The following is a 69,188-nucleotide window of genomic DNA, read 5'->3' as shown; positions in this document are numbered from 1 at the left end:
AAAGGCACAGTGATTTCTGGATCCTTCTAGTTTCCCTGCTACCACTGTTGTCCTGGGGGCATTTATTAGGAAAATGATGGCATCTTCAGGTTTCAGTGAGCAATAGACCTGGGGCATGTGGTCCCTGCCTAGGGAGGCTGGCTATAACCCCTGAGGGGTTAGGAGCCTCAGAGAAGAAGAGCCAATGACATTCCTTCGGGGTGACAATCCCTCCAGGAGCCTTCCAGAACCAGACACCGCCACTGTGCCCCCATTTCCTGAATCTCCCCTCAGACGCCCAGGTTCTGACCTGGGTCTGCCTTCGTCTCTACGGCCAGGACCAGGCTGACTGGTTGCTAGCTGCACATTCCCCCCCGTTCTTTAGAGTGGGGCAGGAAGACCTTGGCACTGGCAGGGTAGAGCAGTCACGTTGCTATGGCCCCAGATGATCTTGAGAGCACAGTCAGTCATGGGAAGCTGCTGGGGTTTAGCAACCTGGGCAATGGAATCAAAGGTTGGAAGGCCTGGTTCAAACCTGGACCCTTTCTAGCTGTGTGGCTTTGAGGGGATTCTTAACCTCTCTGAGCTTCTATTTCTTTCATCATAATGCGGAATTCATCCTCATCTCCCAGGGTTGTTGGGAGAATTAAGCGGATAAATATACAAAAATGTGCTTTGGAATCAGAGAACTGTATCAAGGAAAGGACTCTGGCTTCCGGTCAGAGGCCACCTCCCCGACCCACTGCACCCTCCCCCAGCAGAGACTGGGCCCTGTTCCGTGCCCCAACCCATGGTCTTCACCTCCTCTGCATATTTATGACTCCTTACCCATCCAAGGCTGCCTTTCATGTTTTCTCTAACCTGATTTCACTAGTATAAAACTTGGGGTGAGAGTCTGGGGGTGGAGAGAGGAAGCTATGTTGTGGAGCACGGGGGTTTGCTGGCCGGGCCCGGGGTGTATTCCTGGTGCCTTGGACAGTGAGCTCACCGACTGACAGCTGCATCAACCTGCAGCTGATGGGGTGTGGGCCAAGAGGGGTCTGGCCCTTCAGAAGTGGGAGGAGGATAGGGGCTGAGTGTGGGAGGTAGAAGAGGGGTGAGCCCCTCTGCTCAGCAGCCTCAAGAGCCCATAAAACCTCACCCTCTTTTCCCAACTCCTATGAGCCTCCGCTTGCTTCCAGTGTATTGAAGAGGAAAGAAGCAGATCCATTTCTGCCTCTTCTTGGGAGCAGGAGGAGTGAAGTCTTTTTCCTATAGGGTGGCCCCCATGCCTGCTGCTTCCCTATGTCCCCAACACACACACCTTTCCCAAACCTCTACCCTGAACTGGACCTGGACACCGAGGATGGGAAAGGGGAGCTGGAAGACTCAGGAGACCTGGAGAGGCCACACTGGTTTCAGAAATAAGATTACCCACCCAGGACCAGCAGGACCATCCAGAACAATGGTGTGGGTACTTGGGTGTGCAGGTCTGGAGTGAGGGCAGGCCTAACCGAGCACAGGGGTGCACTCATGGACACTGGGTAAAGCCCGTGTTGCTGCAGATGGCCGCTGAGACCAGGCCATGTGGGGGCTGCTCAGGATAGGCTGTTTGCACTTTGGTTGGATGGGGCTGGGCTGGAGAAGGAGGCTAGGTCCTTAGCAGCTGTTGCCAGTTCATTCAGGGCAAGTGAGAAGCTCACAAACCAGACCAGTCTGACACAGCTGCCCTGGACCCAGGGCACACAGGCCTTTGTCCTATGGATCTGTACCCGAGGGAAGGACAGAAAACCCATTGCTCTATGCCTATCTGTGCCCATTGCCCTCCCCCTCTGCGCAGTAGGTCCGGATCCCTATCCTGCGCTAGGGTGGGAGCCGGGCCTCCCTTCCCTGGCCTCCTCCCTCATTTACTGCCACTATTGTGCCCTGGTTGCTCCCAGGCGTCCTCCCTGTTTACACTTGGCCTGGAGACGTCCCAGAATGGCTAGCCGCCTCTGCCAGGAAGCCTTTGTGAACTAGTCAGAGGGAGGCTGTGATTTCTCCTCCTCCCTGTCTCATCAGGCATCTCATAAACAACTACTTTCCGGGGCTGCCCCAGGTAACTCTAAATTATCTCCCCTCCCACGCTCCTCTTCCCCCGTCCTGGGTGTTGTCCGCTCATCGCCATCTTGGTCTTGTACTCGTCCTGCTCCCAAACTTTCCTGAAGGTCACACCCATGTCGGGTAATCGTCACTCGAGAACCTATGCCCTTCCTGTAATTGAATAAACGCTCCCAGCCACCTCTCCCTCACGTTCCTAATGCTGCTGATGTCCTGCTGGGGGATAGGCTTGCTCTTCTCCACTCAGGGGACTCGTACCTGTCCCTTCTCTTCTGCCCCTCTCTACTGGCTCAAAATCCCCTTGCTGCTAGACGTGCCTTTCTGGATTTGTCCAAAGATGGGGCAGCGCAGCACCTTTCCGTCCTGCCTTGTTGACCCTTGTGATGCTGTATATGTATCTGCGTGGGTTCTCACGGGTCATCTCACTGTCTTTCCTGGCTGGCTGGTTCTCGGGAAACCGACCCTGACTGCCTCCCTACGGACAAGGCATGTCCTGAGCAGGGCTGCCCCACACCACCCACCCAAGTCGGGCATCACCCATCACCTCTGCAGGTCCCCTCCACACTTTACTATGTATTTGAAGCTACATCACCTCCTGGTGCTGGGACACAGCTTGGACGGGTTCTTCTAGCTCTGTGACACTTTCTTTGGCTTTTGTTTGAAACCTGGGCATGACTCAGAGGACCCTATAAGAGAGGAGTGAGGGTGGAACAACTGGAAGGAGCTGGTGTGAACCACTGGCCCACTCCCAATGCATCGGGAGCTGGGCCCCTCATCCAGGTGGCCAGAGCTGCTCCCTGGGCCTCCCTCACCTTTCCTCTGCCAGGCTTCTCCACCAGGAACTCTAGCCTCCTCCCAAAAGCCATGCACATGCCCTCATGCAGGCAGCTTCTCCTGCAGGCAGCTTCCCCTGCGTCCTAGGGCTACTTCGGGGTCAGAGCAGATTGCTAAATAAATATAGAGCCCCTAATTTCAGAAATGGTCATATTAATGGTTTTGACATTTCTTTTTAGCACTAGAACCATTTTCCTAAATCGAAGGAGGAAAACAGCTACCTAAATTTGACAGTTGATGATAGCAGCTACATGATGCCGAGTGGGGAATGGTCGTTTGAGCTGTACCCCTCACGGCCGTGTGCTGGGAAGGCAGGCAGGGCCCCCGTGGGGGGTCAGGCCTCCCCGACGTCTCTCACGGCGTGGCTAAAGAGATCCCTTGAGGTCTTGGTGCTGGGGGACTGACCTACAGCCGTATGCTGCATCATGGTGTTTGGGTTATGACAGACCACAAATGTGACGGTGGCCCCATAAAATTATAATGGAGCCGAAAAAATTCCTGTTGCCAGGTAACATTGTAGCCATCATAAAGGTTGCAGGGCAGTGGTTGTGAAAGCAACACTTGTCGAGATGACAAACAACTTCAGCCTGGGTGTGGATGGACATTGGAGAGCTCCTGGAGGTGGTCCCCGAGGAGCTGACCGGCAAGGGTTGTCGGAACTGGAACAGGAACACATGGCTGAAGGAGAGGCAAGACTTTGCAGAAGAAAAGGAACCCCCAAGAGTACTCACAGTGAAGGCTTTAGTAGAAGCTTTGGCAGACCCTCAGCAAGCTCCGTAAAAAGTTTGAAAACACGGACTCCAAATCTGAAAGGTTCTCACTGACAGAGAGGAGTGTCCCTGGTGTATTATTTGCCCGCAAGAACATCTATCATGAAAAAAGACACCAACTGAGCAGACACTAAGGACATACTTCTGCAAAGAATCACACCTCAAGGAGAGCCTCGGGCGGGGCCCTCAGGAGGTGCTCCAGAAGAAGGCCTTGTCATCAGGGGAGAGGACAGCGCCCCGTGCGTCCTTGCCCCGGAGACCTTCCGGTGGGACAAGATGCGGAGGTCGAAGACGATCCCGACCCTGCGCAAACTAAGCTAATGTGTGTGTTTGTGTCTTAGTTTTTAACCGAAAAAAGTTTTAAAAAATAAAAAAAGCTTATAGAATAAGGATGCAGAGAAATAAAATATCTTTTTGTGCAGCTGTGCAATATGTTTATGTTTTAAGCCAAGTGTTATTACAAATGAACCAAAAAGTTAAAAAATGAAGTTTCCACAGCACAGTGAAGACATTACAGCGAGCCAAGGTCAGTGGTTATGAAGCCTATGGTGGCGGGCCGTCCTGTCCGGGCCTGGGCTGTCACTCACCTGCACTCACGCCTCGTCCGGAGCAGTTCCAGTCCTGCAAGCTCCATTTATGGCAAGTGCCCTCTACGGGGGCACCATTTTTATACCAAATCTTCACTGTGTCATGTTAGCGTTACATGTATGTAGAGACACAAATGCCGTTGTGTTACAGCGTCCGCAGTGTTCAGTACAGCACCACGCTGACCAGGCCCGCCGCCCAGGGGAGACAGGCTGCACCTCACAGCCGCGGGTGCGACAGGCTGTGCTCTCTAGGTGTGTGAGCGCACGCAACGGCGAAATCGCCCTAACCATACCTGTCTCAGAATGTGTCCTTGTTGTTAGGTGACACATGACTGGATATGTAGTTAGAAACTAGATAAGGTTGACATGCTTGTCTCTTGCTTGGCCTGGCCCCTGCCTCCATTCTCACCCTAGTAGAGTGACCCCCTTACGGTGTTCTGTTGGGTTGCGTCGCTCCTCTGCTCGGACACCCCGATAATCCCCCACTCCACTGGGAGTAAAAGACACGTCCGAACGATGGCCACCAGGGCCATGCACTGCTGCCCCTCTTCCTACCTCTCTCACCTCAGCTTCCCGCTCGTGGCAACCATGTCAGTCTCCTGCTGCTCCTCAGACACCCTGGCACACCCCTGACTCAGGGCCTTTGCAGCGGCCATCCCTTCTGTCCAGAATGCTCTTCCCGCAGCTCGCATGGCTTTCTCTATTGCCGCCTTTGAGGCTTCACTCGAATACCGTCCCTTGCAGGGGCCCCTGGCCCTTTCAAGGACGGCAACCTGTCCTCCCATTCCTAGGCGTTCTCCATCGGGCTTATCTTGGACCTTTCTCTTTGTTCCATAGCACTTAGCACTCTCTAACATACTCTATAGTTGACTTACTTATTGTATTTATTGATTGTAGTCAGTCTTGCCTCTCACTCTAAAATAAACTCTACAGGAGCAAGATTTTGTCTGTTTTGTTCATTCATGGCTTTCAAGCACTCACAGCACTGTTGGGAATATAGAAAGTGCTCAGTAAATGTTTGTTGATGGACTGAATGCGCTTAAGTGAATGGATACCTTGGATACTTTAGATATTTGATGTTTGGCAGAAAATGTCACCTCGTGGGAAGCTCTGGTGCTTCGGCCCCGAGGAGCACGCCCAGTTTGAAAACCATGGGACTCGGAGCCCCCTGTGGCTTTTTCCTGTTCGAGGTTGTGGGTTTTTTGAGTGCCTGTGGGAACAGAGATGGACAGAAACTCAGAACAGTGAAGACAGTGCTGTGTTGGGCTGCTAAGAGAGGGGGTGGATTTCTTTTTTTAAGGTGCCATTCATTGTTGAAATGTTTGTGTCCTAAATGCATTTGTGGAAGAAAAACTTGTTTTAAAAGCCTCTAAGCTCCCCTCTCCCCGCATAATGTTAAATCACCAAATACTAGGTTACTTTGCTTTGAAAATGCCCTGTGCAGTGGCACCAGGGAAGTTGGTGGCCAGCAGAGGGCAGCAAACCCCTAGAGTTGGAGGGCAGAGGCTCAGTCCAGGCAGCAAGAGCAGGAAAAGCCAGGCAGCAGCCTGCCCTCCTGCCTGTAACTCCGGGTTCATGCAGACGCTGGAAAGAGTTCACTGCCACTACAGCACCCACCTGTGCTTCGCCCGAGTGGCTGGCTGCCAATCAAAGCTACTCCCTACTAGTAATAAAACTAGAAACACCTCCACCACCATCATCAAACACTAGCAACCATTTATTGCTGCCCACTGTGCACTAGGCTATGTGCTACACACGCTAGTTGTGCCATTGAGTGTCATTTTCGCAACGACCCTTTGATGTAGGACATTATTTCTGCACATTCTGGATAAGGCAAGAGGCTTACTGTTTTCCTCCAGTGTTATTTTCTGCCACTCTGCAGGGGACAAATTCTTTAGTTTTATTTCATCAGAGAAAGTCCTTTTTAAATTTTTCTTTTTGCTTTCCCCTGTGAAGGATGTTTTCGCCAGATACAGAATTCCGAGTTGGCAGCACTTAATGCTGGTCCGCTCTCCGCTGCCTCTCGCGGCTTCTGACCCGAGAGCTGCCTGCGGTCCTCAGACGTGCTGCCCCTGTACCTATGTGTCATTTTCATGCAGCTTAAAAATGTTTTTCCCAATATGTTTTCCCTGTATTCTTCAGACTGGATAACTTCTATTAATTTATGCTCAAGTTATTGACTCTTTCTTCTGTTCTCTCCTTTTTGCCTGGAGCTCACCAGGGATTTAGAATTTTTAAAGGTAGTGGGGGTTTTTTTTTCAGTTCTAAAATTTCCACTTGTCTCTGTTTTTACAGTTTCTACTTTCTCCTAAAAAAATTTTATTCGCTTCAAATGCATCTGCCTTTGTCTCCTGGAACAGAGTTATAGCCGGACTTTCATGTCCCTGTGTGATCATTCCAACATCTGCATCACCTGGGGATCGGCATCTGCTGATTTTCTTTTCCTTTGAGAACTGGTCACATTTCCCTGGCTCCTTGAGTGTCAGAGCTATTTTGGTTCACATCCTGGATATTTAAAATAGTATAATGTATAGGCTGTTGGCCATGCTAAAATCCTCTGGAGAATTTTCTGCTGTGTTTTGCTTTAGTGCGGAATCAACCTCATTAGGTTCGGACTGCAAGTTCTGTCCCTCCTGTGTGGGCAATGATTCCAAACTCACTTCAGTTTTCTCAGCTTTTGTTTGCTGTTCTGTGTCTGTCCTGTAGGGGGCGCTCAGCGGTTTGCCTGAAGCTGGGGCAGCACTTTCCATCTCACCTCAGGCTTCAAAGCCTTCAGCCTGCTGCTCTGGGTCTCTCCGGAGTGTGCAGCTCATGGGAGAGGACTCGGGAGGACTTACACGCAGAGGAATCCCTTTCTCCTCACCCTCCTTCCCCCAGTACAGGGTCCCTCAGCCAGAGGATCACATTTCTCTCTGAGTCTGCCTCCTAAGTCTCTGCGGCCACACAGCCCCATGGCTGGGATCCGCTCCTCAGGCAAAGCCACGGGAGGAAAGAGAAAAACCAGAGGATTCCTCTCCATACTTTCCAGCCCCTGGGGCCCCCTTTCCTACTTTCTCTGGTTAGAAGGATGGAGTTTCTACTGGAGTTTTAGCTGGCCATGCTGGTGGTTCACGGCCCGCAACCGGGGCCCACCCTCAGCTCAGAGCCACGTGAACAGAGGGAAGGACACGCAGGTCACTTCTGCAAGCTTTGTCATGCCACCGTGATCTGCCTGCTTTTGTTTACTTTTTGGAGTCTTCTGATAGTTTAGTTTTTTAAAATTTTATCCAGGGGTTTTAGTTGTAATCAGTGGGAGAGACAGGCTATAATAGGCATACTCCATCATGCATGGGCCTGGAAGTTAACTTAGTTTGAACAAGGTCACCTTGGTTGTTTTTTTGGGGGGGAACAGACTGAAGAAGGTGAGAGAAGCAGGGAGCCCAGCGAGGAGGCTGCTGCTGTCGTCCCAGCTGGAGCCACCAGCTGGGGCCTCAGGGGTGATCTTGGAGCAGGTGTGGGGGGAGCAGTTGGGTGCTGGGTGTTATCTGAAGGTTATGCTGATAGGATAAATATGGGGATGTTAGAGAAACAGAGGGATTGGAGACGATTCTAAGATGTTTGTTTGTTTATTCTTGAGCGACTGAACAAAGTTGCCATTATTCTAGAAGCAGCACTTGAGGGGAAGAAGGAAGATGAAGCATCCATTTTTGGACATGTTTGTTCTGGACATGTTTATTGGCCCCTTTGATGGGCAAGTGGAGAAGCCAGTGAGCAGTCTGTATATACCAGCCTGTAGTTAATGGACGGTCTGGGCTATAGATGTAGACTCAGGTGTCGTTGGCATATGGATGGCGTTTAAAATCACAAGGCTGGGTGAGGTCACCTATGAGGTGGGGTAGAGAGAGAAAAGGAGAGACCTGATGGCTGGGTCCTGAGGAGTCCCGGTGTAGGCTTGTTGCCTGGCCCCAGAGGTTGGAAGCAATGCCATCCAAATGGCAGGTGTCAGTCAGGGTCCAGTCAAGGGACAGCACCACCCAGAAACTTGAACATGAGAAGTTCAGTATGGATAATATTGGGGGCTGGAGTCCTGAGGGAAAAAGAGCTGCAAGGAGTATAGAAATGACAGATGTAAGGACTAGCTTCTAGGCCTGTGATAGGAGCCCCAGAGAAAAGCCACGGCTGATATCCAGACCCCATTGGAGAGGGCACAGCCACTGCTCTCTGGGTGCTATACCAATGGAGCTTGCTGGAAACCTTCCATCCAGACTTACCAGAATGCACTCTTTCGGGTGCTGGGGAAAACTTATCCCAAGGAGGGGTCTTCCTGGAGGCACTTTTCTATGCAATTGCCCCACGAGAGTGTTCGGGCAGCTCCTGGCTGCTGGCTGCGGCTGCTGCTGCTGTGTAGCCTGGGCCCGAGGTGGAGACGCCGTTTGCATGGCAGGAATCTCCACTGGGGAAACTGCCAAGAGAGCACAATGGAAGCAAATGCTCCACTTTGCAGTGCCTCTCCAATGTTTATGGAAATGCCTACTGACAAGGCTTAATGCCATGCCACCTAGCAAAGGGAAATTTCTAAACGGGTCAGATTCATTTGCATAGAGTAAGCAATAAGGGTGAATTTGAAGCAGAGGTAATAAATTGATAACTGGCGCAGGGTGATTATGGGTCTGGCTGAGGAGAGGCAGCAAGGTCAGATGGGGGCAACCTTGGTATTGCTGTCACCTGAGGGGTGTGTGTGACTTTGCACATGGGGGATGAGGTGAGAAGTCAGGAGCCCCTGGAAGCAGTAGGGCAGGTGGCTGGTGAGTCCCGGGTCAGGCAGGCCTTAGGCTGTGAGCAGAACAACCCGTAAGTTGTCCAGTTGCTGGAGGAAGTCCGGGCAAGGCAGCATATATAAAGGTGTAAGATGAGCTCCCTGCTCTCTAAGGAGGACCCTGGAGGTGAGGCAGAGCAGCACACAGTCCCTGCTGTGAAATACATGCCCAGTGGAGCTCTGTCTAGGGTGCTGGTCATGACTGCACCTTGGCTGACCCCTGCCCCTACCTGTGCTACAGTCATAATCAACCCCAGGCAGAGCCCCAAACTGGGCATGCTCTCTCCAGCCTCTTGGTTTTCTCACATGCTGTTGCCTCTGCTTGGGACAATTTCCCCTTCTTAGCATGGCTAACTCACCATCCTTCACATCTCCTGGGACACCACATCCTCCTGGAAGCATTTAATGATGCCCCAACCTGGGTGGGCCTCTCCTCTGTGCCCTGCAGCATTGACTTTAGTCTGAACACAGTGTGTAGCATATCGAGTCCCAATTGCTTATTTGCCTGTCCATCTATCAAGCAGGACTGTAAGCTCTTTGAGGACAAGGACCAGGTCCTGTTCACTGCTACTTCCCAGCATCAGGCCTGGCATGTAGCAAGCACTTACCAAATGTTGATTGAATAGAGGATGATAGGCCAACTGTGGGGCACATGGGAGGCGGGGATGGCAGGGAGTGTGTGAGCACAGCACTCGGGTTTATGTGCCATGGTAAGAGGTTTGGGCTACTTTGGAAGGCAGTGGGGAGCCACTGAGGGCTGTAAGTACGGTCAGTTTTCTCTGTGAGAAAGGCCTCTACGGCAGCATCATGGTGAGTGAGCTGGATGGGACAAGAGTGGGGACAGGAAATTCAGGAGACCCCTGCAGCGACCCCGGAGGACCTGGGTGTGGGGTGGGATCCAGGGAAGAGGGATGGCACCCCTTTGTCAGAAGGGCACCAGTGGGTCGCAGGGCAATGCCTGGAGAGAAGTGGGCTGCTTGGCCCTTGTGTTCAGAGCCTTTGCTGTTTGTCTTCTCTCCCTTGCTGAGCTGTGAGCCCCTCCTGCGAAAGACCTGAGCCCTCTTTTCTCAGCACCTACCCTGTGCCCAGGATACCAGCCTCTGCCCTTGGCAAGCCCCCAGGGTGGGTCTAGGAGGCCATATCCCCAACCCCAGCATCAAAAAGGAGAGACCAGGGTCCTAGTGATGTTAGCGTGGCAAGTTTATTGAAAACCAAGGAATACAAAGAGCAGTACAAACAGGTACCCCACCTACTCCAAGCCTCCCTGGAGCTCACAGATATAAACCCTCCTGCAGTGGACAGGGCTGGGCCTCCCTCATAGCACCAACAGGTGTGTAGCTGTAGCAGAGCCCATCTCTCCACAAGCACCCAACCCACCTCATGAGCTCACATGCTGTGGAGTTAAACCAACAACCCAGGAAAAGAAGCAGCCAGAGCATATGCCCCTTGGAGAAGAACCATCTCAGGGTACTAAGGGATCCCTTGGGCCACCGAGGACTGTGGACCCTGCTGGGTCAGGAGAAGAAGGGAAAAAGCCTTCTTCTGCCAGGGAAAGGCAGAGGGAAGAAGCCAGAGGATGGTGGGCCAGGGACACCTGCAGTGTGGACAGTCAACTTCGCATTCTCTGAATGAATCCAAAGCTGGGATAGCGATGGGGCCCAAAGGCCTTTTTTGGTTTTGGGCTGCTCCTTCTCTTCCCAGTCACGGATTTCTGCAATTGTATTGAATCTGCATTTCTTGAGGCGGTTCAGCTGAATGGTGAGTATTGATCCAATGGAAGGAAATTGGGAGTCAGGCAGAAACCAATCTGGTTGGGGCTGCAGATGAACCACCGGGGTGGTGAAAAATATCCCCCTCTGCATCAGGCCAGGCAGCGCTGTCGCTTCTTGGCGGGAGAGGCAGACCCTCCAGCCCAGAGTCCAGATGTCTTGGGGACGGACGGAAGCAGGAGACTCTGAGATGGTTCTTCCCCGGCAGTGGCTGGCTGGCACTGGATTCTCAGTACTTGGTCTGGCGGGAGGTGGTGGTGGACACAAAGCGGACACTGGAACCGCGGATGCTGCGGCCCCCACTGCAGCTACTAAAGCCACCCTCGGTGGGCAGTGGGCAGGAGACGCTGGGGGTGCAGGCTCCCCCCATGAGCATTGAGCCTGAGCCTACCCGGGAGCCTGTGCTCATCAGGTTCCCGCTGCCCATGACAACCTGGGCGCCACCCAGGCTGGAGCCGCACATGCCGCCAGAAGAGATGCTGCTGCCGGAGAAGGTGACTCCACCTCGGGAGAGGGTGGAGCTGGTGGCCAGGAGCTCAGGCCCACACACCATGCCACCGCGGGAGCTGCTCACGGCTGCAGAGGGAAGAAACGTCAGTGAGGCTGCTGAGTCCTTCAGGCCCCCCAGTGCAGGGTGGGGGCCAGGGCTGGTGGCAGCAGGGAAGTGGTGTGGGTGGAGGTGGTCCCTATTATCTGCATAGTCAATACCCTCCTCTCCCTTCTCTTGTCTGGGTGACTCAGAGGCTGTGACTGTACAAGAGTCAAACATTCAGAGTAAAGTGGAAGGAGTCAGTCAGCTCTCCAGATGTGTGCATGTAGCCACAGGTTGATTCTCATTTATACATGGCCGAAGTCGGGCGGGGTTTTGTTGGGAGGACAGTGTGCTGCATTATGAGATGGAGCAGTAGGCTTTATAAAGCCTGAGGCTCCTGTCTTCCAGTTATATCCTGCCCCTGGGTCATCCCCTCTCATGAGTATGGCCCCTCTCATGAGCCACTTGTCAGCTCTCTTCTGACCCACTGGCGGCCCTGCTTATAGCCCTTTGGTTTCCACTGGGCACATCTCCGTGTCCCAGGATCCTGATCCGACTAAAGTTTGCTTCAACCAGCCCTCATCTGTGGGGCGCCCCCCCTTCTTGCCTCTCCTCTTATTGGAATCCTCCCTGGCCTCCTCCACTCCAGCAGGACCTCCCACGGAAAGCCTTCCTCACTAGCCCTGCCCTCTGCGGGCACCGTCATCCAGCAGTTGCCGCTCTGATGGCCTGACCCAGCTGAGCACTCAGTTCTACCGTGCAGCTGTGTGTGTTTGTGCTTTTGGAGTCAGAAATCGGGGTCTGAGTTCTGGTTGTGCCGCTGGCTGTGTGACTTCTGGCAAATCATGTATTATCCCTGAGTGAGGGGAAGGAGGTTGCCCATGTCTGTTCCTCCCCCCAGGCTTCCTTTGAGGAGTAGGCTGACAGCAGGCAGGACTCATCTCAAGAAGATTATTATTCTAGAGGGCAGGGGTAGGGGCTCACCTCCTTTGTGCCCCACCCTGCAGTGCCAGGCATGGTGCCCTGCATGCTCTGGGCACAGCCAAGACTTCAGGAGAAGCGGCAGGGGACTTCCGTTCAGCCTTGTCCCATCCCCTGCCATCAGGAAGGTAGGGAACTCCCTGGCAGAGGCCCTGTCATTCCTCCCTCTGACTTTTGTCCCCAAAGGACAAAGTTACTCAAAATGAAAGGGCTGCTGCTCTTATGGCACCCTCGCTCACCTAGGAGGTCCCACAAACCTTGGCTATTGCTTCCTCTGGGGAAGGCAGGCCCTGGAGACATCTCAGACCTCTGCTAAGGGGATGCTCCCAGGCCAGGGGCCAGATGGTCCCTGCTCCCCTGACCATCCTGGTTAGCCCAGCCATGGGCTCCTGACCCCAGTGTGGGCCTGAGTGTAAGGAAATTTGAAGGGCCCCAGGAGAGAAAGGTGAAGAGGAAAAGACTTAAGTTTCTTACATATGTTTACTGGTCCAACACCTTCGCAGATCCTGGAGTGAGAAAGAAATAAGTCAGTTAAAAAGTAGCGTTGTTCCCTGAACACTTGCTTGCTCTCAGAAGGGCTTTCTTGGCTGAGTAGACCAGTGGACCTGTGGTTTCCACCCACAACTGTACAAATATCCAGAGCTTTGAGAAAACAGTGTGCTCTTAAGCCCCATCCCAAGACCAGTTAGCAAGCTAACCAAATCCAGCAAAACTCCCTCTGTTTCTGGTACAGCCTGTGTACAAACTTGCATTCAGGAGGCATAGATTTAGTCATCTGCTAATCCCCCGCCAGGGTCAACCTGACTAATGTTTGCAGAAAAGGCTCTCTTACTTCCAGAGACTGATTATTTCAGCAGTTCTTCCCCTGCCCCCTTCCCCTACTTAGTCTGGATGCCTAAGTCTGACCTCATTCCCTCCTGGTACACTGAGAGCACTCACCGGATCTCCTCGCCCTCCAGCAGGCGCCTGTAGGTGGCGATCTCAATGTCCAGGCCCAGCTTGACATTCATCAGTTCCTGGTACTCACGCAGCTGCCTGGCCATGTCCTGCTTGGCCTGCTGCAGGGCGGCCTCCAGCTCGGCTAGCTTGCATTTGGCATCCTTGAGGGCTGCCTCACCCTGCTGCTCTGCCTCGGCTACCGCGGTCTCCAGCTTGGCTCGCTGCAGGGAGGGCAGTCTGTGTGGGTTTTGGCAGAGACTAGGGGATCCCCACGTGGGGCTAGAAACACTGCTCCCTGTTAATGAGGACACAGCCTGGTGCCAAGTCAGGGAGGGAGCCCGTGTGGCATGCCTTCCTGGGGACTGTGATCTTGCAGTTTGATGTCACCAGGGATGAAGTGTTCCTTTTCTTCAGTTCCCATTCCCACTGACTTTGCACTTCCTGCTAGCTGCTGCTCCAAGGCCATGAGGTTCAGAGAATAAAGCTATTCTTTCTCCTTTACCTGCACTCCCCCCAAGTTAGCCCCCCACATTTTCTTCTATATAGTAGACCCTCCTTTCCTTTCACATTTTCCTTCTCCAGGAAGGCTTCCTGGACTAATCACTTCATTTCTGGGTCCTAGTGGTCTCTCCCATGTCATCAGCCTTGCCTATCCTCAAATCTCAGAGCCCTGCCTTCCTCCCTCTGGGGCTTTCTCGGCTTTCCTTTGCCCACCTGAGCCTTGGCGTGCTCGATCTCTGCCTTCAGCCTCTGGATCAGGCGGGTCAGCTCACTGATCTCATTCCGTGTGTTGCGCAGGTTGTCACAGTGTTGGCCAGCTGTCACCTGCATCTCCTCATACTGTGGGGAGGGGGGAGAAGGGGATGTTCTGAGGGCTCAAAGGTTGGGTCAAGACCCCAGCTTCAACTGAGTTGGGAGTCTCAGACCTCCATGGGGCTCACTTCATCGTACATGGGGCTCACCCCAGGGCTGCCTACCTCCCTTCCTTAGCCCCCCTCTGCCCACCTTGGTCTGGTACCAGGCCTCAGCATCAGCCCGACTGCGCCTGGCAATCTCTTCATACTGGGCCTTGATTTCGCAGATGATTCCATCCAAGTCCAGGTTCCGGCTGTTGTCCATCTTCACGATGACCGATGTTTCTGAGATGTGTGACTGCAGCAACTCAATTTCCTGTGTTGAAAGATCAGTAAGATAGAGGGACTCAGTCCCATTAGTGGCCAGGATGCTGCCTCGTGGTCCTCAGGGTGTGGTGGCAGGAGCAGAGAGCATTGCTCATTAGTTCAGAGCAAAGCAGTGGAGCAGGGCATCCAAAACGAGGGCAAAGAAAAAGACATGCCCGAGAACCATTTACGTCTGACTGTAAACTCTTGTATGTACTTGGAGACATCCCTCTAGGGCCCTAACTTGCTTTGGTAAATACCAAGACTATGGAAGCCTAGGTTTTAGGTAAAGAGGAGTGAGAGCCATGCTGGGACTTAAACTTTTCTTTGCTTAAAGTGGATGTACCATTCATGGACTATTGAGAACCAACAACATTTTAGAGCGTGTTAGTCTAGGAATTTTTATATCCCAAGTCCTTAATAGAACCAGGGAACATGGAACTGGCCTGCAAGGTAAAGGCTCCAAAGGGAGCTTCCTTCAGCATTTCTCCTCAGAGCCAGACGTTCAGCTCTGGCTGGATCTGTACCAGACCAAACAGATTACTTACGAAGCAAAAGAGAGCTGGTTCATTTGGCTAATTAGGTCAAACACAGTTTTTCTTACATCTTCTAGCAAATCAGTTTTCCAGAGTCTTTTGATCAAGAGCTGGGAAGTGACATTCCTAGACCCCAATATTTGGATTGGCCAACAAGAGTTTAGGTCATAGATCCAAGGAGTTTATTCATAGACTTAAGTCAGGCTGCTGAGAAGCCTGCTTACCTTTCCTTCTCCACTGGTAGATACACCACATATAGAAGGTATAGATTGGAGTGGGAGGAGAGATGTACGGCAGCATGTGTTAGAAAATATGCCAGTCCAGGCGAAGCCCCCAAGGAGTCTAGGTTAATCACTGATCTTATATGGCTCAGAGAGGATGGGCCCTTACCGCCATGTATAAGGTTTTCAGGAAGTCAATTTCCTGAGCGAGGGTGTTCACGTTGGTCTCTAGATCAGATTTCTTTAAGAAAGCTGTATCTACATCCTGCATAAGAGAGAGAAGGATAAGATGCTCATTACTTGTGCACTGTTCAGCCTCCCCACCTTGGCAGAGTCTGGAGGGGTGGGAAGATCAGGTCAGTCCCCACAGGGCCAGGCCAGGCCAGGCCACAGGATGGGTGGTAAAGTCACTGGGTGGAAATACAGTGCAGTGACTGTCGCTCTTCTCCTCCTGCAACATGAAAACTCCCCTGGGGCTGCTGGAACTTTCCCAGTGCTCATTTAAAGGCAAGGAGAATCTGCATAATCTAAGACTCTTAAAAGGATATCTAAATAGTCTAACTGATTTTAAGTAATCTGAGATAAATTAGAACTTTGAAGGGAACCTGTGTGACCTTAGGGGCTCCACTCTGAGTGGCCCGACACACCACAGGGCCACCTGACCATTTTCATGGGGCATCTCAAGAACATTTGCCTGTCTGAAGGAGAAGTTTGCTTGGGCTTATTGCTCTCCCTTACCTTCTTCAGAGCCACAAACTCATTCTCAGCGTTGGCCCGGAATCCCACCTCCTCTTCGTATCTGGATGATAAGAATTAAGAGAGTGGGTTCTCATTCTGAACTCAGAGCTAGTGACTTCCAACTCCCCAGTGAGCATCTTAAGACCTCTCTGCCCCACCCAAGAGCATAGCTTCCTGTTGACACCTACATGTTCTCTGTCACTCTGTCCTTTCTTTAAGACCTTACATGAACCGGTGGCCCTCGGTTTCTCCAAATCCCTTTTACTTTCTCAAATAGAATGTGGGGTCTGAAAATCCAGTCCATTACCATGCTCCTTTGCTAGAAAAAATGTAAGGTCATTGCCAATAATCATAGAGTAAATAGGACCCAACTTGTTGTTGAACCTGGGCACTATTCTCAAAACCAGAGGGCTCCTTTCTCTGGGGCTAATTCACCCATCCCCACAGTCAGAATTAGGAGAAAACCATGCCAGATCCAAGTCTCCTTTTTCCTCAGGACCCACAAAGGGCCTCCTCCTACTCCCTTACATATCACTGCCCCCCACCTCTGTGTCCAGGCTGGGTGTTGAAACCCACATTCAACCCTGGTTCTCCCAGCTGCTCTCATCTCAGCTTGGCTGCGACTTCAGGGACCAGGACCTGTCCATCCTTAGTCAGTGCAGTCCAGATGCCACTCACTTTTTCTTGAAACCCTCAAGGACATCCTGCATGTTGTTCCTCTCAGCCTCTAGACGGGCCCGGTCACTGTTGGCTACATCTAGCTGCCTCTTCAGGTTGGAGATGTAGTTCTCAAAGAGAGGCTCCAGGTTGCTCCTGGCACATTTCTGCTCTTGGAGGAAGTTCCACTTGGTCTCTAGAAGTTTATTCTGCTGTTCCAGGAATCGCACCTAAATCCGCAGGGGCACAGAAAGGGCAACTGAAGTGCTTGACAGAGTCACCTGCATGCCCACTGGCTCTTCAGGTGGCCAGACTCTCAGGACTGTGGTGACATTGTTCGCTCCTTCACTGACTTTCATTCCTCCTCTAATTTGGTAGAACCTGGAAGAGCAGGTCTCTGATGCCCTCCTTGTGCTCAGCCAGGCCCAGCTACAAATAGAGGCTTTGGAAACAAAGCACCTCAGGACTATTTCTCTTTCTACCCCCTGAGAAATGTGTAAGCCAGTGTACCAGGAAGTTTGAAAGAGTGGTTCTGCCTGGGCTGGCGTTTGTCTGTTTATAAAAACTGATGTCAGCCATCCCTGACAGGAAATGAGGAGCAAATTCAAGTACATCCAGGGTGGGATATGGCATTAGGAAGTGGGTCATACTGACCATCCCAGATATTGCGTCTGCTGAGACTTACAGGGCCAGAGGAGAACACAGAGATCATTTGCTCCATCTCCTCATTTTAGATGAGGAAACTGAAGCTCACCCAAGTGAAGCTCAGGCACGATCAGAGCATTCTCGCTCCATGGAGACATAGTTTGTGGGATGTCAGTTCCATATCACCGTCCCTCTCATCAGCCTGAAGATCAGTGACTACCTGTGGTGGTTACCCACTATTTCCCTCAATCTAGGTACCTAGGTTGAATCTGGATACCCCACATGGAGGCATGAGATCTTTGTTTTGTACTCCATTCTCCAATCTCCTAAGTCTGGGCAGATGTGGCCACCCAGCCTCAGGAACTATGAAAACTTCAAAGATGGCATGGGGGACTCAAAGGATAAAACCTTTTAAACTTACAACAGCTGGCACCTGGCTGAAGTCCTAGTGTTTCCAACCTGTTTAGGAGATAGTTCTAAGTGACTAAGTAGTAGGTCTTAGTTTGTCCAGATGCCCTCAGACTTGACTGGATGTTCCTTTTTCCTTCTGAAGATACAACCTCTGTGTTAGTCTATCCCACCACGCAGTATTCCTCAAGCTTGTCCTTGCTCTGCAGCAGAGCGACCTGGAAATCATACTGCAATGCCTTTGGTTGACACCAGAAGGATCTAGGGGTCAAGTTTGATGCCCTAGACCAGGGCCATTTCTTCTTAAGGGAAAGAACACCCCGATGCATGTTAGCTCTTGTGATCCCAGACCCAGATATTGAGCTGTACCTTGTCAATGAAGGAGGCAAATTTGTTGTTGAGGGTCTTGATTTGCTCCTTCTCATCCCTCTTCACCCTCTGCGCATTGGGGTCAATCTCCAGGTTGAGAGGGGTCAGTAGGCTCTGGTTAACAGTCACTGCTGTGATAGATGGGGCTGCTGGGACTCCAAGTCCTCCAACTCTGTAGCCAAAGCCAGGGCCACCGAAGCCATAGCCAAGGCAGCTGCTGGCTCCAAACCCCAGACCAGCACCACTGCCAGCCCCAAGCCCTAGGCCAGCACCACACCCATTACCAAAGCCAAAGGCCCGTCCACTACCAGCACCAAAGCCAACTCCGCAGCTCATGGGACGAGGGCCACCAGTCGCTATCCGGGGTGAGCATGATCCATAGGTGGTAACACTCCGACTACCAAAGCCACCAAAGCCTCGGAAGCTGGACCCACTCCTGCAGGAGACAGAGCTGGTCTGGAAGCGGTTCAGGTTCTGGGGAGCCACTGCTGAGCAGGAGCTGAAATTGCCTGCATGGCGACTAGAGCTGGCTCGGTAGGAGCGGCAAGACATGATGGCTTCCTGGGTGAGAGCAGAGCAGCGATTGCAGAAGTATGGGGAGACCTGGAGCTAGGAGTCCCTCTGAGGCTAGAGGATCCCTCTCACCCCTTTTATGTGTGTGGGGATGTGAGGATTGGCCCCATAAAAATGGAAAAGGCCATTTGGATGCATTTATGAGCTTGGGTAGTTAGCAGAAACTCTTCATGCCTATAACCTCCTTAAATGAGCTAATCTCAGACACACCTATTCTTCTTAGGATCAGAGTTATAACATCAAACCTATAAACATTAAAAACGCATAAACACATAAACATTATAGCCCTATTTTTTTCCACAAGTCCACCACAATTGCCATTATGGGGACATTAATTTGTTTGGGTCATAAATCCAATAGACTTTTTCACTGCAAGTGTGGCTAACCACCAGAAAGTTAGGATGGTCATAGCTCTAGCAAGAGGCTCACAAGGGATGCATCTATATAGACATAAGCCCCCAAAGAGATGGGCTATGCAGAAGAGAGACAGGATCTGTAGAGCTCCTAGTAAGAAATAATATGGTGAAAATACAGTTTATTGCATCTCTGTAGATGGATTCAGGGGTGTCCAACCTTTTGGTGTCTCTGGGCCACACTGGAAGAAGAAGAGTTGTCTTGGGCCACACATTACATACATTGCAATGTGTAATCACACACCAAAAAATCTCATAATGTTTTAAGTAAGTTTACAGTTTTGTGTTGGGCCACATTCATGGCCATCCTGGGCCACATGTGGCCAATGGGCTGCAGGTTGGACACCCCTGGATAGTCCAGAAACCTTCTGCAGTATTTTATCTATCTTCTATGATCTGATTTGGCAGTTTACATAGGAGTTTAATCTTCAGTAAAGCTCATTTTCAGTAGTATAGACACATGCCTACTTTGAGACACTCAAAGGAGATTCATTCATTCATTCATTCATTCACTCATTCATTCAACAGTGATCAGGTGCCTACACTGTCCTAGGTACTGTGCTTGGTGCTGAAAGTACAGAAATAAAAAAGATGGTCTCTGCCTTCATGATGGTGGGGGAAGATTAATCTTGAGGACTTCAACCAGTCAATACTTTTGTCACATAATTTGAGGCCAAAGCACACCAATAATTTGGCCACTTACCTGTGTGAAAAGTTGGCCACATGATTTTGAGCCCCTCTCCCCAGTACACATGAGGGCTCATCTCTAGCTCTGTCTGAGCAGATTCCTTAAATTATTGATGAATCTTTGGTTAGGATAGAAAGATACAAAGCAATAAGCATCAAGATAGAAAATAAAAAGTTCTAAGCCACTGGATGTTGTTATCATTTTTATCAATGTTGCAGGTATTTCAGGACCCAGAGGCAGGTGTCTGCCTTTTCTGTTCTAGTGGGTGACATGGTTTTGTCTTACCTGCCTTCTGCGTCAGGGAGCTTGTGCTTAATTGCACACTGGAATGTTTTTGGGGATCTTGGGATGGTGCTTGGAAGGGAATATGTGCTTTTGATCGGAGCTCCTTTCTTCCTTCCCAATTGCTATAACCCTTTTTCCCTCTTCTTGCCTTATTGCTTTAGCTACAACTTCAGTATGATGTTGAAAAGCAGTGGTGGAAGGGGACATCTTTGTCTTATTTTTAATTTTAGTAGAAAAACTTCAAGTTTCTTATCATTAAGCATGATGTTAGCTGTAGGTTTTCTGGTAGATATTCTTTATCAAGTTGAGGAAGTGTCCCTCTATTCCTAGCTTACTACTATTTTTCATAAACCCAGTTATCAGGTATATGTCTAATGAAAGAACAAGCAAAAAATATAAGAAGAGAGTACTTCTTGTGAAGATTACTAGTGATCTTCCTGTTGCTAAAATCAGTGCCCTGTTCTCAGTTCTCATTCAACTTGACCTATCAGCAGTATTTGACATAGTTGGTCATTCCCTTTTTCTTGAGATACCTTCTTCTTTTGGTTTCCAGACATTACACTCTCCAGATTTTCTTGTCATATTACTGGCTGCTTCTCTTTAGTTTTCTTAGCAGTTCCTCTTCATATCTCCAACCTCCAGACACTGCAGCACTCTTGGACTCAGCCCTTATACCTTCTCTCATCTTTATATGCATTCCCTCGCCGAGATCATACAGCTTCATAACTTTAAATACTATCTATCCACTGATGATTGCCAACGGCCTATCTATCTTTATCCTGGACTTCCCTTCTGCACCCTACATGTATACATTTTTAAAAAAATTCTCACCCAAGGATATGCTTATTGATTTTAGAGAGAGAGGAAAGGAGAGCGGGGGGAGAGAGAGACAGAGAGAGAGAGAGAGAAACATTGATGTGAGAAACGTTGATTGGTTGCCTCCCACGTGCACCCTGACTGGGGATCAAACCCAAAACCTTTTGGTGTATGGGACAATGCTCCAACCAACTGAGTCACTTGGCCAGGGCTCCACATGTATACTTTGATCAATGTCTTTATTTGGATATCAAATAAGCATGAAAACCTTAACATATCCAAAACTGTTCTCCCACACGTTCATACTAAATACGTCCTTCCACTTGCCAGGCTCACTACCCCTGCAGTAGCTCAGGCCAAAACTCTGAGAACTATCCTTTATTCCTCTGTTTTCTCCATATCCCAACTTCAGTGCATTGGCAAATCATACCTTCTTAATGTATCGGCTGCTGCTCTTCACCACCCCCACTGCCACCAGGTGGGCCCAAGCTCAGCACTTCCCACAGGGACCACTGATGTATCCTCCAGCTTGTCTCCTTGTGTCCTCCTTTGCTTCATTCAGTCTTTTCTTAACACCATGGTCAGTTGCCCATTAGAAACCTGTTAGATCATGACATTTCTATGCTCAAACCCCTTTAACAGCTTTGCATCCTACTCAGAGTAAATGCCACACACAGTCCTCCCTCCCCTTTCACCGACCTCATCACCCTCAGCCACCCTGGCCTCCCAGCTGTCCGTCAAACAGGCAGGAAAACCTCTGCTGCACACACTCTCCCACTCGCTCTTTTTTCTGAGGGGAGCTCTTTTTCCTCAAATAGCTACATGGCTACATCCCTCAACTCTTCCAGGTCTTTGATGAAAGGCCACCCCTATTTAAAACTCCTCCCCCACGTACCGGCTATCTCCCCTCCATGGCCCCCTCTCTCCTTAGCAGGCCTCACTACTGAGGCCCAGTCCTGAAGGGATTTGCTGGCTTGTAGGCTGCCATCTCTTGCTGGAATGAAGCTCCAGGAGGCAGACACTGTTGTGTGTTTTGCTCTCCTCTGTGTTTCCAGCGTACAGTAGTGTGGGGCATGTGGTAGTCATGTTACATAGCTTTGTTGAATGAATGGATACACCACAGAGATTAAAAGTGGGGCAGGGAATGGGAGACAGGAACAGGATGAACCAGGAAGAGGAGTTTAGGTATCTGGTGGTGCAGAAGCTCAGACGCTCACAGGGGAACCAAGCCAGTTTGCCCTCCAGCTCCGGCTTCTGGGGGCTTGAGTTTGGTGCTTGTAGGAAAGGGCATTCCCCCTTCTGAGGCCAAGCAAGGGGATCCAGGAGAGGGGTAAGGGGACCAGAGGACCCCTAGGGGTGAAAGGAAGAGGGGAGCTAGAGGGATGGCATAGAGAACACCAGCTAGGGTGCCAGGCCCAGGACAGAAGACTTGACCTAGCCCTTGGAGTTTTAGATGGGCCTAGATTCAGTCCCCGTGCTGCCACCTGCCAGCAGTGTGGCCTCAGACAGCGTGTACTGAGGGCAGGGTGGTGGCAGGGTTCTGCTCTGGGTAGCAGGCAATAAAGCGTGCTCTTCTGTAGAGAACTTGAAAAACAATAATATAACCAACTAAACGTTGATCAGTTTTTATTGTCACTGTGCACCGCTAGTCTGCGAATACCCTGCCTCTCTGATATACAAGTGACCTGGGGAAAATTGTTTAACTTCTCTAAGTTTCCCCATTGGTAAAATGGAATGATCTTTACTTCCCAGCACTGTGAGGATGAAGTGTGAAGGTGATTGGGTATACCCGGTATGGTTATTGTCATCCATTTTTCCCTGCTGCCTTTCCTTCCTCCCTCTGTCTTTTTCTTCTGCCCATTCTCCTCTGTCTTACACAATCTTCCCTTCACTTCTCTTGTAAGTAGTCATCCCTGGTCCGGTCCAGCACCCCACCCCCTTCCCGCTCTAGCAGGTGTGCATTGCCCCATCAGCCATTCCTGGGACCGTCCCATGTCTGGGCTCAGCTTCCTTCAACCCTGACCAGGCTGGGCGGGGTGGGGGTAATTGGGACCAGGCAAGCATAACCCCTGTTCTGGGATGAGCTGACACCATCAGCAGTTTATAGTTCTGAGGCATTATTTCGTCAGATGATGCATAACACCACCCTCAGTCATTTTTAGGGGGTGACAGGTGGGGAGAAGGGGAGGAGTTGCCCTCGAAACTCCAGGCTGAAGGTTTTGCTGCCCCAACAGTTTCTTCTTCCTGCTGTCAGTCAGCCTGAATTCCATCCTGAGATCTACTGGGAGAGCCTCACGGTGCTGCTGCAGGGTGATTGCTGGCTCATTCCCACGCTATCTGTGCAGCAGGGAGGAGGGGAGGGCTGGATGGAGGGGCTAAGCAGGGTCTGGGAACACTGGGCTCTTGGTGGCTGTGTGTGTGTGTGTGCACGCGTGTGCTGGGGCATGTGGTAGGGAAAGAGGGTAACAGGGAAATCCCAGATGCTAAGAAGGCTTTACTAATAGCCACCTTCTTCAGAGTGTTTCCGTTTTGCCCAGAGACAAGTTTGTGCTGGAGAGAGGCCCTCACAGGGAGGTGCTCAGGCTGAGACATGCCCAGTGAGAAAGGAAGCTCAGGAGCCCCTCTGCAGAAGGAAGGGGACAGTGAGAGAGGCTGAGTCCACCTCTGCCTATGCCCTCTCAGATTGATGACCCTTAGATAGAATCTAAACACCTCCCTGGAGAGGTAACACACCCCTCTTGTGTGGGCCCATCCCCACCCTCCAGGTAGGATGATTTGTTTGAGGTTTAATCCGGATTCCTCATGTGCCCACACAGCCTTATCCATCCAGTTTGCTTCAACAAACCTTTTTTGTGTGCTGACATGTGCCCGGCGTTGTACGTAGGTGCTGGGGTGGCTGGTGCCCAGCCCTCTTCCTTCAGTCAGACTCAGTTTCCCCTCCACTGCTCACAGTGTCATTTCTGAAACCATTCCCCACAATCCAAGCTTTGGTGGAGGGTGGCAGTAGTGGGTGCACCTGAGGGGGCTAGGGATCCTGGAAGGGATCCTGGAGACAGACAAGTGTCTCTGGGGGCAGAGGCAGAGAGCACCTGAGGGCGGGGGCAATGGGGACAAGGTAGGGCCTTGTCAGGAGAAGAGTGGCCCCGGTGAGAAGGTAAAAAGAGAGACAAGGAAATGGGAGATATTTCTGGTGAGACAGACACAAGAAGCTGCATTCTGGATTCTCCCACCCTCCTCAGGCTCTTGGGGGCTCCCCAGCAGTCCTCACAGGGGGTCTCTGGAAGGGCCTGGATTTGGAGTTCCCAGGCAAATGGAATACAGTGAGGCTGTGGCTTCACCCAGCGGGGTCTCCCTTCCTTGCCCAGAGCAGGGGGTGGAGCCTGATCCTCTCTGTATCCCAGCATCCTGTGAGGCTGGTGCCAGGGAGAAAGAAACTCAGAAGGTATTTGCCCAGGTGAGCAGAGTGTGAATCACTGGGCCACCACTAGGAGGCACTTTCCCCCCACCTGCCTTGATTCACCTTCTGGGAAGAGAAGGGGGTGGGGTGCGGGGTGTCACTGCCACACATCACTAAGGGTGTTCCCTTGGTGGAAATTCTGGAGGGGGTGTGCCCAGGCCTCTGAGATCACAGCCAGGCCTGATCTGGGGCATCTCCGTTACTGAGTTTAGTCTTGCCTCCCCTCCTCAGGGGCCTGGGGCCTGGGCACTCTGAAATGGGAAGTTCCAAAGGGATGGTCCACGGGCCCAAGCCCACCACTCAGTGTTGGTGGAGGAATCTGTCCTCCCTCTCCTCCTTTATTCTGGTGGGGAGCTTCCTGGGCCTCAGGTAGTCATCTGTGGGGTAGAGGTGGGCGGTCTGTTAGAATCTCCTAGACCAGGGCATCCCTGTAAGTTTTCAGAGCTTTGATGTATTAATCAGCAAGGAGCTTGGATGGCTCTAGGGCCTGTGGCTAAAGTGGAACCGTCAGATACGTCCCCTTCACAACAGGTCTCAGGTCTGTGGTTTCCTGTTCCAGGTCTGTATTCCCTGCTATTTGGTATTGAGATGTAGTTTTCACACCATAACGTTCACGCATTTAAAATGTATGATTCAGTGACTTCAGTATATTCCTAGATGTGAGCAGTTATCATCACTGTCAACTTTAGAACATTTTCACCACCACTAAAAAAACCCCCTTTAGTTAGCACCCCCATGCCTCCCCTACCCTGCCCATCTCCCCATCTTCACCTGCCTCTGGCCCTGAGCAACCACCAATCAGCTGGCTGTCTCTATGGATTTGTGTATTCTGAACTATCTCAATATATTGTAGGGTCTTTGTGTCTGGCTTTTTTGTACCTTCCATAATGTTTTCAATGTTTAACCATGTTGTAGCACGTATCAGCACTTCATTCCTTTCTATGACTGAATAATATTCCATTGTAAGAATGTACCACATTTTCATTATCCATTTGTCTGTTGATGGACATTTGGGTGCTTTCCACCTTTTGGCCATCGTGAACAGTGCGGCCATGAACATCCACGTGCAAGTTTTTGTGCGGACGTGGGTTTTCATTTCTCCTGCATATATACCTAGGAGTGGACTTGCTGGGTCATGTGACAACTCGGTGTTTAACACGTGAGGAATCACCAGACTGTTTTCCAAAGTGGCTGCACCAGCATGCAGCCCCCGCAATGGGCTCTAGGTGCTGTGTCTGCTGTGCCTGCTGGGAGAGTTGGCCCTGACTGGGCCCGTCTTGTTCACCATTGTGTCACCAGCCCCTGGGTGGCCAGACCCATAGCAGGTGCTTGGTAAACATATACTGAGTGAAAGAAGTAAGGGGATGGGCTCTTTGGAATTTTCCGCCCACGAGTATGACACCTAGACCTCCGTTTGGACTCTGTCCTTACAGTCCTCTCTGTGAGTCTCTCTGACCCCCGCTGGGCATCATTGGGAGCTGCTTTTTCTCTTCACTGCCCTCCAGCCTGGCTCTCATGAATGACCCCCCTGTGAGGCAGTGTCCCTCCACTGTCCAGAGGGTATCACGGTCACCTCGGTACCACCAGCTGCTCGTGCAGGGCCAGGCCCAGAACAGACACTCTATGTGGGGCTGTGGGGGAAAGGGAGCTGTGCCTAGGGCCCAGGAAGGGGAGCCACAGGGGGAATTTGTGGTGGGGGGTTGTTTCAGGGAACCAACCCGCCAACCACAAGGAGGCTATCGGCCCCACAGAGGGTGAAACTGTTGCTACCAAGTCTCATTTCCAAATTACCAAAGTCTCAGACCTTGGGGCTCCCTAAGCAGGGAGAGGAGACTTGAGGGATCTTCTTCCTGGCTGGGCTGCCACCCATCCTCACTGCTTCCCCTGGGCCAGCACTGTCCTGCACCAAGACCGGTCCAGGATGGGGAGGCAGAACCCAGGCCTTGGAGCCTGAGAAACATAGACAAGATAGGGGACCCAGGTGCCGGGGACCATGTTGCAAGGAGGCCTATGTGCAATAGGCATGTGGTTTTTAATGTGGCAAGTGCCTTGTACACTATTGGGGTGTGATGTGCGTCTTTTTTAAATGAAGTTTCTTTTTTTAAAGATTATCTTTATTTATTTTTAGAGAGGGAAGGCAGGGAGAAAGAGAGAGAGAGAGAAACATCATTGTGCGGTTGCTGGGGGCCATGGCCTGCAACCCAGGCATGTGCCCTGATTGGGAATCGAACCTGCGATGCTTTGGTTCACAGCCAGTGCTCAATCCACTGAGCTACGCCAGCCAGGGCTTGATGTGCGGTTTTTAAGTGCAGTTTGTATGGGTCTACATTGATTCCAAGGGCTGCTTGTGAATTGTTCACAGGTAGTTTTCCCATTTCTATAATAACCTTCATTTCCACCCCAAGTCCCCCAGCTTCCAGCCCCCAAAGGCTGCTTATTTGTTCTCCTCAGAGGAGCTCCCTCATTTCACACCCCACAGAGCAGATCGAATAATCCTGACCCCTGTAACCTGTGAACAGTTCATTTATTGGGAACAGTCAAGACCAGAGGCTCTTGGCAGAGTGGATCCTTGGGTGGGTGAGGCTTCTGCAGATGTGGTGCTGGGCGGGGGTTGGGGGAGAGCTCTGGGGGGATGGGGTCAGCCTAGTACCTTCTCCTCCTCCTCCCTCACAGCCCCAGAGCTAGAGCCTCCAAGAGGGTTTGGAGGCTCTCCATTGCTGTAGCCAAGGAAACACACTTGTATCAGACCCAAAGCAAGAGGAAGTAAAGGGAGAGAGAGTAGGAACCAGGTGGCTATGTACAGAAGGGGTGAGGTCGGGTGAGGCTTGGTTCCTCTAAGCAAATAATGCCAGCTCTGATTGTCTCTCTGTCAAGTGAATATTCCTTGTCCCCTTGCCTTTGTTCTAGGCATGTCTCCACCATCAGCAGCCAATGTGAGCTCAGGAAAAGGTGAATTTTCATGGCGTGAGTTCAACACATCTGAGCAGGTAAATCTACTGCCCAAAGGCCACCTGTTGATTCTGTGTTCCCTGAGAGGACCGTGGACAGGTCCTGAGTGATCTCCAAATCCTGGCCCTTGCCTTTCGGTGAATTCAGAATGAAATTTTGGAGTGTCTCCTTTTGACATTTGCAAAAGTGCATGTTTTAGGTGTATGTTAAAAGAAGTCTGTTTTTCTTGGTACATGAGAATCAGGGGTAAGGGAAGTGGGGAACCTCCAAGGGCTGGGGGAGGCTGGCTTTGTGGGGACACTTTTGTGATTTAATCCACAGAGCAGAACCGTGATGTGCCAGTGGCTTCCTCATTTGGAAGAGAAGTGGTTGGGCACCGTTGCCGTTCTCTTGGCCACTCTAGGGCCTGACTGTCAGCAGCAGTCTGGGCTGCATGGACGATGCCTTCCTTTTCTTCCCATCCTACCCCCACCCCAGGGCCTAGCTCAGGGTCTGCACACAGCTAAGTGAAAAGTGACTCTAGAAGATACAGTGGACTTGAGGAATGGCTCCCAATGAACATCCAAGGGAAACCTGAGGTCAATACAGGAAGGCGGGGTTTTGGAATCTCCTGGCCTTCTGCCCTGGTAAGCATGGGCAACATCCAGGCTGGGGGCTGGTGCCCTGCATCCTGGACTTGCAGCCTCTGAAGCGGTGCTAACACTTGTGGGAGGAGGAGCCATCCCCAGACCCTAGCTTCATGCTGGAGCTCTGCCCGCTTGAGCAGCCCAGGAGCCCCTGGGGCTCGCAGGGGATGTAGAGTTCACCTGTGCCCACCACGCTGCAGCCCCCACTGTTCTTGAGGACAGTGGTGCCCCCTGGGCAGTATTCAGTTCTCAGCAAGGGCGTGCTGACCACACACGGCTCATACAAGATGGCACCTTTTGAGCTGCTCACGGCTGCGGGAATAGGAAAGGATGCTCAGGGCCCTGAACTGCCTGGCTCCGAGGACGTTGCCTTGAACTGCTCAGTCAGGCCATGCCCCCCACCTGCTGCCACTCACCTCTAAGGAGCCTCCCATCTCAGTTACCAGTTCCCATCCCAGCCACAAAGAACCTACGAGTTCCCCACATGCCTCTCCTCCATCGCCAGAGCCTTGACTTCTGCTTCACCCTCTCTGTGTCTACTTGTCTGAACCTGCTTCAAATCCTTTCTCCAAAAAAGCATCCCCTGGTCAGTAGGTTCCTCACAGCTTCTGGGCCTGGAGCCCTGAAACCATGCTGCAGACCTGCTCCTCATCCCGACTCCCAAAGCCTTATGCAGCCTCACAGGGGAGCTTCTCCCTCTGACTGGGAGCTCCCGGCAGCCAGAATCCTCCTTTGGGGTGAGGAGGCATGCCGAGGCCTGGGCAGGGGTGCTGTCGTCTACGTTGGCTTGCTCAGCCTCCAAGACCCCCAGAGCCCCTGGGGAGTGCGCATGTACTCACAGATATTCACGGGCCCAATGCCTTCACACAGCCTGGGGTGACAGGAAAAACACACAGAGTAACTACATCGAAGAAGACAAGGCCGACGCGGCGCCTCACTACTCCTGACCACACCACAGGCCAGGTTCACAAGGAGGGCCTGCAGACTGCATGCCGCTCTGGGTGTTCCGTGAGCGTGGGATGGGCCATAGCAGCAGCAACCCGAGGGCAGCACAGTGTCCACACCTGGGGCCCATCCTTGACTCACCGGCTCTCCTCGCCCTCCAGCAGGCGCCTGTAGGTGGCGATCTCGATGTCCAGGCCCAGCTTGGAGTTCATCACCTCCTGGTACTCCTTGAGCAGGCAGGCCATGTCCTGCTTGGCCTTCTGCAGGGCCTCCTCCAGCCCAGCCAGCTTGCAGCGGGCGTCGTTGAGGGCCACTTCGCCCTGCTGCTCCGCCTGGGCCACTGCAGCTTCCAGTTTGCAGCGCTGGGGGAGAGGGCACAGAAGGCATTGCTGGGGGCCTTTGGAGCCCTAGGCTGACTCTCAGAGGAACAGAGAGGATGTGGTCATCGTGAGATAATAGAATGGGTACATGTTCTGTTATCTGTCACTGGCACCGAGCTCCTAAAACTCTCGTAATTTCACACGTGATAAGAACACTGGGATCATCTTTGTTTCTACTACTTGGTCTTTGTCCCAGGTTCCTTACAGAGATCTCCTAAGTTCCTTGGAATTTCCCAAATGACAGCAGTATCTCCTGTTCTAACGAGTGACTCTGGGTGGGCTCCTGGATGGCTCCCGGGTGAGGGTGGGTCCCAGAAAGACCAGGACACGATCCGAGGCTGGGAATTTTCCGTCCCACCCTCCACCCTCCAGACTGAAGAGAGGGGCCAGGAAGGATAGGCCATGCCTGCGTGAGGAAGCTTCCGTTCAAACTCCGAGGTGGGGCTCAGGGGCTTCCAGGCTGGTGGACATGTGGAGGTGTCGGGACAGCGGTGCACCCAGAGACAGCGTGGAAGCCCGTGCCCTTTCTCACACACCTTGCCCTGTGCATGCCTTCCTCATGCATGTTCACTTGTATCCTGTGTTGTATCCTTTTATGACAAACTCAGCAAGTAAACTGTTTTCCTGAGTTCCGTGAGCTGCTCTAGCAAACTAATCAAGCCCGAGAAGGGGGTTCCAAGGCACGGCAGACTGGTCAGAAGCTCAGGTGACAACCTGGACTTGTGATTGGCATCTGAAGTGGGGCAGTCTTGTGGGACTGGTGGGACAGCCCTTCACCTGTGGGATCTGATACTGTTTCCATGTAGATACAGTCAGAATGGAATTAAATTGTAGGATACCCAGCTGGGATCGCAGAATTGCTTGGTGTGGGAAAAAACCCACACATCTGGTGACAGAAGTGTTATGAGTTTTCCCACAGTCTTGGTTACATGGCAGATTTAAGTCTGCTGTGGGTTTCATCCTGGGATTGTTCCTCTGGGGGAGTGGTACCAGTTCCCCCGTCTGTAGCACCTCGAGGAGATCCAAGAATTTCTCTGAGACACACTGAGCAATTTCTTGACAGCTAGTGGATTTTAAGTGTCTGGCTGGTCTTCACCAGCCTAGGAGAACAGGGTGGGTCTGATTTTGTGAACTCTGCAGAGTGACCTTGAGTTTCAGGATAATTAAATTACAGTCTTGGGGTTGGAAGAGACTGTGGGGACCATCTTTTCTATGCTCCCCTCTACTGATGCCCTCTTGCTATTTCATCTGTGACAATAGGTCGCCTGGCCTCTGTTGGGGACCTCGCTGTTTCCAAGGCTGCTCCTCCTGCGGTTGGTCAGCTCTTTTGTAGAAAGGGCTGTGCCTCTCGTGTGAGGCAGCTTGAGTTTGTTCCCTCTCCCACAGCACTCTCAGGGAGGGTGCAGCCGCCCCACGTGGCCAGGCTAGATGTCGGGTCAGCCTAGGATGAGCCCTCAGAACAAGGTCTCTCTGGCCTCACCTGGGCTTTGACGTTCTCATTTTCTTGCTGCAGCCGCTGGATCAGCTTGTTCATTTCCAGGATCTCGTTTCTGTGGTTGCGGAGGTTGTCGCAGTGGTTCCCGGAGGTCCGCTGCAGCTCCTCGTACTGCCGGGACCGAGAGGTCAGAACCCCGGTGCCCTGCTGTGGCACCTCCTGGCCCCCTTTCACACTGTCCCGAGTCTCTCCTCCGATAACTTCCTGACTCAGGTGCCCCCTGGATACTCATACTACCTCTTCTCCCCATTCCCTGTCCATTTCCGGTCAATTTCGGAGTTCTTTCCTGGGCTGCTCCTTAGTCCCTGGTTACCTCCCAGCCCTGAACACTCAGGTTTCTTAAATTTTCCTTCAACTTCTGTGCTTCCTTCCTCTCTGTTTAGCTGTTCTGTCTTTTCTTTTTCTCTCTGCCCCAGAGCTCAAAGTTCTCCTGAGGGATCCTCCCTTTCAGATGTCCCTCTGGATCTCAGAAGGGTTTTCTGTGCTCAGCATGGGGTGGCAACAGACCGAGGATGGACTGTGTCTGCCCCCATGGTGAGTACAGTAGTATATTCTTGCCCAAAGCAGTTGAAAACAAAATGCAATGTTATTTCTACCTCAGCTGAACTTTCTTTAAACTTTGCAACTCCAAAGCCAATTTCTGACTAGTGTGTTCTAGATGACAGATTTTTGAAAATTAGCCAACTAGATGTTCTGCACACGGTGGAGAGGAGCATTTTGCATGGACACTGCAAGACAGAGATAAGTACAAATCTCTCTTTGGCCCTTTGGGTATTTGGTTATTGTGTGAAAGCCTACAGTTGCTTAATCAATATCTGCTCTCCTCTTCTTAAAAGAGTTCTTCTTTTGAGCCCAGATAGGAAAATATTGCTCAGCCTTCTTATCAGTGAGATCTATGGCCCTTGCTGGGTAGGGTTTCCAGAAAATTTCTTTGAAGTGGAGGATGACTCGGTTGGCATTTTTTTCCCCTCTGTGCTTCTGTCTGCCTGGAATGAGTATGTGAGGTTGGTGGTGTGGCAGCTGTCTTGAGACAGGAGGCAACCATGAGGATTAATAAAGTGATGTTAATGGTGGCAGAATAGAAAGCTAGACGGGGCCCGTGTCCTTGATGGCGACATAGACTCCTTGGGTGAAATAACTTGAAGTCTATTTCTGTACTTCAAGTTATTTGAGAAAAAGTGAAAACCTAAGTTGTTTTAACTAATGTTTTGAAAAAACTCTCTGGTCCTCACAGCTAAATACAATCCTTGAATAATAGAGTTGTCTTTCTGGTTTTGACTTAGAAGGATGGGAAACTGAGATTGTTTGTTCTGAGCCCGCTTGACTGATGGGCAGCCCAGGAGAGTGGCTGGAGGAGAAGGGACCAGTCAGGGTGAACCCTGGTGTGGATGGGCCACAGAACTACTGGGAACTCACTTCAGGCCAGGGGCTCAATATCTTTGGTCACCATGGATCTCCAGAAAATGGGCAGAATATCGCTTGGGGCACTCTCTGAGCAATGGTACTCACTGGCTTCAGAAAACAAGGCCAAAGTACTCAGCACAGCTCTGCAGATTTGCTGTGCTCTGGTCCCATGCTCCCCTTCCAGCCCCATCTCCTCATGGTCCTTCACACTGGGAACCTCATTTTCATGCTTGGCATCCTGGCTGCAGCTGCCCCACAGCCAGATGCACCCTCCCCTCATGCTCTGCTGATTGAAATCGTGCTTGGCCTTCAAGATCCAGATCAAACGCCGATGGCTCTGCCATTCCAGGCGCTGCACGTGACCAGGTTTTTCTGTTTGGTTGGTTACACATTCCTCTCCCCATGGACTGTAGTGTCCTCGAGCACAGGGGTGGCCTCTCGCTTAGTGTCCTCGTGGTGCCACACACCTTGGTGAGACCATCCTTTCCTGGCTACCTTCTTCAAACCCCATTCCCACCACACTTCCTACACTTCTCCTACCCCGAGCCATCTCCTCACAGCATGCATCACCATCTAACGCATGTGCACTCGCTTGTCTTGTTCACTGTTGGTGCCCCCCACTGCCCCGCCTCTAGAGTGACAGTGACGTGAAGGCAGGGATGTTGTCTGTTTTGTCCCCTGCCAGCACCCAGCATTTAGACAGTGCTCAGCACATGATGGATGCTCAAGAATCAGCGGTCGAATAAATACATGGATGAGCGAGTGAGTGAATGGATACATGGTGCCCTTCACAGATGGGGCAGGTGAGACTGACATATCTGTTCAATCAAATTGCCATTGGGGACACCAACTGCCCTTATAGCAAGCTCCTCATTACCTAAGTCTGGGGCCACCTTAATCACCCTTTCTGCTTCACCATTAGTACCACTGCATGCCTTAGCCTCCTCTAACACTGTGAAGCCCAGAGTCCTCTTTGCCATCATTGCCAATTAATATTCCTTGAATTCACATCAAGGGAGCCTGTGGATAAATAAAGCTGGAGCACCCTGGCACTGTGATAATAGACCTGGGCTGTCTGTGGGGTTCACTCTCCAATGTTCCATAGGCACCTGGCCAGGGGCCTGGCAGAAACACCAGGGACTGGGGTCTATGGGGTACTGGGGTACTGGGGTCTACTCTGTCATTATCTTCTCACCCACTGTCTGGGGAAGTGGGTCCAGGGACCCCTCCCCAACCTGGGCCTCACCCGGCACTGGTACCAGGCCTCTGCTTCAGCTTTGCTGCGGCTGGCGATGTCATCATACTGGGCCTTGATCTCGGCAATGATGCCGTCCACGTCCAGTGCCCGGCTGTTGTCCATCTTCACAACGACTGAGGTCTCTGAGATCTGAGACTGGAGCAGGCAGATCTCCTGGGGGGGTTGGGTGAGGACGGGTGAGGTGTTTGAGGATAAAGGGAGAGAACCCACTCTGACCTTCCCAGAGCAGTTTCACACAGGACTTTGCTGTGGCTGTCCTGGGCCGTCAATCACCCACTTGCTCCCTGTCCCCCATGCTAGTTGCACAGACACCTGGGAGCCAAGGTCTGGGCCATCAGACCTTGAGCTGAGCTGGGCCACCAGCTGGCTGAGAACCAGCTGTCCCGTCCTGACTTCTCCACATGCTCATTTTGCAATCTGCTTGTCCTGAAACGTACCCACTGGGCAGGAGCTTTCCCAGCCCAGGGTCCTCACAGAACTGGCCCCTGATCTACCACCTGCAGGTGGTGTGGCTGCAGGTACCTCCTCATACAGGCCTTTCAGGAAGTCGATCTCCTGGACCAGAGCCTCCACGTTGGTCTCCAGGTCAGACTTCATCAGGAAGGCCGTATCCACATCCTGCATTCAGAGCATTGACATCTATAACCTGGGGCCGGAGGAAGGTGGAAGAGCCCCCAGCCCACCACCAGCTGGGCCATTCCTAGCAAGCTAGTGGTGGGTAGCAGGTGCAGGACCCACCTTTCCTCACTTAAGCGCATGTGAAAGTGAAGGGACCACAAAGCCAAAGATGGAGGGAGGGGTCTCTAGCCCCAGGACCGCATGCCTGGGCCTGGCACCTTATTGGGGAAGGATCTAAAGGGAATGGGGTTTAAAGGAGCCTTGAATGCAGCTCCTCAGAGCTCACCATGCAGGGCCCGGGCCAGGAGCTACCTAGCTATCTGTCCAGGAAATCACAGCAATGGTTTTCATCGTTTGGGGTTTGAGTCAGAGTTTTTGTTTTGACTTTGATTTGGCATTGGTTACCTCCGCAGCTTCTTGGGCAGGTGTGGACACAACCTTAACCAGCTTTGGCCCCTATGAATTGGGAGGTGGAAACCCAATCAATCACTGCCCTTTAGCAAGGGGTGGGGATGCTGGCCCTCCTCTTCCTCATGGTCACTCGGGCTGGCATTGGGGCCTGGGGGTGAGAGATCCTTTTGCGTGTGGGTGGGCTGCAGACTCGTGTGGACACGGTGCTGGCGCTGAGTGTCTTGAGGCCAGCCGGGCCTGCTCAGGAGGCTCTCTCCCTGCCTGTGCCAACTCCCTCACCTTCTTTAAGGCAACAAACTCATTTTCTGAACAGGACCGCAGGGACAGCTCCTCTTCATATCTGGTGGCATGGGCAGGAAAAACAGTTTTAGTCAACCTGTGGTGTTTGGAAGGGACCTTGGTATCAGACCTAAGAGAAGGGGCCTTTGTGGGGCAAAGCTGCCTCTCACTGACTCAGCACTCTAAGGAGTCATCAGGTCCCTCTCCTGTCTCTGGACACCTCTAGCTGCTGCAGCCACTCATGACAATTGATTATTACTATAGCCTTTCATTAACTACTTTGCCAGTTTACCCCACTCCCATTAGCCTGTTCCTGTGATGAATCATCCTTTGGGAAGTCCTTCCTAAAGCTAACTTCATTCTATCTTGCTGCTAATGAAGCCCATTTTAGCTGATCATTTCCTATGGGAAGGTGGTGAAAAGCTGGCTGCCTGTGGCTGACATGACTGTCTATGAATTGTGTTGTTCTAAGAGTTGGCTGTAGTCCCTGAAATCCTAGCTGACCCCATGCCCTCCTCACCAGAGAGTCCTGAGCCTGGTCCCTACTTGCAGGTCAGTTTCAGAGGTAGTAATTACCCTCTTTACCAGACCTGCAGACATAGCCCAGCTATTTCCTCTAGGACTTCACCCACTCACTGCCCCCTAAGGCAATGGAGTCAAGGTCAAGAGGTTCAGTCTGGCCAGAATGACTCAGGTCGAAGAGCAACATCGATCCAGTAAACGCTTAGCTGGGCTTCCTGACGCCCATCCTTCCTTTTCCCAGTGGAACTCTTCTGCATCGCCAGCACTGGGCGCGGGAGCTTACCCTGGGCTTTGAATCCTGCCACAGTCAAGTGCTAATTGTGTGACTGTGACTTGTCTTCTCTGTGCCTCAGTTTTACCATCTGTAGAATGAGGATAACACTGGTCCTGCCTCACAGGGCTGTTGTGACTGAGTTAATGCATCACATGTGTTAATATCTGCAAAACACTGAGCCTGGCATGGGATGTGTACTGTTGGATGTTCTTAATAAAATATCTTCTGCTCTCATCCTCTCCTACTGTACTGTAGCACGTTTAAAATCCAGAGTCCTCATCATCTTGAGCTGTAAGATGTGGTTCAAAGAATTGCTGGGAGAGGGGCCTATCAGAAGAAAAAACAGGGGGAACAAAGCCCTGGAGTGAAGAAGGTTTGGGGACCTGTTTGGGGAATAAGATGTAGTTCAGGAAATGCCAAAGGTCCGGTAGAAGATAGGTCAGAACAGGCAATTTGGAGCGGAGCCCTGGGATGCCAGAAATGGCAGGAGAAAGATGATGTTTTACATTGAGAGAGAGGATAGGGCCTTTTTTAGGCAGGGTGGTGGGAAGGGAGATGAAGACCAATTTCAGAGTTTTTGCCATGTGACAATGGGCAGTATCCTAGATGCTGTGCCTACATTATCCTACCTAATTGTTCTGCCAAAGAATGAACTTAGTTTTAGGCTTCCCTAAAACGTTTTATAGATGGGGAGACCAAGGCCCAGACGGTTTACGTAGCTTGCCCTGGGTTCCCTGGCAGGGTGAAGTCGGAGCAGACTCACTTTTTTTTGTAGCCCTCCAGTGCATCCTGGAGGCTGCAGAGCTCCGTCTGCAGCCTGACACGGTCCCCAGCCACGCAGTCCAGCTGCCTCTGGAGGCTGCAGATGTAGGCCTCGAAGATGGGCTCCACGTTGCTCTGGCAGCACCTCTGCTGCTGCATGAACTTCCACTTGGTCTCTAGCAGCTTGTTCTTCTGCTCCAGAAACCGGACCTGCAGCCAAGAACAGGATGTCATTGGACAGCAGGCTTCCTGGGGACCATGGCTTGGAGAGAGTAACTGGTAGTGTGGGCATTGAATCAGTTTCTGCTCTCTCTCCTAACACACTGCTGCCAACATGCTGCAGTTTACAGATTGGGTCTCCGGGTAGACTGGTACTTGAAGTTATGTCTCTGTGTCCCTCCTGCCTGGGGAAGCGTATAGGACCCACCTCCCACCCAGTGCTTGCACGTGCAGGGGAAAGTACACTGCCCCACAAGGCCGGGGCAGGTACTCCTTCTAGTCCAGCCTGCCTGCCTGCCTGCCTCCCACCAGCTGGTACCCTTGTCCAGGCCATCCCATCCCTTTAAGCCTTGTTTTCTTTCCTAAAGCTCCTACTTTGGGTTGTGCATGGGAAGCACTTCATAGATCCTCCTACTAATGTAAGCAGGTGACATTATACCCAGGAGGGGTTGGGCTCTCTTCAGTTACAACCCAGGGACGTGGTGGGGAGAAGGTGGTATCAAAGGCTCTGTCCCAGGACTTAAAGCTCTTTTCACTCACTCTGCCCCATCCTGCACGGCTGCATCCAAAAAAAGTCCTTGGTACAGTAATGTGGAGAGCTGCTGGCCCACCTCCCCCACTTTTGTGGCTTGGAAACCTAGATTAGGAGAAGCTGAGTGAGTTGACCATGGTCACCCAGCTGGCCATCGGCAGAGGCAGCACGGTGTCCGGTCCTCGCTCTGGAATTCTCCCTATTGTGCGTTGTTTCCCAGAAGAACTGTAGAGGAAGTAATGTTGCCCTACTTTTCTGGTCAACTGGCACATCCTCAGGAGGCTTCCAGCCTCACAGAGGGTGTTGTGATACTGCTGACAGCCAGGGCCGGTGCTGATAGAATGAGCTTACAATCAGAACTTATAAGCTTTCAAAATTAAACTGTGTGACAGTTCCCATTTACTAAGACAAGTTCCTTTTTGGAAGGGTTTTGCATCTATTACCTCCTCTAATTTTCCCCCCACCATCCCCCCACCTCTTTCTACCTTCCCTGAGGCTGGGAGATAAATGGTTTGCATAGGGCCTCAGGGTAGCAGTCAAGACTAGAGCCAATGGGTCTCCTGATTTCTGGCCCAAGACTCTTTGCCCTAAACCCTGCAGTCACCACAAGTGCCTGCTCAGACCTTGGCATGGGTTCTGATCCCCAAGAGCCTTTCTGGGGTGTGGGGAGAAGTCCAGAGGAGGCACAGGGTGACGGGACAGTTCAGTGTCTTCCAAAGACAGCAGGCCACCCTTTCCCAAAGGCTTTCGGAGTTGTGGCTCTGGGTTGACAGATATGACTTTGGTCACAAGCCTCTTCATCCCTGGCTTTCATTGCTGCACCTTCTCCTCATCACAGGCCTAAGCTGATGGCAAATTTCGAGGTCACAGTGCCCATTCCCACCTCCACACCCAAAGGTCTGGCCCCATCTCAGGCACTTAGAAAGCAGCTCTGCTACTAAAGCCTCATCAAGAAGGTCTCTTAGGTTGTTCCTCTCAGTATCTATCATTGCTTTGAAAGTTCCTCTTGTAGTCTGACCTCAAGCAACCTTGGTGATATCCAGAGAGAGATGACATGCTAAAAACAAAGGATAAGCAAACAGAAATGTTTTGTGCTGACCTCAATCTCACCCACTTTCAATGATTGGTGGTTGTGGAGTACAGAAGAGGTCAATAGATGAACCATGGCTTCTTATAGTCAGTCTTTTCCTGTCCCCCCTGGACCAGATACAAGATGTTCTCTGGATCTGACAGTCCTGGACTTCTTACCTTGTTGATGAAGGATGCAAAGCGGCTGTTGAGGCACTTGATCTGCTCCTTCTCGTCCCTCTTCACACTCTGCACAGTTGGGTCAATTTCCAGCTGGAGTGGGACCAGTAGGCTCTCATTGATGGTGACAGGGGTGATGCAGGCAGAAGGCCCACAGGTGGCCCCAATTCGGTATCCAAAGACAGGAAGGCCACACCTCGAGGCGACCCGGGGCCTCCCAAAGCCCACATTGCACAGGCTCCGTGAGCCAAGGCAGCCCACGACTCGGAGGCCCCCGCCACCCCCAGGCCGGCATGGCCCCTTGTTCACTGCATAGTGGGTGACCACCTGGGGGAGGACAGCTGAGCATGAGCTGAAGCTCCGACTGCCACATCTGGAGCCCTGCTGGAAGGATCGGCACGACATGGCAGGAGAGAGAGGCAGAGAGGTGGGCCCTGGTAGGGAGAAGGGGAGAGCTTCAGGTCAGCTCAGCTCCCACCCTTTTAACTGGTAGGGGGATGGAGGGCTGAGCTGGGTCAAACCCCCAATCACCATTAAATCACGTTTATGAGCTTGTGAGATTGGCAGCTCTAAGTACCCCAGTGGATAATTAGAGTAGCAAAGAGCAGAGAAAAGGTGCCAATGGTCAGTGCTGGTGGCCCTATAAAAAGTCCCATGTGTCCTGCTTCCTTGTTTACAGAGGTGATGAAAAGGCCAACCAGACAGATGTGTTTGGCACATTCAGAGTCTCAGTCTCAAGGGAAGGGAGAGTTCGGACTTTATGCCATTTCGCAGGAGAGAGGGCATGAATTAGAGGCCAGCTGAGATATGTTTGAGGATGCTCTACTTCCTCAAGGCTGTTTTTATGTGTTTCTGCAGATGTTCCATGCCCAGGTCCCCTCATGGACAGGTGATCCTAGGAGCTCCCAGGGCAGAAGGTTTTTGGGTGGGAGAAGCCTCAGTAAGCCGCCTGGGCCCTGTCTCTTCTCAGGCCAGGCAGGATCCTGGCTCTGGCTCCCTTGCCCTTTGTTTTTCTACAGCTCCTGAGATAGAAGCCTCCAGACACAGAGCCTTGTCTTTAGGGCTTGTTTAGTCCAGAAAGGCCACAAGGGACTCAAGAGGAGATGCCTTGTACTTGACAAGAGGAGAGGAAGGGATGCTTTTCCAAAACATGCAGCCATGTTGGCTATTAGGTTGGGGTTCCATGTCACTGTTTCTTTGCCTTTCTTCCCACCCATCCTGAGCCTCCCTGAGCCCCAGGATATCTCTGGGGACAGTTGTTTCCCTCAGGAATTGTTCAGGTGGATACGGGATATAAGCCTTCTCCCCAGCATCCAGGTCACAGCTCTTTGAAGATGCTTGAACTATTACCCCTATTCTGTTCCCTCCCCCTTTCCATCAGTCCCATCAGTGAAACCGCTGCTATGGCCAATGGGTCTTTCCCTTCCACATCGTGACTTCTCCCAGGTCAGAATCAACTCAATAATAGTGAGAACATTTATTGGGCGCTTCCTCTGTGCTGGACCACCCTGAGCTCTACATTCATTATCTCATTGAATTCTTATGATAGCACCATAATGGAGCTTCTATTTTACAGATAAGGAAAGTGAGGAACAGAGTTGTTCACCTCCGCCAAGGCTGGGTTTAATTCCATCCTTTCTGACGTCTCTGTGTTCTGCTGCTCTGGTGGAGGGAAGCCTGGGTTAGGAACTGGGGGTCTGCTGCCAATATGCATTATATTTTCCTGTTCCTTGGCTTTCCCACCTGTAGATTAGGAGACTGGGACTCAAACCTTTCTTGTGCTCAGAAATTCTCAGTCAACTGTGACATTCCACAATGTCTCCCCTTTGCATAGTCTTGACTTTGGGTCCCAGCATGCTGAGGAGGGAAGATTGGGCTGGGGCAGGTGAAGGCTGTAATAAGAGACTGTGGGCGATGATGGGGTGGGGTGTTGCATGGTGCATGGGAAGGGGATTCTCATGGGACCCTGGAGGAAGTGTCATAGCACTGGGCTTAGGAGATGGTGTTGGTGGTGATGGTGACCCTGAGCAGTCAGACCAGAGAGCACACTCCCTCCAGGCTCCCACCTGAGGGAATGAATGACGTAGAGGGCAGACCCATGAGGGCAGGGCTCACTGGGGGCAATGTGGACATGGGGGAGCATTCCCTAGAAATACTGGGCCAGTGACTGGGGTCTCAGTGACAGTGTTGGACTCCCCGGAGCCCAGGGCCAGAGCTCTGGGGCAGAGAGTAGGGTAGTTCGTTGGAAGGCACCTGCTCCCAGAGAACACCAGCTCCAAGGTTATCCTTTGAATGTCAGATAGGACACAGATTCAGTCAAGACCTAGAGAGCTTGGTGACATTTTATTGAAGCTATTTCAGGCAACAGGCAGGAACAGGGAGTGGGCAGTTGAGAAGGGTTTTAAACAATCAGAGGAGGGGTGACTTTTTCTGAAGCAGTGAACTCTCCAGTGTTCATGTCAGCTGTGTGGCAGCCCATCTCTACTTGCCTTGGGAGTGCATTTTGGTCTTGAATACATAGCAGGTGTTTTTAGGGTTTATGACTCTTCTAACTTGATAGGGAAATTGCCCTGTGAAGGCCAGCCTCAGAAAGGTCTCTGTGCTGCCATCAGTCCCCTATTCCACCACCACCCTACCTCTACCCGTCAAGGGGCCAGGCAATGTGTCCCCCCAGGAACACTGAAGGAAGAACTGCCTGTCTTCTGAGTCTGCTCTCTCAGGCCTTCCCTGTGAGGCAGGGCATTTGGTGGCCTGCCTGCAAGAGTTTCATTTGTGGCTAATGCTGGGGGTGGGTAAATCCACACAATAGACACATCAGAGACAGGAAGATGGAAAAAGAAAGGTCAGGAGGGAGAAAGGAAAGATATTGCCAAACGGAAAAGTGAGGGAAGGAGAGGAAGAAAGGAGAGAAACAGGGAGAGAGGAGGAGCGGAGGGATGGAGAGAGGGAGCACGCAGGAGGGAAGATGATGAGTAGAAAAGGAGTGAGGGTGAAAGAGAAGGTGGAAAGATGGGGTAGAAAAGGAAAGAAAACTTCCCAGAAGAGATGTGGCCAGCACAGAGAAGAGAGAAGTCCTGAGCCTGGCGGGTTATTTTTCAGGAGGACTCCCCCAGGGCAGTTCTAGTAGAGGCTGATTGGGCTCCTTCTTCCAACATGTCTGTTGTAGGCTCCTGGTGCTGGGCTGCCTTTCCCACATGCTCACAGACCCTGCCTCCTCCCCTCCTCATCAGGACATTTCTGTTTGGGCCCGTAATTCTAATGTGGTTTAAATGAGGCAGATTTGGAAGGAATTTGGCTATAAAATATCACCTAATGCAGCCCCTGGCCATAAAAATCTTTTGGATTCTTGATAAGATTATTCCATTCTCCTATAATAATCAAGAGTTGGTAATATTTGGATGGGTGTTGATTTCTCATTCAAATATTCTGCTCATAGGAATTGTCAGGGGAAGTGGCTGGTGGCCTGGGTGAGGATAATAAGGAAGAAGGTGAGAAGGCCATATGTGGGCAGGGTTTGCAAACATTTTCCTGGTTTCCGTGGTCTGCAGGAAAAGTGTTCTGCCTGTGCTGAGAAAGCTCACATGGAAACTCTGGGCCTAGACTGCACTCAACTTCCTTGGAGCACCAAGGTCAGTTCTATGCCCCACCCTGTGAAGGACTGTGGTTGCAGTGGATGTGGGCCAGACAGGAGAGGAAGACCAACTGCATCCCTGTTCTGGAAGCTACTGAAGGGCAGAGTCCTAGCCCAGGTCTTGGCTCACAGCAGTTGAATCAGCATTAGTTAGAATGGATGCCTATGGTCCCTGGAGGGCTCTGGGGATGGGGAACAAGTGGGTGCCTCTGTGGGGACCTGTCTGAGGCAGAGGGATGGGTAAGGTGACCTCAGAACTCACAGACCACTTCTCTGCTCCCTGTGCTTCCTGCTGCCAGGATTGATTGTGTGCAGAGGGTGTCAGCAAAGCATGCGAGGGCCTTGGGGCTGGGAAGTGGGGGCTTGGTGGGGCAGGGTGAGGGACAGAGAGGCAGCAGAGGCAGGAGGGGCCCTTTAGCTCCTATAACTCTTTTTAGTAGACGTCTTGGAGATGATGCGCATGCTGGAGGTGCTGCCACCCAAGTTGCGGCCACTGGTGGAACTGAAGCCGCCACCGCCGCCCAAGCCATAGGAGAGGCCACTGCTGTAGCCGCTCCCGCCTACACAGAGGCCACTGCCTCCGCTGTAGCCCGTTCCGCCCGAGGAGGAGACCACAGCTGTGGAGAGAAGGCACAGAGCACACTGGCAGCTTCCTCCAGTTTCCCAAGACCCACCCTGCCCAGACTTGGTGCCCATGGGGCTCCCTCCCATGGCACTTCCTCAGGGAACAGGAATCTCCTCTGCCTCCCAGGAGCCAGGGTCAGAGGGTGGGCACGGACTCCTGTCCCCATTGCACACTGCCTCAGTGTGAGCATCGGCACAGGACATCACGCTTTTCAAAACCCTTTCACAGCTGTGACCTCACTGATCTCAACAGGCCTGAGGGGAGGCTATGACTATGAGCTCCCCATTTCACAGAGGAAAGACTGGAGGCACAAAGAGATCAAGATTGGACAAGCCCAACGTCAGCCCTGCCAGAAACCAAGGCGTTAGGCTCCCACATGGTGTTCCTTCCTCATCTATACCAGGGGCTCTCACTGAATGGAACTTGAGACCCTGTACACTGGGAGGGGATCCTGGACTCCCATGCTAGAAGATGCCGGGAGGCCATCCAGATGTACCTCCCTGGATGCCAGTCCCTTCTGCTGTGTCCACAGGGACAACTGTTTAGCTTCTGATCAAATACTTTCAGTGACAAGGAGCTCACTGTCTCTAGATGCAGCTGTCCACAGCCCGTCAAACATCTGAAGATGTCTCTTTGACCTCCCCTCCAGTGTATATTTCTCCAGGGGAACTATTCCCATTTCCTTTATTAATCAGTTTCCAGCTCTCCCCCATCCTGTTCTCCAGCCTCCCTAATGTGGTATGACCCACACAGGGCCCAAGGGGACTCTACTTCCCATGATCAGGACTCAGGGCTCCATGAATGCCACCTGCTGGGTCACTATGGGAGATGGTTCCTCCTCACCTCCCTCCTGTGGGCTGAGGCCAAGCCAGGCCAGTCACTGCTTGGCTTGTTCAATTAATTTGCTTCAATTCTAAATAAAGTTCTTTACATTTAATCTGTCAAGCAGTCTTTTGTTAGTTGTATGAGTCTGAATGCCTGCCAGAGCTAGCTGAGAAAGCAGGGGTTCAGATGGGGGACCCATTGCTCTGCCAGTAGTTCTGTCCTGTCACTGGGGTCCCCTGAGGCATGGGTAGAGTCATTCCTGTGGACATATGACCCCACCAGGAGGGGCCCTGGGTGTGAGGAGCCATCAAAGCCTCTCTTGACTCCACTGAGAGGAAGGGCCAAAGAAGACAGGGGTCTCTGCAAAGCCCCTCAGAGGGTCTCAGTGATGTCCCTAACCCAGCTTGTTCATTTTCTAGTCATCAAATCCTTGTTAGTGATGCTATTCGCTTCCACTTTGTCTCCCACTTTTCTATCATCCCAAGACATTTACTCACAGATGTTCACGGATCCGACACCTTCTCCAATGAGTCTGTTGCAGGTGGGAGAGAAAGAGACATTTGCTGAGATGTTAAGGAGCCCTGGCTTCTTTGGGCTTAAAGTTATCAGTACAGAGCACTTACTGTGTGCCAGGCACTGTGCTTAGCACACTTATCTTTCATCTCATTAGCTTAAGGAAGTTTCTGTGATCTGTGAGGGGACATCTGGAAGATAAATCCAGTTTCAACATGTAGAGAAATGGGGAGAGGGACCTGTGCTCACGAGACAGAGAGGGGCAACCAGACAGGGGGCTCAGCAACACAGAGCCCCTGATGCTTGTCCCAAGTGTGGCCTCATTTGTCATAGGGTCTGGGCAGAAATGACCCTTATTATGGCCTTCCAGGTAGCCATGGGCCACTTTTCCCTGAGACCTTTCACCTTGCCCCTGCCTTAGGTCCATCTGGAGCCGTGGGAGGTGCTGTGACTGCAGGAGGCTTCCAGGATGCTTCCTGCATTTGAACCCTGTTTCTTCCCTTGGAATTTCCATCTGGGGCTGACCCGGTGGGGCTCTTGGCCTCTGTGGCATTGTTATAGTGCTCTGCGGGAGTCTGTTTGAGACATGGTAGAAGGAAAAGACAACCCACCGGTTCTCCTCGCCCTCCAGCAGCTTCTTATAGGTGGCAATCTCGATATCCAAGGCCAGCTTGACATTCATTAGCTCCTGGTATTCACGCAGCTGCCTGGTCATGTCCTGCTTGGCCTTCTGCAGGGCGTCCTCCAGCTCGGCCAGCTTGTGCTTGGCGTCCTTGAGGGCCAGCTCCCCACGCTGCTCAGCATCTGCGATGGCGGCCTGGAGTGCGGCACACTACCAGAAGGACACAGGGGTTTGTGAAATTGTCCACAGAGAATGCAGAAAGATGTGGGCTTTAGGTTAAAAATATAGAGGAATATTTTTGAAATGGATTTCATGCAAAGAGGCTGGAGCTTTATCATGTTTGTGAATAAGATTAATCTCTGTCCCCTGTGGATAATTTGAGACTTAGCCAAGATAGAGAAAATGATTCTGGGGATGGAGTCCTTTCCAGGGCTGAATGTCTCTGGATAGTGGGTAAGTGAGGCAGGTCAAGGTTTTCCCATGGATGCCTCCAGGGATAGAACCTTTCCTGGAAGCAGTGATGTTGGATAGGATTCAGGAAGAAGGTCCTGACACCCCTGGAGAGGCAGGAGACTGGATGGTCACCCATCTGGGGAGGCTTCACTCTGCATGGTCTCAGTTAGGACCGGACCCAGGTCTGCCCAGCATGGCTAGGATGACCTTTGGGAGCTCAGTCCTACACTACCTGCTTCTTCAGGTTATCAATCTCAGAGCGCAGCCTCTGCATCATCCGGTTTAGCTCAGAGATCTCCATCCTGGTGGTGCGAAGGTCGTCCCCGTGCTGGCCAGCCGAGCGCTGCAGCTCCTCATACTGGTGGGAAGGAAAAGCAGGAGGCAGCAGATTCAGGCCAGAGAAGAGAAGGCAGTGGTTTCCCAGAGCCCAACAGGCTTTCAGTAGGCTGCCTGGAGGCCCCTCCTTTGGCCTTCACAACTCTCCTTCAGATCCTTCCCCAGTGCCCCTGGGCTCTGCCTTTCACTCTTGGTGTCCAGGGCTCCACCCACAGTTGGACATTTCTTCTTGGATCCAGTCTTTTGTTCCTCTCCCTTGAAACCAGGTATTTCATTCTCAGCCTGTCATGCTCTAATTTTAAAGCTTTCATATTTGTTTTCCTTGGTACTATATCTCATATCCCAGACACTTCCCAGCTCAGAGTGTTTGCTCTAATCTGGAAAATCTCATTGTGTGACCGATATCCAGCCTTTGTCCTCTTCCCTCCCCAAACCCTCGGTCCCAGACTCTTCTAGCTTCCTCCTCTGGATCCAGGAGGCTCGGCCTACCTCTTGTTCCCACCCACCCTCCCTCTCTCGCTCCTCCTTGCACTGGTGGATGGTATGTCCCGCTGTCCCTTGCTTCTCCTATACAGGGCATTGGAGGTGTGTCCATCCTTCCAGTGGCAGAAGGACTGACCACCTCCCACCTTCATCTTGCTATTCCCTCAGCTCCTGGTTGTGCAGCCCCAGGAGTGCTCAGCACAGAGGGTAAGCCAAGCTGCACTCAGAGAGATCCCTCCACCCCCACCAGACTGGGGCACCTGAGAGGACAAGGGTTCATCTTTGAAACCCCAGTTCTGTACAACTGTTTCATGGATATGATGTGGATACCTCACCTTGGTCTGATACCAGGACTCGGCCTCAGCCCGGCTGCGGTTGGCGATGTCCTCATACTGGGCTTTGACCTCGGCGATGATGCTGTCCAGGTCCAGCTTGCGGTTGTTGTCCATGGACAGCACCACAGAGGTCTCAGAGATCTGGGCCTGCAGCTGAGCCAGCTCCTGTGAAGGGGTCCAAATGGGTGAGCTGAAGCAGGATGTCATGTGTGTGCATGTGTGTTGGGACACTGTGACCAGGTCCTCAGAGCAGATCTTGACATTGAGGGTCTCACTTGCACTGTTGGGGTGTAGCATGCTGCTTAGGTCTAACAGGGCTGGGGCGTTAGAGAGGTCACTGGGTTCACTCCCATTCTTTATCATCAACTCATCTGCACAGAGGGAGTGGCAGCTCAGAAACCCCAGCTGCTTTGTCACTCCCGTTGTGAAGGGAATGCACCTTGTTGCAACCTGTCTGTGCCATGATGTCTCATATTCTGAGTAAAACGCAACCTTTCACACCAAATAAAGAAATCATCTTGTGAAAGAAAACTGAGTCAGATGGAGCCAGAAAGCTTTGCTGCATCTCAGTCTTGTTTCCCAACTTTGCTCCTCCCAGCTCCTCAGGGGCAGGAAATGGAAATTTGCTGGAAAGAGCAGAAAGGGCACCAGATCGAAAAATTCAGGTCTTGGATCTGCTGAGCAGGTTAGATAGCATCTCTGAGTCTCAGACAGGAGCATTAAATAAATTCATGTCCATGTAAGATGATTTTTGAGACAACAAACCCACAATAATTTGTTAATGACCACTGCTCAGATTCATCTAGGGCAGTGGTTCCAAGCAACAACATGAACGACCAGCAACGTGAACATCACCTGGGAACTTGTTTGAAAGGCAGCACTTTGGGCCCCACCACAGACTCCCTGACTCAGACTTGGTGTTTTACTAGGACCTCTAGAAGATTCTGATGCCCTGTAAAACTTGAGAGTAACTGGTCCAAATCACAAGTCTAAGTAAAAATATTCCTTTGTTTCTTAACTAACAATTGGTTCATGTGTTTCCTGCTTCAGAAAATTGTTAGTTTGTTGTTGTGCCCTGCGATTTGTTCTTCATAGTTTTTTTCCTGGTAGCTGATGTAGCTTAAGAGTCTCAACCCGTGGGCTTACTGGGCTATGGGCGAGTTCAGAATTAGGAGCCAACAACACACTGGTTGTCAGCATTAAAGTGAATAAGTAGAGAAAATGATGCCTTTTTGCTCCATGTGGGCTGTTGGTCACTGAACCCATCCAAAAACACAGAGCTGATGTTCCTGCTTCTGGAACAACATGACCAACTTCAGTTGGGCACCAAACATGTAACCCCCTGGGCATATCACCTGTCCCTACCAGGCCTCCCTGGAGGCACACAATGCCCCCTACATTCTCTCCTCAACATTGCTGATCCCATCCCTACCACTCTCCCCTCACTCACTCTACTCCAGCCAGGTAGCATTCCTGCTTGCCACTGCTGCTTACTGTCATTTTTTTCATTGTCCATATCATGCCTGACCTAGTATTGAGTCTGTGCTGCCAGTCTCCCCCACTGTAATGAAAACTCCAAGAACTCAGGGGCTCGATTGTGTTTGTTCAACACTGCCCACAGCTCCCAAGAACAAAGTCTGACTCCTAACAAAATGTGTCTTCAGAAGAACCAGGCAATCGTATTGCGTGCTTCTAAAAGCACCTGAAGGCTCACTGTCACTTGATTTGCATAATACTGTCATCCTACAGCCAAGAATAACAAGTAAATTTAAGCTGAAATGGGTGAACCGGGTTGCTCAGATAGTTCTATGGAAACCATGTGTAATTCAATGGCAGGCAGTTCTTTTGTCTGATCAGCAGAACATGTGTGATCCAGGTAGTTGAGGTTAAATTTCTCACCTCACCTGACCCATCAGCTTCCACAGAACTTCATTTTTCTCCTTAGGTAGGGAAAGCAGCATCTGCTCCATGAGTTCCAACCCCGGGATGGGGTGGGGAGCAGAGAAGAGATCAGAGCAGGAGCTGTTGTTAGCCTTGGTGCCCAGCTGAGGGCACCCAGATTCCCTTGGCTCTGAGAGGAGTGGTGGACACTGCTTACCGCGTCGTAGAAAGCTCTCAGGAAGTTGATCTCATCCATTAAGGCATCCACCTTGGCCTCCAGCTCCACCTTGTTCATGTAGGAGGCATCTACATCCTGGGCACAGAACATACTGTCACTCTGAGTCCTACCCAGGCTGGGGTAACCTTCCCCTCTGTCAGGCAGGGGAACTTCATCTCCCAGGGATGAGAGCAGTTCTTTATTCTAGGCTATGGAGTTGCAGGGGAGGAACAGGGTGGCAGGGTGGAAGGGGTCCAAACTGTGTGAGGGCATTCCCAGGGCTCAGGGAATGCCTACAGCTCATCAGCTGGTGCTACACGGAAAGATTTCCTGTGTCACTTCCACATTGTGAGGACAACCCCATCCTGGGCCCTTGGGCTCTCCCAGCTTCTCCCCGAGGTTCTCAGTGGCTTCCCCTCCTCCTCAAACTTTCTGCCCCTTCCTCTTCTTCATACACGACTGTTCCTTTCTCCCTTCTGCAGCTTAGCTCAGGCCTGGTTCTCCCCTCTCTCTGTCTGTCCCCTGCTGAGCAGAAAGGCCCACAACTCTGTGGGGCTGATGCTTGTCCCACACCCATCCCCCAAGCCTGCCTTGGTGTCATGGAGACTTAGCCCAGCATAAGGCCTATTTTGCTTCACCTCTCTCTGCACTGGACTCCACATGTGGAGGGGGCTCATGTCATGATTTACGGTTTGGACTTTGGAGCCCTGGATCCTGACTCACTTCTATTACCTGGCTAACCTGGGGCAACTTGCTTAACCTCCATGAGTCTGAGTTTTCTCATTTCTTAAGCAAAACCTGCTTCCAAGATTGTTTGCACAAATTATTTAAAGCCTTGTATGCAATGCCAAGGGCTTAAGAGGCATCTGTCACTCCTGGAAGGGGCTGCCTGGGCATCAAAAGGGAGCATCCCTGTCTCCTCACCTTCTTGAGCATCACAAACTCATTCTCTGCCACTGTGCGCTTGTTGATTTCTTCTTCATACCTGTGAGAAGCATCAGATATGGATTTGTGTTAGGATGTGGGGCTGTAGGTGGGCAGGCCACCGTGGGTCTGTAGAGCATACCTAGAAAATGCATTGTTGTAGCAGAGCTCTCCTGTGACATGCATGACTCCAAATTCCATAGCAACCATCACCCACCTACCCCTATCCAAACAAAGCCCAAACCCCAAACAATGAAAAAACAGAACCAGCCCTCATTCTTTCTGAGCTTGCTTTTCACACATCTCTGTCTCTTAAAGTGCTTAGGTCCCATAAAGGGGCATACATGTTTCTTTTTATACCTATGGTCTTGCTCCATAGGGGAGGAACAGAGAAAAGTAGGAGGTGGGCAGTCCTAGGCTTCAGCAGCTTCTCGTGCCAAAGGTACCTTCATGTCTCTCTGTTCTGTCCTTGGCCATATTAACCCTGGCCTAGGAAGCAGAGTATTCAGGCTAATAGGAGTGACCCACCCTGTCTTCAGCTTCTTCATTCTTTAATCTTTCCTTAGGCAGCACCCTTCACCCCCACCTGCACTCTGCCACTTTGCTCACTGATCTCTGGAAGAAAGTTGCACTTCTGTTCTAGTGACCCATTTCCTACCCAACCTTTCAAAGTATCAGGCAATACCACCCTCTCAATCCCAGCTCTGGACAGCTGTGGTTGGAGTTTTGTTTCCTCCACCATCCAGCTGAGTAACCCCAGGCAGATCACTTAACCTTTCATAGGTGCCCTTCCCCTCGATGAAATGGGATGTTGTTATTCTTTTGAATCCACAAGGCCCTGTCCCACATGATGTATGTACAACATACATCATGTACAGATCTCCCCTGCTTTCATATTGCTTCTGTTGTCCAGCAGGATCTGAGACAAGTTCTTTACTACCAGTTAATTTGGTTTTCCTTATTGTTTCCTTGCATTGCCTTTTCACTAAATATGAATGTCTATTCTTCAACTAATTCCATGCAGCTCTCCATGTCTTCTGTGATTCCCAGCCCACAGGCCCTCTGCCAGAGGGTGAGCACCAAGTGGTCCTACACAGGCCTCTTCGACACCTGCCATGGGAACGTTGCGGTCTGTTAGCTAGGGGCATATTCTTCAACATCTCCCCCCTGTCCCGTATCCTTCCTCTGTGCCTCCTTCCTTCTCAACATCAAGCTTTCATCTCTTCCTTCTTGGATGGAAACACTGTTACTACATATTTCCATCCATCTGCACTTGATTTTCTTGTCACTACACACACATACCTAAATAGCAATACAATAAAATACCTAACCTGTATTAACAACTTAATATGTGCCAGGCCCTGAGCACCCTACCAAGTAGTTTATATGCAAGTTTTGATTTAATATTCTCAACTCCCATATAAGGTGGGTAGTATTAATATCCCCTTTAACAGACAATGGAACTGGGGCTTACAGAAGTGAGTTTTTTACTTTGAACCTCCCGCTAACCATCATTTCACCACCCTGCCTCACTCATGACTTGGCAGGGTTCCGTTCACCTGCCCGGTTCTCTGGGGTGACTATACCAAAACTTGCATTTAAGAAAATAGGCACCAGGTTGCCAGTCAAGATGGAGGCATAGGGAGACATGCTTTGCCTCCTCACACAACCACAGGGAAAATTGCAACTAAACCTCAAAACAAATAACACCCAGAACTCACAGAAAATCGAACTGTATGGAAGTCCAACAACCAAGGATTTAAAGAAGTCACATTCATCCAGATGGGTAGGAGGGGTGGAGATGTGAAGACAGAGAGGTGAGAAGACACAGTGAGGTGGCAGTGGGAACAGGCAGTCCCACATTCATGTGTGATGGATAAAAATCGGGAGGGATGCCTTGGGAACAAGCAATCCCAGCCCCAGGCCAGACTGCACAGCCCAGAGTTCCAGCACTGGGAAGATATATTCTCACAACCTCTGGCTGTAAAAACCATTGGGAGTTGGGGCAGCAGGAGAAATTGCCAGATTTTCAGGAGACTTCACTTAAAAGGGCCTGCATAGTCTTAAAAGTGTGTGTAAATCCACCCACTTTGAAATTCACCACCAGGGCAACAGCTGGAAGGGCATCTGTTGCATAAAGGGAGTGGGTGAAGTGACTGGAAATGGGGGTGAGTGCCGGACAAACCTCCAGAAGCCAAACAGCATCACTGTCCCTCTCTGAGCCCTCCCCCAACACAGAGCCACAAAGTAGTGTAGCAGATTGCCCTGGGCTGGTGATTACCTAAGGTTCCACCCCACACAATTTGCAGGTGCCTTTTCTATAATAAGCCATGCTACTAAGACAGGGAGTCAAAGCAGCTCTATCTAATACACAGAAACAAAAACAGGGAGGCTACCAAATTAAGGAGACAAAGAAATATAGCCCAAATGGAAGAACAGAACAAAACCCCAGAAAAAGAACTAAATGCAATGGAGATAACCAACCTATCAGATGAAGAGTTCAAAACACTGGTTATCAAGATGCTCAAAGAACTCATTGAATGTGGCAACAACATAAAGGAATAAATAAAGGGTACACTACGTAAAATAAAGAAAAATCTACAGGAAATCAACAGTGAATGAAAGGAAGCTGGGGTTCAAATCAATGATTTGGAACATAAGGAAGAAATAAGCATTCAACCAGAGCAGGAAAAAAAAAACCAAAAACAAGAATTCAAACAAACAAACACCAAGGAGAGTATAAGAAGCCTCTGGGAATCTCCAAATGTACCAACATCTGAATCATACGGGTGGTAGAAGGAGGAGAGAAAGAGCAAGAAATTGAAAACTTATTTGAACAACAGTGAAAGAAAACTTCTCTAATTTGGCAAAGGAAATAGGCATACAAGTCCAGGAAGCACAGAGAGTCCCAAAGAAGTTGGACTCAAAGAGGACCACATCAAGATATATAATAATTAAAATGCCAAAGGTTAAAGATAAGGAGAGAATCTTAGAAGCAGCAAGAGAAAAGAAAAGAGCTACCCACAAGGGGTTCCCATAAGACTATCGCTGATTTCTAAAAAGAAACTATGCAGGCAAGAAGGAACTGGCAAGAAGTATTCAAAGTGATGAAAAGCAAGGACCTACAACTTAGATTGCTCTATCCAGCAAAACTACCATTTAGAATGGAAGGGCAGATAAAGTGCTTCCCAGGCAAGGTAAATCTAAAGAAGTTCATCATCACCAAGACATTATTACATGAAATGTTAAAGGGACTTACTTAAGAAAACGAAGAAGATCAAAACTATGAACATTAAAATGGCAACAAATTCACAACTATCAACAATTAAATCTAAAAACAACAACAACAAACCAAGCAAACAACCAGAACAAGAACAGAATCATAAATATGGAGATCATCTTGAAGGTCATCAGTGGGGAGGGGGAAGGAGGACAAAGGAGGGAGGGAAAAAGAAGTATAATTGGTAGGTAGAAAATAAACAGGGGGAGGTTAAGAATAGTATAGGAAATGGAAAAGCCAAAGAACTTATATGTATGACCTATGGACATGAACTAAGAGGGGAGACTGATGGACAGTAAGGGGCTACCAGGAGAAGGGGGACAAAGGGAGAAAATTGGGACAACTGTAATAGCATAATCAATAAAATATATTTAAAAAAGAAGTGAGTTTTCTTTAGGTCTTTCAGCTAGTAAGTCATTCAGCCAAGATTCTAAAGCCACTGACGAGACTCTGTACTGCTGTCCAGTAGAATTTTCTGTGGTCATGGAAATGCTAAAATGTGCTATATCTGCATCCACTGCTGTGGTGCCCATTAGCCACGTGTGAACTGACCACCAGAAATGTGTCTAGTGGGACTGAGGAGCAGAATTTTACATTTTATTCAATTTTAGTTAATTAAATGTAAACAGGCATGTGTGGCTAGTGGCTACCGTGTTAGCACAACTCTAAAGCCTTCACGCTTACCATATTACACAAGCAGTAACTAAAACTCCTTATCGAGTGGCTCATTTTGTTTGGACCAGGATAATTAGAAATAAATTAGAACAACAAAAATAAGAAGTTACTGGTGTCTATAGGCACATCTTTAGTGATGTGTGCATGGGTGTGTGTTTCCAGGGAGAGGGCAGCATATATGGGTTTCTTTCCTCTGTTCCCCACCCCTTGGCCAGGGTTGGGGTAAATGCATTGTCAAGTGTAAGTTAGCCATGGGACTGAGTTGAACAAATGTGAGGATGAGATTCTATGAGTTTAATTCTTAACTCACGAGTTGCCACTTATATAAACTTGGATAAGTCAGGTACTTTCTCTCAGAGCCTTACTTTCTGCAGAATTTATCAGGTTGTTGTGCGTACCATGCTCTCTGTGCCCATGTTAGTTTCATCCTATGTAACCCCAGCCCCTCCCCAAAGCCCCAACATTCTTGACTGCAAGGTTCCAGTTCATTTTCTGAGACTGCCTTGGTACTCTAAGTGTGTGTCCCACTTCCCCGCTGAACTGAGCTCTTCTGGAGGAGTTGGCTGAGTGTCCACTCACTTGTTCTTGAAGTCCTCCACCACGTCCTGCATGCTCTTCAGCTCCGTCTCCAGCCTCGCCCTCTCTCCACCCAAGCTGTCCAGCTGCCGTCTCAGATTGCTGATATAGGCTTCAAACATGGGCTCGATGTTGGCCCTGGTGGTTTTATGCTCCTGTAGGAGGCTCCATTTGGTCTCTAGGACCTTGTTCTGCTGCTCCAGGAACCGCACCTGCCCCAGCCAGAGGTAAGAGACTGTGAGAGCTTCCCTACCACAGCGTCTCAGGACCCTCCCAAAAGTGCAGGGAAGTGCCCTGTAAGGCCTCCAAGTCCAGGTGGCAGGCTCCTTCTTGTCATCCTCAGCCTGGAAGGAGCCTGGAATGTAGAGAGCCAAGCAAATGTAGGTACACTGGGCCTGGGACACCGGTGGTGGCTTGGTTTGGAGGTGGGAGAATCAAGGAGGACCAGAGGGGCTGGAAACTTTCTGACCACACCAAACCATGCTGATGTGTGGTAAGAAAAGAACACTCCACCATCACATTACTGGGTAAAATTTTGATTCCCATTAAGTGGGTAGGAGGTTCTTGGCAGAAAATTCAACCTGTGTATTTTCTTTCCAATATAATTCCTTGAGATCTGGAAGCCAGACTCAGTTGCCCACACACTCCAGGCATGCTGGAATGGATCACCCTGCAGTGGTGTGGAGGGGATCTGGGCACGGCCCCAGCCATGTCCCTCTAGCTGCATGGCCTTGAAAAGCCCCTTCCTCTCTCTATTCTCTCAGCTCCTCTGCGGTCTTGTGCTACAAATTTGGCTTTCTTGAATTGTACTCATTGGCCCTTCAGCCTGGAACAATATGCAACACTTTCTCCCTAAACAATGTCCTTCCCTTGGGAGCAAATGGAATGACACATGACCTCAGAGAATGAAGAAATAGCCTCCAAGACTTTGTAGATGGCAATGTGCCTGCAGAGGGTCTCTGACAAACATACCTACCCCACCAGCTTTCTCTTCTTTTACCAGAGGAAAGAGAGTGGTCCTGGCTCCAAGTCCCTCCCTAGTTACAACCCTTTATTCCACACCTAGGTCCCTTCAGATGAACCTAGGCAAAGCAGAGCCCACATTCTCTCCCTCAGAGCTAGGCTCCTGGAAATCTCACAGCTGTTGATACGAACACCAGGCCAAGTGGGGTGGCATGGGTGATACAGGTGAAGAACTACTGCCTCAGTGGTTCGCTTTCACACATTTAAAGATCTGGGTCCATATGATGAGGCATTTCATAGACTGTTAGGCCTGCAAAGGTGCCTTAGAGTCCATCTGTCCAACCCAACCAAGGCCTGAGAAGTTAGGGATTCTCTTAGCCATAGAGCCAAAAATGGACCTGGGCTGGTTGCCTCTAGGTTGCCTCTTGAATTGTACTTATCAGCCCCTCAATCTTCCTTCCAGATCCCAGGTGTGGAGTCTGAATGACCCAGATATTTGAGCTGGTTCTTCCCAGGTAAAAACAACCAGCTCAGATGTGAACCAGTGGTGTGACTCAAAACAAAATTATTTCTTTCCCCAAACTGGGGAAATCCCTAGGATTCCAGGCCACACAGCAAAGGGGACCCAGGGATGAAGTCACAACTCTTCTCTTTCCAGAAGAAAAGAGTGAAACACTTTGAGCAGCCCCTGGCTGACCTGCAGCCTCCCAGACCTGCCCAGATCACTAGAGAGGTCGCCACGGGAAGACCTCCTATTAAACTTGGGCAGGAAAGAGTGACCTCAGCCCACTTCTGAGAACTGAACTTGTATCCTTTCTTTCCTTTATACCCTTCCCTCCAAACCAGTCCCCTTTCAGTGTCTAATTTTAAGTGCATGACACAATCACTAGCCATCAGAAGACAATGAATGTCCTTGCAGTGGGTCAGAAAGCTCTGGAGCCTGGAGGTGGGCATTTTTCCACTCCCACCTCAACAAAGTGGAAAACCACCCCCTCCTCCCCAGTAGTTTTCTCACTCCCCAGGATCACAGGTCTTGAGCAAGTCTCAGTTGACCTCAGAAAGGCACAGAGAGCAGAGATCCCCCAGTGTTTCTGGTGGGCACCCCATTTGCCTCTCACCTTGTCGATGAAGGAGGCAAACTTGTTGTTGAGGGTCTTGATCTGCTCCTTCTCCTCCTTCCGCACTCGCTGGAGGGATGGGTCAATCTCCAGGTGGAGGGGGGTCAGGAGGCTCTGGTTGACAGTGACCTCCTGGATGCCTCCGGCTCCAGGCATCATCCCACCTCCAAATCCCCCTACCCTGTACCCTATGCCTCCAAGACCCATCCCATAGCCAGCACCACCGTAGCCCCGGCTGGAGCGGTAGCCCCCACTGACAGAGATTCTCTTGCTGCCTCCAAGGCCGTGGAGGCTCCTGGTACCAAAGCCACCCCCGAAGCCACCCCCGAAGCCCTTCCCACCCTGGGTCACAGAGACAGAGCTGAAGCTGGTCCGGCTGCCTGGGAGGAGGTTCGCTGAGGAAGCACTGAAGTTCCGAGTGCCCCCTGACTTGATGGTGACAGAGGATCGTTGGGTCATGATGGGAGCTGGAGCCAGAGGGTCAGAGGAGTGAAAATGTCAAAAGGATGAGGAGGCTTCAGAGTCTAACTCTCCCCAAATCTCCTTGACTTTTATCCCTTTCAAGAACTGGGCTTGGCCAAAGAAGATCAAAGACCACTGTGTTGAGTTCATCTCGATGGCATGTCTGGCCACGGCCCATCTTCCTGCCCCACTAATCATCATGGGAACACCCTACCTGGGGCAGGACCGGGCCTGGGCATTCGAGCCCAGGGCAGGCCTGGGTCCTGAACCCCCCGCCTGCCCAGGTTCTCTGCCACATGCTGGAGACACTCCCACTCTAGCTCATCTGCTCCTCTCATCTTGCTTTCCAGGTCTTGGACTCTGAACCAAATGCTTGATTATGCCCTTCCCATGGCCATGGTCACTGATAAAGAAACCCCATTTATTGAAGATTCAACCTGTGTGAGATCATGTGGCAGGTCAGTAGCAAGCATTGTGTCATTTGATTCTCATGATAACTTCGTGAGAGTGATGGCAATACGAATTGCTAACATTTACTGAGCAGCTACTATGGGTAGCTAGTTTACACTTGTCTACTCACTTAATATATACACAGCACCCTGTGGTGTTATTTCTGTTCTTGCTTTGCACATGAAGCAACTGAAGCACGGAGCAGTTAAGAAACTTGGCAGACTTCGCATAGCTGGTTGCGGCAGCATCGAGGGAGGGCCCAGTGGTCCAACTGCACCTCATAGCGACGGACAGAGGTGGCTTGTCAAAGACAAGCAGACTCAGAATTTCACTCCAAATTCCTGTCCCCTCTAGTCCTCTTGTCCTGTGTCTTAACTTGCTCCTCCTCTACTCCACCAGGAATATTTAACAGTTGTTCTCAGTATCATTTCTCTCCTGCTTGCCATCTTCTCCCCTTCAAGCCTTCCAAAGTTTCCTTTATGAGAGGGAGTCTGGGAGGCTGTTAACTCAGGAATGTGGGAGCTTCCCCGGATGTCTTATTGCTGCAATTATGGGTCTGAATGTCTCCTCCGCTGGGTGAAAGCACTGCCCCAGGGCGGACTTTTAACTCCACTCCTGCCCTGTTATTTCTCTGCTCAGGTCTGCAAGTTTGAAGCTGTCAGGGAACAATGGCCCCTTTGCTGGCAGAGGGCTGGACAGCCCACCCTACGTCAGTGTCCTGGAGGAACGGTCTGGCTTTGGGAGGGGATGGCTTCACTCTACACGACACAGGCAGTGAGGAGGTTGGATAGAGCCTCTTCCCAAAGGCTTGGGCTTCTCAAAGAAGGCATCCCAATGAGAGGTAGGAGGAAATGGGCAGAAGCTTGGGTGTAGACTCTGCCCTCTTGTTCCTCCCATCTCTCCCTGCCATCCAGCCTTCTTAGTTCTGGGCGGGAGTGTGGAAGATGGTTTGATGTGCTCTGAGCACTCCTTGTATGGATCCTTGTGCTGGGAGGAAACCTGAGAAGGAGGAGCTGGAGGAGGAGGAGGAGGAGAATTGCTATGTACTCAGGTCACCATTCCAAACAGAGGGCTGGACTCCAAACACATTACACATACCTTTAATTGACACATTCCGGGGAGGGGAGAGAGGGAGACCTCACTCCCAGCAGACAGCTTATAAGCACCGTGAGACAACGGGGTTGACAACCTGGCATTAAGATGGCCTGGGAGACACTGACTCCCCATTTCTGTATCTGGAGGGAGAGTGGAAGGCAGGGCTGAAGGGGGAGTCTCTGCAAGACAAGCTGAATGTGAATCTTGAAAGTCTCTGTGCTTTGGCACAGAGAGGGCACCAGGAGCAGTCTGGGGACTGTCAGGAGGGCAGAGGCTGGCTCAGGTTGGAAGATGGGGTTTAGCCACGATGCCAGACTTCCTAGCAGCACAGGAAGCTGGCTGTGAAGGGGAGCAGGAGAATGACCCAGGTCAGTGAGCAGATCTGGACACTGACAGGACAGGAGTAGGGGAGTGGGGCGACTGTACTTAGTGCTTATAGCTTTTTCGGCTGGAGGATGTGGTGGAGACAAACTTGACACTGGAGCCATTGCCCCCGGGGCTCCGGCTGCTACCAGCACTGAAGCTGGAGCTCCCCAGGCCCACACCCAAGCTGTGTCCACCACTGGTGGTGAAGGAGTAGCCGCTGCCCCCACCAAGACTCAGGCTTCCACCTCTGATGCCACCGCCACCGCCATAGCCACTGGAAATTGTGGAGGTGACCACAGCTGCCGGAAGAGAGGAGACATGGTCAGAATCAAGGGCAGGAGAGAACACACTGGGGACCTGGAGTGTCAGGGCCTGTGCCCTGAAGTTCCTGGGGAGGGGAGGGTGTGATCTTGTCAGACAGCTGTTAGCCTTCTTGTAATTGCCACCCCCAGCATCTCCTCCAGTCCCCGGTGTGGTGAAGTCACTGTTCTATGCCCCAGCCTGGCTCTCCCTGCGCTGCAGCTCTGGGTGTTCTCCCAGTCTGAAATGGCTTTCTGCCTCCCCTCTGCTACTCGGTGTCTCTCTTTTCCTTCCAGAACTGAATGGAGACTTCTCTCTTCTTGGAAGCTATTCCAGTCCACCCTGTGATCCCCCCATACTCTCCCCTGCTGCTCTGTCCCTGTCTCCCTTTGTGGGCCTGACTCTTGTGTCTCCCTTCATTTTGGAAGCTCATAGCGGGGCACCTATATGCTTCTCTTGGTGTTCCCTAGCCTCTGTGCTCTGAATCCCAGAGGGGGGCTGGAATATTCTTGGTAGACCAAGTGACAGATGACTCACCGGCCAGCCAGCTTGGCCCCTATTCTGTCCCCATTCTACTCTTTTCCTAACTTTTATAACCATCATCACCTTAAATATCTAGTATCCTACTTAGGCTCTGGAGAAGGAAAATTGAACCAAAAAATAGACTCTGTGTTATGGGATGAATTATATATGCAAAAACACATATATTGAATCCCAGTACCTGTGAATGTGACCTTATTTGGAATAGGATCTTGCAGATATAATCAAGTTAAAAGAGAAATCATTAGGGTGGGCTCTAATCCAATATGACTAACGTCCTTTTAAGAAGAGGGACAATGTCCTTATGTGAAGACAGATCACAAAGAAAGGGCCATATGATCAAAGAGGCAGAGAGTGGAGTGATGAGCCAAGGAATGATAGCAGCCACCAAAAGCTAGAAGAGGCAAGGGGGAATTCCCCCCTCCTGGTTTCACAGGGAGCATAGTCCTGCTGGCACCTCAGTTTGGGATTTCCAGCCTGCTGACTGTGAGAACAATAAATTCTGTTGTTTTAAGCCACAGAGTTTGTGTACTTGGTTGTGGCAGCCCTGGGAAACCAGTATATACTTTTAGGTGCTTTCAAGAGAAAGGAAACTTCAGAGGCTGTGCCGTCCATTCCTGGGGCCGTCCATTCCCAAGGACGCCTGAGTGGTTCAGAGGGCTCTGCCTTTTAGAACCATTGGCCAACATCATCAACTGCATTTGTGAATCCCACATCAAGAATACCAACCCCCTTGTGGAGTGTAAGTTGCAGAAGTCCTTTCTGTTGGTCTCAAGATGCCAGCACTGAGCTCTGAGGAACGCTCAGTTCCTTCTGCTCTTACCGGCACAGGGCTGGGCCAGCTTGCTAACCTCTTCTGTTTCTTAGTAGCTGCACCCACTTACCATGTCTTATGGGCTCTCATTGCCTTGAAAATCCTTGGTAACTCTGCACTTACAATCTGCACAGTTAGCAAAGCAGTGGGGCTTCTTCCAAAACTGTTTGAATGTCAATGCCCTTGTGCTCCACATGAAGGCTCCCTTCACAGACAGAGGGCAGACCAGGAGTTTTCATAAATTCTATCTACATTGAACACTCATCTCTGAGCTAGACTTGCAGTCCCAGCAAAAATGATATGAAATCCTGGGAGGTGGGTGTGTGGCCTGTGGGTCTTCCAAACCCAAATGGAAGGAATGCAGAAAACCTCCCATCGCCCCCTCTGTGGCATCTTTCACTTGCAAAGAGGTAAGTATTGTGACATGGAAGGCTCTCTCCTAACATGACTCTCTTTTTAACAGATTCAAAACCTCAAACTTTCTCAAAATGAGCCCTTTTGGTGGGACCCCTCCAATGCTTCATGCATGACCACCACCTCCCCACCCCCCAACCACACACCCTCCAAATGGCACAGAGGATGTCATACTTACAGATATTAACCGGAGAAACACCCTCTCCACTTAGCCTGATTGAAAGGAGTGGGGAGAAGGAGGTTACTATTGTGTCCAGGGGCTTGTGGGCATTTGAAATGACATTTTTGTAATTGTTTTAAATGCATTAAAAACTCTTCATTACTTTTATTGCAGAAAAATGGGGGTTGAAATTATTTAAATACTAGCATTATTAAAAATAATAATTTAATGAATGAAATAATGTGGAATTTGAGGTTTATAGGAGTAAAGTCTGTCATCCCAGAGACACATTTTTGGTTTAAACTAGGCAGACACCTCATGGAGATTAAAGCTAATCACACACTGCTGTCAGTTGAGAAGGCAGCACTTGTCATAGAACCAGGAGAGTTCTCTCTCAACAATGGACCATTGTCGTGCCCTGGGCAGTGCTGAGGTTGTCATAGGTGTGGAGAGGAGTCTGAGACATAAACATAACATTGGCAATAAACAGTCTATCATCATGGTAGCAACTAGAGTAATTTTGTTTTCAAATCTTGAGGACAGAACTGGCATTCATTTACAAATACATACTTAGAACATTAAGAGAGCTAACAATTACTGGGTACCTGCTACCTATATAATGCCACTTATTCTCTCAACAACCCCATTAAGTAGGCATTGTTATTTCAGTTTTATAGATGGAGAAATTGAAGCTCAGAGAGGTAATTAAGTCACCCATGGTCACAAAGCTGGATTTGAAGCCAGAGTCATTTGGCACCAGAGCCCATGTCTTAGGCCACTAAATTGAATGATAACTGTCATTTTAATGAGCACTTTTTTGTATACCATGCACTGTGTGAAGAGCTTCATGTATAGTCCCTGTTTGACCCTCTTAAAAACATATGAGCTAGAAACTATGGTTATCTTCATTTACAGGTGAGAACGCCAAGGAATGGAAGGATTAAGTAATTTGCTCTGGGTCACACAGCTTGTAACTGGCAGAGCACAAAGCTCCCACTGAGCTAGATCATGTGACCTGGCCTCTATTCTGTCACTGAAGAAATGAGGACCAGAGAAGGGATACTGACTTTCCTAAGGTAACACAGCGTGTTAGTGGCAGGCATGTAAGCCTAAATCCTAGGACAATTTATTCTCAGTCCAGAGCCTTTCATGCCACATATCCAGCCCTGCCATGTAACCAAATTTCTCTTTGGACAGAACTTGATTACTTGGACCTGATCAGGCCCTAGATTTCTATGGGGTGTTAAAAGTAGTTACTCCTTAAATGCGGGAGTCTGATAATGATTTACAAACCTGGAGAAAATGGCACCTGTATTCTTTGTCATAACCCAAATTCTGCCTGCATTTTGTTTTCTTTTCCAGGAAAGGAGAGGGCTGCAGCAACCTGAGCCCCTAGGAATGGCTAGGCAGCTGGGATGGAGTTACCACCTCTACCCTCACCTGTTCTCCTCGCCCTCCAGCAGCTTCCTGTAGGTGGCAATCTCCACGTCCAGGGCCAGCTTGACGTTCATCAGCTCCTGATACTCCCGCAGCAGCCGGGCCATGTCCTGCTTGGCCTTCTGCAGAGCCTCCTCCAGGTCCACCAGCTTGGCTCGTGCATCCTTGAGGGCCAGCTCTCCACGCTGTTCTGCATCGGCAATGGCTGTTTGCAGGCTGGAACACTGTGAGGAAGGGATAAGCCACGAGCCTTACTGGAAGCCCCAGGCCGTGTGGTGCTTCTTGGTGGGAGTCCTGCACACATGGCAAAGTGACCCAGGAGAACGGAGTGTGCAGGGAGCTCTTGGCCCTGCCAAAACTTTACCTGCTTCTTCACATTGTCAATCTCGCTTCTCAGCCTCTGGATCATCCGATTCACCTCAGCAATCTCTTGTTTGGTGTTTCGGAGATCATCGCCATGTCTGCCTGCTGTGACTTGTAGCTCCTCATACTGCAGGAGTCAGAAAAGAGCCAGTCATCTCGTCAAACACCTGGGCTGGACACTGCCTGTGTGCCCAGCCTGGCCCTCAGGGCCACCGCAAGCTCATCCATTCACTAATCACTCACACAAACCCTTGCCCATTTAGTCAGGTGATATTTCTTGAGCACATCTAGTTGACAGGCATGTACTAGGCCCTGGGAATATCACAAAGAACACAGACCGCCCTGCTTACAATTTATTGGGGGAGATGGGCATTAATCAAATCAGCATACTATTGAATATATGGTCCCAAACTGAGATAAGTGCCCCTTAGAAATTAATGGAGTCCTACAGGAGTGTAATAAAGGAATCTGACCGAGATATGGAAGTGGGGGTGGTGATCAGGGAAGCCCCTCCAGAGATGGAGATCCTGGGGCTGTGCTCTGAAGGATGGGAGTGAGCTAAGTGGCTGGCTGGGCAGAGGCCACCCCAGACAGGAGAAGCAGACGATGTGAGGACCCTGGGGCAGGAAGAAGCATGAGGAGCCCTAGTATTGAGAGGGTACTTGAGAAGTTCCTGGTCACAGGACCTACAACCAGACCAATTGTGATCATGAACTTTGGTCACCCTGCAGACTCCAGTGCTGGGGAAACAGGAATAAGATATAAGGAGATGGTGTTGGTTAGAGCTGAGGCCACAAAGGATCCAGTTCTGAAGACTTTGTAAGAGAATAGCTCTCCACCTCATTTAGGTGCACATCCAGGACACACTCATTTTGGAGAATGAATGCACCCTGCCCCCTCTAACAGACTGGAGTGAAAGCCACACCTTTCCCAATGAAAGAGGGCCCCTGCCTGAACAAGTGTTTGGTGGGTTTTGAAAGTACTGACTAGCTCAGCTCCTCTGTTTCTAGATACACACTGTTAAAGGGAACAATAGCGTTGCCAACAAAAGAAATTATCTGCTATAAATTTCAACCACTCCACTTGGAGTGGTTAAGTGTATCCCACCTCCACTCACCATCAAGGGGCTGCCTCTGCACTGTGCACCCCTGTCAGCTGACACCCTCTGCCTCCCCACCAACTTGCAGTGGTAGGGACTAAGGCATGAATGCACAGAGCGGGGCAAGGGACAGGAGCCAGCTTGCAGGTGAGCAGCTGCCCCTGAACAGCATCTGGATTTGGCAGGAGGCTCATCTCATGGGTTGGACTATCCTGCCTACCACGCCCCTCCAAAGCCAGACCTTCTTCTGGCCGTCTGCACTTTTGGACAGTAGATCTCTCTGGTTGTCCCTACCTTCCTCTTCCAGATACAAACTCTCTTGCTCAGCAAAGTGCTAATTTCCACCTTGTAGCCCCACAGAACAGCTTTCTCAGCCTTGAACACCTCCCCTTCCTTGGCATTCTTGTTCCTCCCTGCTTCCCAAGTGGGCTGAAAACCCACTGCTTCTTGGAAGCTTTTTGTTCATGTTGTCTTTTTCCCTTCCAAGAGCATCCATTCACTTTACAGCTTCCCAGACCTGGGGTTCTGCTTGCAGTTTATTTATTTACAACTCTGTAAACTGCTCGGCATATAATAGGAACTCTGTGAGCATGCACTGACTAAATAAGCCCTTTGGAAACAGCTTCATGACTGCTTCTTAGATGTTTCAGAGTCTCACCCAGCCCCTGCCCAGATCATAATTAAGTCATGTGGGGGTGGTAGCTGTCCTGAGTGCCTAACATCAGCTGACCACATAACAGTGTGTATGGTTGGATCTCCATACACTTTTTGAGCTAAGTTTTTACAGGATCAAAGATGCTTCTGCCAAGTTGAAAGAGATGGACATGCTCACATGTCTAGCTGAAAGCTTATGGCTAATAGTTAAATGATGATTTGGGGTTTCAGAGAATACTAGCCCTGGACTCTATCATGGAGCTGCCCACACTCACCTTGGTCTGGTACCAAGACTCAGCCTCAGCCCGGCTGCGGTTGGCAATGTCTTCATACTGGGCCTTGACCTCGGCAATGATGCTGTCCAGGTCCAGGCTGCGGTTGTTGTCCATGGAGAGGACCACGGATGTGTCACTGACCTGTGTCTGCATTTGGGACAGCTCCTGCAGAGCCAGTAAACTCAGTGTCATCCATGCATAAGGGGAAGGGATCTTGACATCATACAGTTGAGCACCCATCTAGGTCAGAAAGCACTTCTTTGGCATTCCTGGCAGGGAGTCTTTCAGCTCCTCCCTGGCTACTCCAAAGAGGTGTCTATGTCATAGGCCAATGTGATGGGATTGCGTCCCTAGTATCATTTCTCCAGAATCTCACTTGGGTGATTTCCCTGGAAACAAAGGGTGGGTAAGTGTTCTCTGATCCAAGTTACATGCAGTTGACTATGACATATGTTGACTTATATGCTGGCATAAAAGATTTCTTTAGAATGAGATGATTTTTAGGACCCTCTGCCCCCTGGACAGCATGTCTTTATTGCTCCCTGCTCCTGTCTCCCTCCCCACAGGCCCAGGTCTCTGCCATCAGAGTGGCAGTGCCCAGAATGAAGCATCTTCAGAGGGCAAGAAGCTGGCCAGTGAGCTGAGGCACAGCTTACCTTCAGAATTTTGCTGGGAGGGGGATTAGAGAGGTGGATGTCACTCCCTACGGACCTGGGATTCAAGAATCAGCACTCCTTCCATGATATGCTATGGGATGGGGGCATAAGCCTCACAGCTGGGGTAGGGTTTAGTGTGGCAAGATTTCAAGTAGTTCTCCTGGGTCCCCTGACCTCCCACACTCTAGCTTGGAGCAGCTGGGGCACCATGCCTCATGGGAGTACTATGGGGATGGCATTCTCTGCCACGTTTTTTCTTTCCAGGGACCAGAACTAGGGGGGGATAAAAACATCTGCAGGCTCTTACTGCCTCATACAGCATCCGTAAGAAGTTGATCTCGTCGGTCAGACTGCTGACCTTGGCCTCCAGCTCCACCTTGTTCATGTAGGCGATGTCCACGTCCTGGAAAACAGCACAGGATACCCTTCTAAGACCGTGGCCACAAGCAGCAAGTCCTAGAGAAGCTGAGCAGACTCCTCTCTGGCCCTTCTAGGTTGGACTTTGGCAAGTCTGCACCTGGGATTGGGAGGTGGGGGTGGGCGATTGCTGAGAACTGGAGGCTTGAGTTCCCTGGGCTAACGGCACCCTAAGCAGGGGCAGCAGGGACATAAAGAGGGAGCATTTTGGCAGGTTTGAGCTCTCCAGTTATTCTCCAGGGTGTGTGACATTTCTTGGGTGGCCGAAGGGCCAGGTCATCCCACACTCCAGGATTCAGTTTTGAATCTTCTCCTTTACAAGACATTTCCACCCACCTTCTTCAGGCCCACAAACTCATTCTCAGAAGCCGTGCGCTTGTTAATTTCATCCTCGTACCTGTGAGCGGGGGAGAGGGGGTGTGCTGTTGAGCAAGGCTTTGGTGGAGCTCTTCCCAGGCTGTGGAGGAGTGTGCTGGGGCAGCAAGAATGAAGAGACCTTGAACCCCCTCCTGCTCTTCTGCTGACCTTTGGGTGATTCACTTAACCTCTATTTCTCCCTCTATGAAAGCAGAATAATTTCTTCTGCCCGAAGTTTTTTTCTTTCTTATTCTCTCTTTAGTAAGACTAGAAAGGGAGCATGAAAATTATGGAACTAGAAACAGGTGTTTAGCCAATTCCATCTTCTTAGAGATGTACAATTACAATCTTTAAAAGTCTTTGCTGTCTCAAGTGCCTGCTGTAAGCTTTGTGCAGGGCATCATTCCTGGTAGAATTTGGTATATTTCACTGAACTTCAGGGTAGCCATTTGAGCAGTGTGCTTTTAGTAAGTAGGTGTAGTTCTACCTCAGAAATCAAGGATAAAGCAGCTAATAGTTTGGGGGGGCCACTGTCTTCCACTACCTCACTGCACTGAATACCTGCATTGATTACTGCAGCCTGGATGATCGCCATCAAATTTTGCTCCTCAGGGAGGACCAGATTGCCTCGCTTATACTCTAATGTGCATCCTGAAAATGGAAGCCGTCTCAGTAACACAGCCCATGCCCAGTGGAGTTAAATCATATGTTAACCTTGAAATAACATTATGCTTTCCAGAGTAACAATATTCTGTTAGGTGATATAGATATCCCTTTATGGTCATGTAGACAGGTAAGAACAGGCTTCTCGTTAATAGTGATGCATCAGCTGAGGGTCCCTCTGTTGCCCCGCCCATGCTGTCTTCATCCAATGGGATAATGACTGCAAGTGGTAAATCTCCCAGCTGATACTGGCATTTGCAACTTTGCGCCTCTAGGGTTCTCATGAAAAGGGACCCTGAGATGACTGTGTGACCAGCAGCCCATCTTCCACTTACCTGACTTTGAAATCTTCTACAATGTCTTGCATATTCCTGAGCTCAGCATCCAGCCTGCCCCTCTCAGTGGTGATGCTGTCCAGCTGCCGGCGGAGGTCATTGAGGTAGGCATCAAAGAAGGGCTCCAGGTTTTGCCTCACGGTCTTGGTGCCCTGCTCCTGCAGGAGGCTCCACTTGGTCTCTAGGACCTTGTTCTGCTGCTCCAGGAACCGCACCTGGAGTGGGAAAGAAGAGAATGCAATCTTGAGAAACAGGGGAGACTTGAGAAATTAATTGGAGCCAGACATTCCAATTAATACGGGAAAGAAGAAAAGGACACTTTTTACCTGACACCCATATTTCAACTCTTTAATTGACAGCTCCAAGTCAAGATGAGAAAGCCCTTGAAGCAACCTCAAAGTTCTCAAGGGCTTCCACAGAACTAATGTAGTGGGGCTCAGAGGCTTCTATGGGGAGCCTCGATTCTTGGGTGGACGGTCTCGATAATGCCTGCTGTGGGTTAGGTCAGTTTGCCTAGTGGAAACCCCTCCTGTAGAGAACAGCTTGACTTGCCCTGATTTTGACTGAACCAGCCCACATGGCTCCCAAGGAGGACAAGGAGAAATTTCCACAAGGTTCCTATTTGTAAATAAATACTTCACCCCCTGGGAGGTACCTGTTAATCAGATGTGCTTTTCTAGGGAGGCCGTTGCATTGCTGCTTCCCCTCTGGGCTGGGCCTCTCCAAGGGGTCCTACCAGCCTAACCCACTGGGGCAGATGCAGCTCCCGGCTCACCTTGTCGATGAAGGAGGCAAACTTGTTGTTGAGGGTCTTGATCTGCTCCCGCTCTTCTTTCCGCACTCGCTGGATGGTGGGGTCGATTTGCAGGTTGAGGGGAGTCAGGAGACTCTGGTTGACGGTGACCTCTTGGATGCCTCCAGGGGGACAGACGGGGAAGCCAGGGCCACCAAAGCTCCCTCCCACCCCACCCCCATAGCCAAATCCACTGCTGACCCCAAACCCACTGCTCGCCCTGCCACCAAAGCCACTTCGGAAGTTGCCACCACTCCCACTGACAGAGACCCGCTTGGTCCCCCCTAGGTTGTAGAGGCTGCGGCTTCCAAAGCTGGCCCCAGGATCACTAATTCTTCTCAGGCCTCCACTGCCCCAAGTGCAGCGGGCCACGGAGGCTGAGCTAAAGCGGGGGCGACTGGAGGCTGAGGCAGTGCTGAAGCCCCTGCGGCTGCCCGTCTGAAAAGTGATGGTGGACTGCCTAGACATGGCGGCTGAGAAAGTGGGGCAAGAACAGCTTCAGAAGTAGGTGTGTGTGAAGGGGGATAGAGGAGGCAGGGTATCTAGGGAGCCCCAGGCCCCTGGGTTTTTATGTGCCTCTGGGAGGGGTGGGGCAATGCTAATGGATGCTTCTGATGGCATCTCCTAGGCATTTGCCAACCCTGAGCTCACACTCAGCTCCCCTCTGGAAATGGTGCACGAGCCACTGGTTGGCTCTGGCAGCCTCGCCTCCCCCACGTGGAAACTCCTTTCCAGTCACAACTTGATTAGCAAATGAATGAGAAACACGTAATTGCTTTCAGTCATGTTCTAATCATGCATCTTATAATGGACTCAGAAAACACTGCCTCATTTCTAAACCGTTTTCTTAGGCCTGGGACCGACTCCCTCTTGTCCAAACATCTTGTGTCAGTGTAAGTGACTGTGTTTACTGTTCCCTGTTCTTTCCTATCCCTTAGCTGTGTTTCCCATGCCTGAGCATTTGCTCAGCTATTATACCCCAGTCCCCCTCCTCCCATGAAGCTGCTCCTCCAGATCTTGAAAATCCTGCTCTACACTCATCTTTCTCAGGAATCCACCCAGTTTTGACTGCCTCTTAATCTTACTCTCAAGCTCCCATCTCTGATGTGCAGGTCGCAGGATAATCTGGAGCATGAACGTGTGCATGCACACATGTCCCGTCTCCTCTAACACAACATGGCTCTGAAGACTGGGCCCTCTGTCTGCCATGGAGAGAAGCTATGATAGTGGAGAGATAGGGTTGAATCTCGGGCCTGCCATATACTTGTTGTGAGACCTTGAGGCAGTCACAGACTTCTCTGAGCCTCAGTTTGGGTGTCTATAAAAATGGGATTGTGATGAGCATTCATGCATGAAAACAACTTTTGCAATGTCTCAGTCATGTTTAAGTGCTGAGTAAATGTTTGTTGAGTCTTCTTTCCTTCTGATACTATCAAGCAAGTATGAATGAAGTGCCAGTGGTATGTCCATCCTGTGGCAAGTTTGAAAGGAGCACAATACACATTCTTTTTCTTTTATAATGGACTTGTGTTTCTGTTGGGAAGACAACATCGACACCCATTAGGTAACTTATGAAAAGGTGGTAGACATGAAAGCACTACTTCTCAGCTCTGTTTGAGGCTGCCTTATTCCAGAAGTCTCCCAGACAGGCCACCCCTCCTACTGAGTGCCTGGGGTTCCCCACCCTTTAATCCTTCATCAAAGCTACAGTGGTTGCACGAAGTAGAGGATTTTTTCTTTTCCCTGCTAGCCTTGTTGTCTGTTTCCTCCCTCTCCCATTTGTCTCTGTCTAAAACTGGAAAGTTTACAAGGCTCTTTGTTCCCCTTTTATCTGCCTCTCAACTCTCTGTCTCTACCGGTGGGGGGGGGGGGTTCAGACAGAGGCATTGCCAGATCTTTTATCTTGCTGAGTTCTTGCTTCTTACAGT

General features: G+C 50.7%; 2 protein-coding genes across 6 annotated transcripts; both read right to left on the bottom strand.

Annotated features, from left to right (window-relative positions):
- Nucleotides 1-10,271: 10,271 nt before the first annotated feature.
- On the bottom strand, nucleotides 10,272-18,551 carry KRT84 (keratin 84). Of its 2 annotated transcripts, XM_036018970.1 has the most exons (10): nucleotides 18,305-18,551; nucleotides 18,000-18,169; nucleotides 16,599-16,807; nucleotides 15,921-15,981; nucleotides 15,352-15,447; nucleotides 14,271-14,435; nucleotides 13,980-14,105; nucleotides 13,266-13,486; nucleotides 12,801-12,832; nucleotides 10,272-11,389 (listed from the first exon to the last, which is right to left on the bottom strand). In XM_036018970.1, the coding sequence occupies exons 1-10, from the start codon at nucleotides 18,549-18,551 to the stop codon at nucleotides 11,043-11,045; spliced, it is 1,674 nt and encodes a 557-aa protein (XP_035874863.1). In that variant the 3' UTR covers nucleotides 10,272-11,042. The 2 variants fall into 2 exon arrangements, with proteins under 2 accessions (XP_035874863.1, XP_028387580.1); XM_028531779.2 differs by having other exon boundaries at nucleotides 18,000-18,551.
- Nucleotides 18,552-27,217: 8,666 nt separating this feature from the next.
- Nucleotides 27,218-67,763, bottom strand: LOC114512870 (keratin, type II cuticular Hb2). Of its 4 annotated transcripts, XM_036018967.1 has the most exons (15): nucleotides 67,243-67,763; nucleotides 66,468-66,682; nucleotides 65,449-65,509; nucleotides 65,003-65,098; nucleotides 64,040-64,204; nucleotides 62,013-62,138; nucleotides 61,652-61,872; nucleotides 53,533-53,586; nucleotides 48,999-49,059; nucleotides 48,075-48,170; nucleotides 45,977-46,141; nucleotides 45,055-45,180; nucleotides 44,359-44,579; nucleotides 43,732-43,766; nucleotides 41,552-42,401 (listed from the first exon to the last, which is right to left on the bottom strand). In XM_036018967.1, the coding sequence occupies exons 1-15, from the start codon at nucleotides 67,726-67,728 to the stop codon at nucleotides 42,199-42,201; spliced, it is 2,331 nt and encodes a 776-aa protein (XP_035874860.1). In that variant the 5' UTR covers nucleotides 67,729-67,763; the 3' UTR covers nucleotides 41,552-42,198. The 4 variants fall into 4 exon arrangements, with proteins under 4 accessions (XP_028388568.2, XP_035874860.1, XP_028387880.1 ...); XM_028532767.2 differs by lacking the exons at nucleotides 41,552-42,401; nucleotides 43,732-43,766; nucleotides 44,359-44,579; ... (10 more) ...; nucleotides 66,468-66,682; nucleotides 67,243-67,763 and adding exons at nucleotides 27,218-28,118; nucleotides 28,646-28,677; nucleotides 28,893-29,113; ... (4 more) ...; nucleotides 36,156-36,364; nucleotides 38,154-38,558; XM_028532079.2 differs by lacking the exons at nucleotides 61,652-61,872; nucleotides 62,013-62,138; nucleotides 64,040-64,204; ... (2 more) ...; nucleotides 66,468-66,682; nucleotides 67,243-67,763 and adding an exon at nucleotides 55,611-56,135 and having other exon boundaries at nucleotides 53,533-53,741.
- Between the last annotated feature and the right edge of the window lie 1,425 nt (nucleotides 67,764-69,188).

This window comes from Phyllostomus discolor, chromosome 2 (genome assembly GCF_004126475.2).
Source record: "Phyllostomus discolor isolate MPI-MPIP mPhyDis1 chromosome 2, mPhyDis1.pri.v3, whole genome shotgun sequence".
In the NCBI taxonomy this organism is placed as follows: domain Eukaryota; kingdom Metazoa; phylum Chordata; class Mammalia; order Chiroptera; family Phyllostomidae; genus Phyllostomus; species Phyllostomus discolor.
Note: the sequence above shows the minus strand (reverse complement) of the source record. Positions and strands in the feature narration are given on the sequence as shown.

Bases quoted from the DNA above. Each gene is read 5' to 3' on its own strand.
- LOC114512870 (XM_036018967.1), bottom strand. From the start codon at position 67,728: ATGTCTAGGCAGTCCACCATCACTTTTCAGACGGGCAGCCGCAGGGGC. The intron at 44,580-45,054 runs GTAGTGTAGGAC...TCCTTCTGGTAG, and splicing joins TTGATAACCTGAAGAAGCAG to TGTGCCGCACTCCAGGCCGC. The intron at 42,402-43,731 runs GTGAGTAAATGT...TTCTCTCCACAG, and splicing joins TGTCGGATCCGTGAACATCT to CTGTGGTCTCCTCCTCGGGC.
- KRT84 (XM_028531779.2), bottom strand. From the start codon at position 18,551: ATGTCTTGCCGCTCCTACCGAGCCAGCTCTAGTCGCCATGCAGGCAAT. The intron at 15,448-15,920 runs GTAAGGGAGAGC...TCTCTTATGCAG, and splicing joins AGTTTGTGGCTCTGAAGAAG to GATGTAGATACAGCTTTCTT. The intron at 11,390-12,800 runs GTAAGAAACTTA...TTCCCTCTGCAG, and splicing joins TGTTGGACCAGTAAACATAT to CCGTGAGCAGCTCCCGCGGT.